This window comes from Arachis hypogaea, chromosome 16, assembly GCF_003086295.3.
Source record: "Arachis hypogaea cultivar Tifrunner chromosome 16, arahy.Tifrunner.gnm2.J5K5, whole genome shotgun sequence".
In the NCBI taxonomy this organism is placed as follows: domain Eukaryota; kingdom Viridiplantae; phylum Streptophyta; class Magnoliopsida; order Fabales; family Fabaceae; genus Arachis; species Arachis hypogaea.
Genome location: NC_092051.1, coordinates 13789637 through 13860792, shown reverse-complemented (window position 1 = coordinate 13860792; position 71156 = coordinate 13789637). Strand labels below are relative to the sequence as shown.

The 71156-nt window shown below is 33.5% G+C and overlaps 8 protein-coding genes across 38 annotated transcripts; 1 reads left to right on the top strand and 7 right to left on the bottom strand.

Moving 5' to 3' along the window:
- Window positions 1-10436: 10436 nt before the first annotated feature.
- LOC112758166 (short-chain dehydrogenase reductase 3b) lies at window positions 10437-12246 on the bottom strand. The gene is made up of 2 exons (XM_025806764.2): window positions 11734-12246; window positions 10437-11499 (listed from the first exon to the last, which is right to left on the bottom strand). Exons 1-2 carry the CDS (start codon window positions 11748-11750, stop codon window positions 10719-10721), a joined length of 798 nt encoding a protein of 265 aa, XP_025662549.1. The 5' UTR covers window positions 11751-12246; the 3' UTR covers window positions 10437-10718.
- Window positions 12247-20257: 8011 nt separating this feature from the next.
- Window positions 20258-28738, bottom strand: LOC112756619 (chorismate synthase, chloroplastic). 18 transcript variants are annotated; one of them, XR_003179383.3, is made up of 17 exons: window positions 28284-28728; window positions 27954-28185; window positions 27809-27826; window positions 25445-25544; window positions 24659-24809; window positions 24446-24522; window positions 24300-24358; window positions 23578-23661; window positions 23398-23490; window positions 22821-22901; window positions 22271-22402; window positions 21565-21667; window positions 21337-21431; window positions 21164-21229; window positions 20903-21071; window positions 20674-20758; window positions 20258-20416 (listed from the first exon to the last, which is right to left on the bottom strand). XR_003179383.3 is itself a non-coding variant. In XM_072219854.1 (17 exons), exons 6-17 carry the CDS (start codon window positions 24756-24758, stop codon window positions 20271-20273), a joined length of 1134 nt encoding a protein of 377 aa, XP_072075955.1. In that variant the 5' UTR covers window positions 24759-24809; window positions 25445-25544; window positions 27560-27607; window positions 27776-27826; window positions 27904-28185; window positions 28284-28728; the 3' UTR covers window positions 20258-20270. The 18 variants fall into 18 exon arrangements, 17 of the variants coding, with proteins under 17 accessions (XP_072075955.1, XP_072075954.1, XP_025661028.1 ...); XM_072219854.1 differs by lacking the exon at window positions 20903-21071 and adding an exon at window positions 27560-27607 and having other exon boundaries at window positions 24446-24535; window positions 27776-27826; window positions 27904-28185; XM_072219853.1 differs by lacking the exon at window positions 20903-21071 and adding an exon at window positions 27560-27607 and having other exon boundaries at window positions 24446-24535; window positions 27776-27826.
- Window positions 28739-32971: 4233 nt separating this feature from the next.
- On the bottom strand, window positions 32972-34520 carry LOC140179996 (serine/threonine-protein phosphatase 7 long form homolog). The gene is made up of 4 exons (XM_072220372.1): window positions 34404-34520; window positions 33799-34322; window positions 33594-33681; window positions 32972-33499 (listed from the first exon to the last, which is right to left on the bottom strand). Exons 1-4 carry the CDS (start codon window positions 34518-34520, stop codon window positions 32972-32974), a joined length of 1257 nt encoding a protein of 418 aa, XP_072076473.1.
- A 3476-nt stretch (window positions 34521-37996) lies between these two features.
- On the bottom strand, window positions 37997-39707 carry LOC140179995 (uncharacterized). The gene is made up of 3 exons (XM_072220371.1): window positions 39321-39707; window positions 38747-39209; window positions 37997-38166 (listed from the first exon to the last, which is right to left on the bottom strand). The coding sequence occupies exons 1-3, from the start codon at window positions 39705-39707 to the stop codon at window positions 37997-37999; spliced, it is 1020 nt and encodes a 339-aa protein (XP_072076472.1).
- A 6977-nt stretch (window positions 39708-46684) lies between these two features.
- On the bottom strand, window positions 46685-48431 carry LOC112758123 (short-chain dehydrogenase reductase 3b). Its single transcript, XM_025806715.2, has 2 exons — window positions 48083-48431; window positions 46685-47851 (listed from the first exon to the last, which is right to left on the bottom strand). The coding sequence occupies exons 1-2, from the start codon at window positions 48094-48096 to the stop codon at window positions 47065-47067; spliced, it is 801 nt and encodes a 266-aa protein (XP_025662500.1). The 5' UTR covers window positions 48097-48431; the 3' UTR covers window positions 46685-47064.
- Window positions 47525-55064, top strand: LOC112758124 (uncharacterized). Of its 14 annotated transcripts, none has more exons than XR_003179506.3 (8): window positions 47525-47878; window positions 48748-48911; window positions 52543-52640; window positions 52913-53012; window positions 53217-53284; window positions 53490-53570; window positions 54328-54381; window positions 54639-55064. XR_003179506.3 is itself a non-coding variant. In XM_025806716.2 (6 exons), the coding sequence occupies exons 1-5, from the start codon at window positions 52473-52475 to the stop codon at window positions 54346-54348; spliced, it is 438 nt and encodes a 145-aa protein (XP_025662501.1). In that variant the 5' UTR covers window positions 52403-52472; the 3' UTR covers window positions 54349-54381; window positions 54639-55064. The 14 variants fall into 14 exon arrangements, 1 of the variants encoding a protein (XP_025662501.1); XR_011873916.1 differs by having other exon boundaries at window positions 53217-53317; XR_011873918.1 differs by having other exon boundaries at window positions 47739-47878; window positions 53180-53284.
- A 3467-nt stretch (window positions 55065-58531) lies between these two features.
- Window positions 58532-60051, bottom strand: LOC112758122 (short-chain dehydrogenase reductase 3b-like). The gene is made up of 2 exons (XM_025806714.3): window positions 59669-60051; window positions 58532-59438 (listed from the first exon to the last, which is right to left on the bottom strand). The coding sequence occupies exons 1-2, from the start codon at window positions 59683-59685 to the stop codon at window positions 58652-58654; spliced, it is 804 nt and encodes a 267-aa protein (XP_025662499.1). The 5' UTR covers window positions 59686-60051; the 3' UTR covers window positions 58532-58651.
- Window positions 60052-60190: 139 nt separating this feature from the next.
- Window positions 60191-62421, bottom strand: LOC112758121 (short-chain dehydrogenase reductase 3b). Its single transcript, XM_025806712.3, has 2 exons — window positions 62283-62421; window positions 60191-61245 (listed from the first exon to the last, which is right to left on the bottom strand). The coding sequence occupies exons 1-2, from the start codon at window positions 62294-62296 to the stop codon at window positions 60441-60443; spliced, it is 819 nt and encodes a 272-aa protein (XP_025662497.1). The 5' UTR covers window positions 62297-62421; the 3' UTR covers window positions 60191-60440.
- Window positions 62422-71156: the final 8735 nt, after the last annotated feature.

The following is a 71156-nucleotide window of genomic DNA, read 5'->3' as shown; positions in this document are numbered from 1 at the left end:
TACTGACTTAAGCTTCGGAGTGCCTTTGCAGGTACACTCCCCCCTGTTTCTTGCTCAAAGCTCTACGCGATTGGACATCCTCTTGGAGTAAAGCTCGGATTACCACAAAGCTCAAAGGTCGGCACCGAAAATAATAACTCGGCGTCGATTCCTAGAGGCTGAGCTCTCCCTCCAGGTATCCATACAAGAACAAGTCCTATTTTTATTGGGAAAATAATGGTTTTTTTTTATTTATAATGAAAAAATTTCTTGTTAAATATGACTTATTCCCGTGTATACTTGTTGTCTGTGTATTTTTTTTTACTCTTATATATTGTTGGAGACGATGATAATGGCTTAAAAATTGAAATTTTTGAAATAATATTTTTTATTTTATATAAAAAAAATTCTCATTACTTCGAAGAACAAAGTGTTTTTTAATAAAAAAAAGGGTTCAATCTAATTCTTGTTCCTTAACATAATAAGATAACGCTATCTTTCCCTTGTTTTTGTCCTTAACTTGTATATTATGACACTTAATATGTCACCTAAAGAATTTCTATTACCAAGTAAAAATGACGAAAAATTTACCTATTCAATTGCTCCTTTTTGTGTCAAGAGACACTCTATCCTTCAAAATAATAGTTAGAAATCGAATTAAATGTTTACTCTACTTTTAAAAAAAAGGTATGAAATGGTGAACAAATCCTGTAATTAAAAGAGATCAAATATAGAATGTTGTATTATAAAAAAGCACGCTTCATAATATTAGGAAATAATTAAAATGATCAATTTCCTTATTTTATAAGGATACATGGAGTAAGTAATTAATTAGGTTTGTTACGTTGGGTAACCAGAGATTGGTGGGCCGGATGACGTTGGTAGGCCCAAACGTGTGAGGGAGGAGACTATCGCGTTTGCCCGAAACTCGGTGTTCCTCCGTCCGACTTGCACGTGTGAAAGAATGGGGGGTGGTACCTGCAAAGACACTCCGATGCCTAAGTTAGCAAGGGTATAAGCAAGTTTAGAATGTATTGGACTTAGTGATACCTGAGGGAAGTCAGGGTATTTATAGTGGTGAACCAATAACCACCGCTGAAGTAGTGCCACCTTTTTAGGCGGATAACCGTTCCCATATCTTAGGGAGGTTAAGATATGGCTCTATGAAGTGGTTAGAGAGTTTCTAGGGGCAGTTACTCATTCGAATGAGTGTTATCTGCCAGCTAACCCTCGTATCCGACTTCTTTGGAGCAGGTCGTGTTTAGTACCGACTTCTGGGACGAAGGCTGGTACTGGAGGAGGGCCAACCCTTTGGGTTGGGCTTCTTTGCTTAGATCTTGGGCCCTATTTATTGGGCCAGGGTATGAACAGTGCCCCTACTCGAGCCCAATTTCTTTTTAAGAGTTGGGTTCGAGTATTCAACTCGGGGTTTTGGCCGATTTGCAGGAGGACCGACGTGATGGTTTAGGAACCGACGTGATCTTTCTTGACCTTTCGGTTCTGACAGTTACGTCTAATCAAGCGTCGTGTCCGTTAGGGGTGTGCGTAGAGATTTAATGGCCTTGGTAACGGTGCATCTTCATTAATGACTGCCCCCATTTTACCATTATGCCCCTAACGTCTTTATAAATACTTTCCCTCTCTTTCGTTGTTTCGTTTCTGCAATCTTTCAAATTTCCCTTGCATTTGTTCGTGCTGTATTGTTGCGTTTCGAAGGTTCTTACTTCCTCCTGTCTTGATTTTAGACTCAAAGGTTAGTTTTTTCCCTTCTGTGACATGTTTTCTATTTGCGTGCCTTTATCTTGTAGGTAGATTTGGTTTGTAGGCTTTAGTTCCGTGCCCCTTCCCTTAGAGACCGTGTGTTGATTTTTCTTTTCTTTTGTAGGTTTCTTGTCACCCCCTTTTTTAAGAAAAGAAAATGGCTTCCGTAGATGCTCTCTCCCAGTGGGTAGACGTTACGGTTCTAGGGGAGGAGCCCTCCGTTGACACTGAATTTATCACCCACCTTCGTACTCACTATAGAATTTGTACTTCTGAAGAAGATGAGCCCAAGTACGAGTTGGTAGTCCCGGGTCCAGAAGACCGGGTTTGTTTCGGGAGGGCTGACGAGACGGCCCCTCATTTCTTTTTTATGTATGAGAGTATGGTCACTCGTTTGGGCGTTTTCCTCCCTTTTTCAGAGTTTGAAATGTCTGTATTGCGTCATTGCCGAGTGGCTCCCACCCAGCTTCACCCCAACTCTTGGGGTTTTCTAAAAATTTATCAATTTATCAGCCAGGCTCTAGAGTTTCCGACTTCTCTAAGGATTTTCTTTTACCTTTTCCATATGACCAAACCCTTCAGTGGGCTAAATAATAAGCAACAGTGGGTGTCCTTTCGAGCCATTCAAGGTCGGAGGCTTTTTACCCTTTTTGACGAGTCCTTTCACGACTTCAAGAACTACTTTTTCAAAGTGCAAGCTGTAGAGGGTCACCACCCCTTTTTCCTGGATGAGCATTCCTCTCCCCGATTTCCTTTATATTGGCTGGAGGCCTCCCCCTGCGAGAAATATGGTCTAGATGACCTAAATGAGGTCGAGGTAGCCATTGTGGGGTTCCTCCGAGAAGTGTGGGGGAGGGCCCCATACTTGGATACTAAAAAATTTCTCCAGGGGTCGCCGGCCTTTGTCCAGCCACAATTAGGTAGCTTTTTGCACTTCTTGCTTATTTCCGACTTGCGATTTCTTTTACCGACTTTGTCTGATTTTAGCTATCATTTTGTTTTTGCAGAGATGGCAAAGAAAAATGCTCAAGAGTCTTACCAAAGGGTTCAGGAAGCCAAGGCAAAGTCTCGAGCCAGGTCTGGAGGTGTTAGAATGGTTGTCTCTCCCCCTCCTCCTCCTCGGAACGTCGGGACTTCCTCTCAACCTATTGTAATTTCTTCCTCTGCTTCTTCTCTGCCGCCCCCTCCCGTCCGACCTACTCCTGAACCAGAGCCAAAGAAGCGCAAGACCTTAGAGTCTGGCGCTACTGGTGAGGCGGACGCTCTTGCGTTCGTCCGAAAGAACATCTATCCTCATGCTCGTATGAGTATGGATGATGTCTCTGTTCGGCACTACCTCACTACTGTGGTTGAGGAGAGTCTCAAGACGGCGGGGGTTTGTGGCAAACTCTTGGATATATTTGAGAAGACTCCCATCAGCTCTTTAGGGACGACCTCGAGGGTCGAGGAGCTGGAGGGTAGGCTTCGTATATATCAGGAGCATGAGAAGGAGTTGGAGGGGAAAGTCGCCAAACTGACGGAGGAGAGGGACAGCCTCAGAGAGAAGGGGAAGAAGTTGCAAGCCCAGTGCAACATGGAGATGGATTTGAGGAAAGCAGCGCAAGCCAGCTACAACAGTTTGTTTGCTGATCTTGTGTCTGTAAAGAATGACTTGCTGAACGCTCGGAAGGCCTATACCGAGTTGGAGGACTCTATTGCGGATGGTGCTGAAGAGGCTTGGAGGATTTTCAAGGAACAGGTCGGAGTTATTGCTCCTGACTTGGACCTTTCTCCTTTGGACCCTGATAAGATTGTAGTTGATGGTGCCATCGTGGATCCTCCTGTCCCCGTGGTGGAGTCTGAGTCTGATTTAAAGACTCGGGGTCAGAGGATCATAGAGTCCCCTCCTCGTTCCAAGGATGCTCCGAGTTCCTCTACCGCTCCTCCGACTTCCTCTTCGACTCCTGCTTCTGGTGTTCCCCCTGACTCTGCTGGTGGTGATCCTCTTGAGAAGTGATTTTGGCTATTGGGGCCCGGCCTGTGGGCCCCTCTTTTTTAAACTCTTTATTTATTTTGGTAGTGTTTGAACAATTTTTTGGCCTTTTAGGGCCGTAAACAAAACACTTTATGATACCCCTTTTTATAAGGGTTATTGTAAGTTAAAAAATAAGTACCCTTTTTTGGATAAGGGTTTTGAGTTACCTTATGTGCGCATGCTTTTTCTGTTCGTGGTTCTTTTGACTCCTTGATCTTTTCTAAAAAACCTTTTCTTTGGGGCTTGCTTGCTTTTCTGAATTTCCTTAAGGCAGCCTTGCTATTCTTTCGTAGTTTTTCCTTATCTCTTTTTTGTTATTCCTAGTACTCAATTTTGTTTTATTGAGTTTTTCGTGACTTAGGCTACTTTTGCGATTCATTTTAGCTTTACTCGGCTTCGTTTTCCGACCTATGAGTCGGATTGCTTCCGAGTTTATCATGATCGACTTCTATAGCCTCTTTACGCCGACTTGTACCTCGTCGTTTTATCCTGACGACCATCTAGGTCGGTTCATGGGATTTTCACGTTTTGTCGAGCTTAAATCGGCGCGTTTCGTAGAAGGAAAAATAAAAAGGGAATTTAAAAGAGATATTTAAAATGAAAAAGATCTTTATTAATTGAGGAGGTACCTTATTGCTACTAAGGGCTTTTGATAATTTATTTCCCTTAGCCCCTACTATGATGCCTCGTTAAAAACCCTTCTCCAGAAAAAACCCTTTGATTCTGGGAAAAAATCATGAAGCTGGGAAAAGAGTACATCAGGGAGTAGAGTTCGCTTCTTAGCTGTAGTACCTTTTCATATTACAAGCATGCCATGACCTTGGTAACTCGGTGCCGCCTAAGTCGGTCACCTTATAATAGCCCTTTCCTAAGACCTCCTCGATCTTGTATGGTCCTTTCCAATTAGCAGCGAGCTTTCCCTCCCCAGATTTGTTGACTCCAATGTCGTTTCTGATTAAGACTAAGTCGTCAGGGGTGAAATTCCTTCGAATGACTTTTTTGTTGTATCTTGTAGTCATCCTTTGTTTTAGCGCTGCTTCTCTTATTTGAGCTTCTTCTCGGACTTCAGGGAGCAGGTCGAGCTCTTCTTTGTGCCCCTGTATATTCCTGATCTCGTCGTGGAAAATCACTCTTGGGCTTCGCTCATTGATCTCTATTGGGATCATTGCTTCTACGCCATAGACTAGTCGGAAGGGCGTTTCTCCAGTGGCGGATTGGGGTGTTGTTCTGTAAGCCCATAGTACTTGTTGGAGCTCTTCAGCCCAAGCTCCTTTCGCATCTTGTAATCTTTTCTTCAGTCCTGCCAGTATGACTTTGTTGGCTGCTTCGGCTTGCCCGTTGGCTTGTGGGTGTTCCACCGAGGTGAACTGGTGTTTTATTTTCATACTGGCTACCAGGCTTCTAAAGGTGGAGTCAGTGAACTGGGTCCCATTATCTGTAGTGATGGAGTAAGGTATCCCATACCTTGTGATGATATTTTTGTAGAGGAACCTTCGACTTCTTTGTGCAGTGATGGTGGCCAGTGGTTCTGCTTCTATCCACTTTGTGAAGTAATCTATTCCCACTATTAGGTATTTAACTTGTCCTGGCGCCTGGGGAAAAGGACCTAACAGATCCATTCCCCATTTTGCAAAGGGCCATGGAGAAGTGATACTAATGAGCTCTTCTGGGGGAGTCACGTGGAAATTTGCATGCATTTGACATGGCTGGCACTTTTTCACAAATTCTGTGGCATCTTTCTGCAAGGTTGACCAGTAGAATCCTGCTCGGATCACTTTCCTGGCCAATGACCTGGCTCCGAAATGATTCCCGCAGATTCCACTGTGTACCTCCTCCAACACCTCGGTGGTTTTTGAGGTCGGCACACACTTTAGCAATGGTGTTGATATCCCCCTTCTATAGAGAACATTTTTCACCAAGGTATAGTGTTGTGCTTCCCTTCGGATTTTTTGGGCTTCTTTTTCCTCCTTAGGGAGGATGTCGAATTTTAGGTATTCGACTAAGGGGTTCATCCATCCGAGGTTCAATCCGACCACTTCAAGGACTTCTAGTGTGTCTTCCATTTTTACCACTGAAGGTTCCTGGAGAGTCTCTTGAATCAGGCTTTTGTTATTTCCTCCTGGCTTGGTGCTTGCTAGCTTGGATAGGGCGTCTGCTCTGCTATTTAGATCCCGAGTTATGTGCTTCACCTCGGTTTCTGCAAAGCGCCCCAAGAGTTCCGAGGCTTTCTCCAAGTACCTTTTCATAGTTGGGTCTTTTGCCTGGTACTCCCCACTTATTTGAGAGGTCACCACTTGGGAGTCGCTGTATACCATCACTTTCGTAGCACCGACTTCTTCAGCCAGCTTCAATCCTGCGATCAAGGCTTCGTATTCTGCCTGATTATTTGAAGCTGGGAATTCGAACTTGAGGGAAACTTCTATCTGGGTTCCCCTTTCATCTACCAATATTATGCCTGCGCCGCTTCCTGTTTTATTGGAGGATCCATCCACATAGAGTTCCCAAGTAGTCGGTTTGTCCTCTTGATCCCCTGCATATTCGGCGACGAAGTCGGCGAGGCACTGGGCTTTAATCGCCGTCCGAGTTTCATACTTTAAGTCGAACTCGGAGAGCTCTATTGCCCATTGTACCATTCTTCCTGCAATATCCGTTTTTTGGAGGATTTGCTGCATGGGTTGATTCATGCGGACTCTTATTGTGTGAGCCTGAAAGTAAGGCCGTAGCCTTCGAGAGGCTATTACTAAGGAGTAGGCGAACTTTTCTAATTTGTGGTACCTTAGCTCAGGGCCCTGTAGAACTTTACTGATGAAGTAGATTGGGTGTTGCCTGACCTCCTCTTCTCTTATCAAGGCTGCTGAGACAGCCCTGTCTGCCACGGAGAGGTATAGGATGAGGTCTTTTCCGGCTATAGGTCGGGTCAAGATAGGAGGCTGGCTCAAAAACTTTTTGAACTCCTGGAACGCCTCCTCGCATTCGGGAGTCCACTCAAACTGATGCCCCTTTCTCAGTAGGGAGAACAGCGGAAGGGATCTTAGTGCTGATCCTGCCAAAAATCTGGAGAGAGCTGCTAGTCGGCCATTCAGCTGTTGGACCTCTCTCAAACAAGTCGGGCTTTTCATCTCTAGGATAGCTCTACACTTGTCGGGATTGGCTTCAATCCCTCTTTGTGTTAGCATGAATCCTAGAAATTTTCCTGCCTCCACTGCGAAGGCGCACTTTGCAGGATTTAGTCTCATCCCGTGCAACCTTATGGTGTCGAAGACTTGTGAGAGGTCAGACAAGAGGTCGACTTCCTTCTTGGTCTTTACCAACATATCGTCGACGTATACTTCCATTAAGTTTCCTAAGTGAGGGGAAAACACCTTGTTCATCAGCCTCTGATATGTGGCCCCTGCATTTTTCAATCCAAATGGCATGACCACGTAGCAAAAGTTAGCTCTGGGCGTGATGAATGATGTTTTTTCCTGGTCTGGTTCGTACATCGGGATTTGGTTATATCCCGAGTAGGCGTCCATAAATGATAAGTATTGATAACCCGAGCTAGAGTCTACTAGGGCATCAATGCTTGGTAGTGGATAAGGGTCCTTGGGACATGCCTTATTTAAGTCGGTGTAGTCGACGCACATTCTCCATTTGCCATTTTGTTTTTTGACTAGCACTACATTGGCTAGCCATGTTGGGTATTTGACTTCTTTGATGAAGCCGGCTTCTAGGAGCGCCTGCACTTGTTCTTCTACTACTAGGGCTCGTTCTGGGCCGAGCTTGCGTCTTCTCTGTTGCACAGGTCGGGACCCTGAGTAGACCGAGAGCTTGTGAGACATGAGCTTGGGGTCTATCCCAGGCATGTCGGAGGCCTTCCAGGCGAAGAGATCGGAGTTATCTTTTAGGAGCTTAGTCAACCCTTGTCTTAAGGTTTCCCTTAGGTTGGCTCCTATGTGAGTATTTTTTCCTTCCTCTTCGCCGACCTGAATCTCCTCGGTTTTTCCCCCGGGCTGGGGTCGCAGCTCTTCTTTAATCCTTGCTCCACCGAGCTCTATTGTGTGAACCTCTTTGCCTTTTCCTCTCAGGTTTAGGCTTTCGTTGTAGCATTTTCTTGCTAGCTTCTGATCTCCCTTCACCGTTGCTATCCCTGCTGGGGTCGGGAATTTCATGCAAAGGTGGGGTGTCGATACCACCGCTCCGAGTCGATTAAGGGTAGCTCTGCCGATTAGAGCATTATAGGCCGACCCCACGTCGATGACTATGAAGTCTATACTCAGAGTCTTTGATTTCTCCCCCTTTCCAAAGGTGGTGTGGAGGGGCAAAAATTCTAGTGGCTTTATTGGCGTGTCACCTAGTCCGTACAAGGTGTCGGGGTAGGCTCTCAACTCTTTCTCATCTAAACCTAGCTTGTCGAAGGCGGGCTTGAATAGGATGTCCGCCGAGCTTCCTTGGTCTACTAGTGTTCTGTGTAGATGGGCATTTGCCAGGATTATGGTGATTACCACTGGGTCGTCGTGCCCAGGGATTATTCCTCGCCCATCTTCCTTTGTGAATGAAATGGTTGGGAGGTCGGAGGACCCCTCTTCAATCTGGTACACTCTCTTGAGGTGTCTCTTACGAGAGGATTTCGTGAGTCCCCCTCCTGCAAACCCTCCTGAGATCATATGGATATGTCTTTCCGGAGTTTGCGGTGGTGGGTCTCTTTTGTCCATATCATCTCGCTTTCTTTTTCCATGACTGTCCGACCTTTCTATGAGATATCTGTCAAGCCGACCTTCTCTGGCCAGCTTTTCTATCACATTTTTAAGGTCGTAACAGTCGTTTGTAGAGTGCCCATATATCTTATGGTACTCACAGTAATCCCCGCGACTTCCCCCTTTTTTATTCTTAATAGGTCTGGGGGGAGGCAGCCTTTCGGTGTTACAAATTTCTCTGTATACATCCACTACAGGGACTTTCAATGGAGTATAAGAGTGATATTTTCTTGGCCTATCAAGGCCGAGCTCTTCCTTCTTCTTCGCTTCCCTCTCCCTCTCTTTCGTTGAGGGAGGGTGCCCGAGTCGCAAACTTGGGTCTCTTAGCCTAGCGTTTTCTTCCATATTGATGTATTTTTCGGCTCTTTCCTGTACATCATTTAAAGAGGCGGGGTGTCTTTTTGATATGGACTGTGAGAAGGGACCTTCTCTAAGACCATTGACTAGCCCCATGATGACTGCTTCGGTGGGCAGGTCTTGAATCTCCAAACATGCTTTGTTGAACCTTTCCATATAGGCCCGTAAGGACTCTCCGACCTCCTGTTTTATTCCCAGGAGACTTGGTGCATGCTTTACTTTATCCTTCTGGATGGAGAACCTCATCAAGAACTTTCTTGAGAGGTCTTCAAAACTGGTAATTGACCTCGGAGGGAGGCTGTCGAACCACTTCATCGCTGCTTTTGACAAGGTTGTCGGAAAAGCTTTGCATCGCGTAGCGTCAGAAGCGTCGGTCAGATACATCCGACTTTTAAAGTTGCTCAGATGATGCTTTGGATCGGTGGTTCCATCGTAGAGGTCCATATCGGGGCTTCTAAAGTTTCTCGGAACTTTTGCCCTCATTATGTCCTCGCTAAACGGATCTTTCTCTCCTAAGGGAGAATCTTCTCTATCGCCGTGGGAATTCCGACTTTTGAGGGAGGATTCTAATTTTAAGAGTTTTCTTTCTAACTCTTTTCGTCGCTCCCTCTCCTCTTTTAGGTTCTTTTCAGCTTCCTTTTGTCGTTCCCGCTCTTGTTCTAGCTGCTCGAGGCGGCTATGGATTAATCCCATAAGCTCACTAGTGTGGGAGGGTCCTTCTTTTTCTGATTCGCGCCCCTCCGAGGAGTTCACCTTCGGATTTTTGATTCCGGAGGTGCCTTCCCTATGTTGATCATTAGCTTCCTGGTGGAGGTTCTGATCTGCTTCATTGTTTCCGGTGTTCAAATTCTCTTGATCAGAATCTGTCTCCACATGACCTTCTTCAGGGGATCTTTCCGCCATCACTGGTTGATCTCTCGGGTCCCCGGCAACGGCGCCAATGTTACGTTGGGTAACCAGAGGGCCGGATGACGTTGGTAGGCCCAAACGTGTGAGGGAGGAGACTATCGCGTTTGCCCGAAACTCGGTGTTCCTCCGTCCGACTTGCACGTGTGAAAGAATGGGGGGTGGTACCTGCAAAGACACTCCGATGCCTAAGTTAGCAAGGGTATAAGCAAGTTTAGAATGTATTGGACTTAGTGATACCTGAGGGAAGTCAGGGTATTTATAGTGGTGAACCAATAACCACCGCTGAAGTAGTGCCACCTTTTTAGGCGGATAACCGTTCCCATATCTTAGGGAGGTTAAGATATGGCTCTATGAAGTGGTTAGAGAGTTTCTAGGGGCAGTTACTCATTCGAATGAGTGTTATCTGCCAGCTAACCCTCGTATCCGACTTCTTTGGAGCAGGTCGTGTTTAGTACCGACTTCTGGGACGAAGGCTGGTACTGGAGGAGGGCCAACCCTTTGGGTTGGGCTTCTTTGCTTAGATATTGGGCCCTATTTATTGGGCCAGGGTATGAACAAGGTTTAAATAGTAAAAAAAAATCAAAATTATACCACAGTCCACACATCATAAATTGCTAGGAGGTAAAGAAACAAAAACGAACATACATCAAATTTTAAATAATAGGCATAGGAAAAATATATGGTACCAACATATTATCTGTCAATTTATTATCAATAATAATTAATTATTATATTTTAAATACATATATAAAGAGACACATTCAGAAAATATATCTATAAAGACACTTCTATTAAACACAATCATAAAAAGATATTTTTATTAGACACATCTACGAAGACACTTCCATAAAATACAGTTATAAATAAGAGTTGGCAGAAGTTGTCAGCTGTTGATAACGTAGCGGAACTGATAAGCATATAACCCACATCCAACTTATTACTCTGTAATATCAACGAGAACTTCATTTATTTTTTGAAACAGGGATATTAACGGCTAACAAACCTCCGTCAACGACCAAATTGTGTCCACTAATATAAGCAGATTCATTAGAAGCAAGAAACAAAGCCGTTTGTGCAACATGAATTGGCTTCAACACAATCCCCTGCAAATTGGCACCAGCAACACCAGCACTTTCAACTTCGCTTGCTTCCATACCAAGAGCTTCACATGCCAAAGGTGTGGCCATAACATAAGGTGAAATCGAATTGACCCTAATCCCATAAGCTCCAAGCTCACCACACGCCGAACGCACAAGACCCACAAGGCCATGTTTGGATGCGGTATAACCATGACCAGCTCCAGCGCCACCAACCAAAGAAGCTATACTAGCAGTGCAAATTATGGAGCCACGTGTCTTTCTTTCCACCATGACACGTGCCGCGTGCTTAATACACGCCGCTGCTCCACGAACATTCACAGCTACTGTGTTATCAAAGTCATTCAAATCCAAATCAAGTATGTTACAGAGAGAGCCTGTAATTCCAGCGTTACTGAACATGATATCTAAGCTTCCATATTTCTTGATAGTGAAAGCAACGGTTTCTTCAACTTGTTTCTCGTCTCTAACGTCGCAGTGATGGTAACTCACCTTGTCTACGCCAATGGAACTTGCAACTTGAAGCCCCAATTCATCGTTAACATCTGTTATAACTACAAGTGCACCGTTTTCCACAAATAATCTCGCTGCTTCTGCTCCTATTCCACTTGCTCCCCCGGTCACAATTGCAACCTTGCCTTCCAACCTAAAAATCAAAGTAGATTTGCATCAAGGTATGATTAAGAAACTAAACTAAATCTACTATCAATTGGTCCAACATCACTTGTTCACATAATCCACTCATATAACATACTATTTTCTAAGTCACTAAAGAAAAAAATTGGCAGTAAAACGCTGAAAGTAATAGCGGTGGCTTGATCAACTTGCTTCTAATAAAAATATGTGCTGTGATATATATTAAGAATTAATTAAGAATTACCTTTGCTTAGACGACATTGATATTAATATGGCTTCGCTGCTTTGATGTGGAAACCTGGCTTACAATTGAGAAACTTTTGTTGACAGAGGCAAAAGCTGAAGGCGTCATGCTAGTTATTTCATCAATACTCTGATTAAATAAAAGCGAGTGATGATTAGAATTTGAGTACATAAGAGTTTAGTTACTGTTTGAATAGCTTCGCACGTGCTTGTTGAGAGTAATAATGTATTTTGTATTCATTCAAAATTCAATTCTGAAATAATGACCACACAATTTCCATCCTTTTGGTGGATAGACATGAGGGGAAGAAAGATCCATATTCCATCATGACTTGAGTGCAATTTTAGATCCAATAATTACAAAATTTCAACAGTCACTTCTTTTGCTGCTGAGAATAATGAATGAACTACCAATTCAGTTTCCGTCACTTTTTCACCAAAGATAACACCATTTCTGAAAAAAAAAAAAAAAAAAGCACTTTTATTCTTTGTTTTTTATTTCCATGAGACAACTGTGATTTTTTTGTGAGTTTTGCTGTTAAATACTAATAGAAAATTGCTTATCTGTCACATTAAATTAATGAGGTGGATGTTAAATGCTAATGTGAATAGTTAGAAAATGATAGAGACAGACTCATTTCTAATTTCAAATTGATTAGAGATCTATTTATCCTATTTATCCTAAAAAATTGATACAATATTTTTAAATTAATTTTTTATTATTGTTGTAATATTTATTATATTAGTATTTTTTAAAATAAATTTTTGATTATATAGTATAATAAATATAAATATAAATTAATTAATAATACTTGACACATTATTATAGATATTAAATAAATGAAAAATGATTGAGAGGATTAAATAATAAACCTAATTATCCTCCTAACTCTATAAAACTAAAATTTATTAAACTTTTTTATATCTTAAGAATAAGTATTTTTTTTCTTTGCCAATGAGTTATAGATTAAATGGCATAGTCTCTCCATACTCAATTAAGAGATCATGGGTTCGATTCTCCTATCTTTGGTAAAAAAAAAATATTTTTCTCTCTTAAATATCACTTTTTTATTTCTATTTTAATTTTTTTATTCACTTATTTGATTTTATATCTTTTTTTATTCCCTCAAATTCTCTCTATATTTTTCTAAACTTACAAAAATAAAATAATGACTTATTATCTTCTAAGTCTAAAAAATTAAAAATCTTTCATGTGCCATAATCAACCATAAGAATTATTTTACACAATTTTCCGAGATTATTAAAACATTAAAATAAAAATAAAAATTTTTATTTTTCTATAATTTTGCTTCTAGGTTAATTGGTGCACTAGATTTGTAGTTTTACTTTGTTATTCAGTTTTTGTTGATTTGCATTGGTTTTATTGGTGATATATAAGAGATATCATTTTATATATGGCTATATACATACAAACAATGCGATTCTTAAAGACTTAAAGTTCATAATAAGTCATCACTTTTTAATTATTATGACATTTTAAACTCAATGTACAAAAAATTTTAATTAATCTTCATATGTTGTTGTTGTTGTTGTTGTTGTTGTTGTTGTTGTTGTTGTTGTTGTACATGACACATATGTTAAATAATGTGTTTATAATTTTTTTTTATTACTTAAATTATCTAGATAATAAACTTAATAATACATCACAAGATTATTATTACTAATTTATTACATGTATTTTAATTTTATTATTTATATATTTAAAAATTTTATTGAAAATTATTTATTTAGTTTTATAATAAATAATATTTTAAATTTAAATAATTTATTAATTAATTTGTACTTATTATACTATATTTTTAATAATTTATTAAAAATATATATGTAATAAAAAATAATTTAAAAATATTATATCAAAATTTTTTAGGACAAATAGATTTCTGATTAATTTAGCGTTAAAACGACGCCATTTTATCTAAATGAATGGGACAAATAGACCAATTTGAGTTTTGGGACAAATCAATCCTGTTCTTTTTTAACCATCCACATTGACACTTAACGTCCATCTCAACACAACTTAACATGCCAGATTAACAACTTTTGCTAGTGTACTGTTTGACGACAAAACTCATGGAATGGCCATGTTGTCTCACGGAGAGGAGAGACAAGGGCCGAAGTAGCTCTTTTTTTTCGTCAGAGATCGAGTTAGTAGTTCTTCATAAAAAAAGACATGGATCGAGTTAGTAGTTCACTCGAGCTATAACTCGAATGGGTTGAAATTGAACTTGCTTTTTTTTTATAGAAGAGTTATATTTCAATCATGGTAGGTAACTAATTAGAATACTAGCTATTTACAGTAAATTATTACTTTAAAACTAAAACTCTCACCTTCTTTTTCCTCTTTTACGGCTTCTTTTTTAACAGTAACACTCCTCCATACAACTATTTTTGCCAACCGCACAATAATCGATCCTCCGCCGTCACATTCTTCTTATTATGTATGTGGATGCTTTTTAATTTTTTGTTATATTTGATTTTTTTTTATTTTGAATGTTTTATTTTAAAATGGTTTTGAATATTCTTTTTTCTTAGATTTTTTATGTTCTTTTCATCATGTTTTGAATATTTTTTTGTCAGGTTTTAGATGTTGCTTTTCATCATATTTTGGATATGTTTATTTTCATCAAGATTTAGATGTTTTTTTTTGTTAGGGTCTGAATGTTCTTTTTCAGTGATTTTGGCCGTTTCTTTTTCTTAAGTTTTAGATGTTTCTTTTGTTTCTTGTCCAACATCGCCGTTCCTCGTTTACTATCAATGTTCATTGTAAGAACAATGTCGTTGTCGCAACGTAAGAAACACCTCTCGCCATCGAATATGCTATTCTTGTCTCCAAACATAGCTTCTCGGAGATTTAATATTCTTTTTTAATGATTTTAAATTTTTTTTAGGTTTTATATATTCTTTCGCAATAATTATTGGGTGGTTCTTTTGTTAAATTTTATTTTTTTTTTAATAATTTTGTATATTTATTTTTGTTTAGTTTTATATTTTTTATAAATTAGTTTATTTATTGAAAAATTGGTTGGAAAAAGCGTTGATTACCTAATTTTTTTTTTTGGCTATATTTTGATAGCTAACATATAAAGCGTGAAAATCTATAAAATTAATGTTCTGAAAATCAGTTCAAACCAGTTAAACTGCAAACTGATAAAAATTATAGTTTATTTATATTTTAAAACTGCAAAAATTAAAAATCAAAGTTAAATCGCTGAATCGGATAATAATTGGTTGGTCAAATCAAACCGAAACTCGATTGGTTTTTTTATTTTGCCTAAAAAACAACAAAACATAGCCGTTTAGCATTATGATCTACTAACTAGTAACCCCCCCCAACCCTTACCAACCCTAACCAATGTTTTAAAAACCGGTTCAAACTGCAAATCGATGAAAATTATGGTTCGGTTATATTCCAAAATCGCAAAACTAAAAACCGGAGTTGAACTGCTAAACCAACAGTAACCGGTCGGTCAATTCGAACCGAGACTCGACCGAAGTCATTCAAATCCAAATCAAGTATTTTATAGAAAGAGCCTGCAATTCCAGCGTTACTGAACATGATATCTAGGCTTCCATATTTCTTGATAGCGAAAGCAACGGTTTCTTCAACTTGTTTCTCGTCTCTAACGTCGCAGTGATGGTAACTCACCTTGTCTACGCCAATGGAACTTGCAACTTGAAGCCCCAATTCATCGTTAACATCTGCTATAACAACAAATGCACCGTTTTCCACAAATAACCTCGCTGCTTCTGCTCCTATTCCACTTGCTCCCCCGGTCACAATTGCAAGTTGCAACCCTGCCTTCCAATCTAAATATCATAGTAGAGTAGTCCAATATTGAATATAATTGTACAAAAAAATATTGAACAGGTAGTAAATTTAAAAAAAAAATGTTAAAGAGACTAATATTATTAGTATATATATATAAAAAAAAAGGCAGAGTGAGTTAGTATTAGTTGAAAAAGCGGATTTATAACAATTAAATAACTATTTGAGTTATAACCTGTCTTAAATGAAAAAGCGGACTACAGAAGTGTATGAATTATAATTTAATCGGATTTATGCTTGAGTCATGTATGTTTCTGTAACATCAGAATAGTCTCTATAAAATAAGTGAAAACTCGCAAAACAAGGTAAAAGCTAAGAAAATTTAATCATTTTTTCTCACAAATAAACCCAATTTATATATCGTTATTGACTTAAGCGTTCAGAATATTTTTTACACATATACACTTCACGGTCAAACTTGAAGAATCCTTCCGGTATATTTAGATGAGGTATACATTTTAGATACCATCAAAGACACAATAACATATGAAAAAAACAATATTAATTACCTAATTTTTTTCAATTTAAAAATAAATACATTAAAATTAATTATTAAAATCAATCATTATATATTTATATATAAATATATATTGTTTAATTTATTTTTAATATATATTTTATATATTAATATATATTTTATACAAATAACTAGTTTTTGTGACTAATTTTAATGTACGTGTAGTATGATTGATTAGCCTAACATAATTTATTCACATAATCCACAATTCATACAATCACCCTGCTAATTAATTTGTATAATGGTCATTAATAATGATTAGGTTATAGAGTAACTGCCCCCATATGCAGAAATAATGCTGCCAATACTGTGTTGCGGCAGTGTTTGTCCGTCACAGTGGACAAATGTCATTCATGAAATTCAACCAACTCAAATCTACACATGTAAATGTTTTTGAGCAATCTACACTAGAGAATTTGTCCTTTTTTTATTGTCCTTATATGAACGCCTGTATTCTTTTCTCATTGAAAAAATTTAAAAGATAATACAACGGCTTCGCTGTTTTGGCGGGCAAACTTGGCTTATAATTGAGAAACTTTTGTTGTTTTGTGTGTATGGTTACGGGACAGAAGACGCTGCAAACTTGTTTCATCATATTTGGTACAAAGGAGTTTAGTTACTATTTGAATAGCATGTTTGGTGCACAGGAGTCACGTGTTTGTTGAGAGTAACAATGTATTTTGTATTGATTTATGGAAAAATCTAGAACCAGTAACTTTATTAAATTCTGGTCAGCATATAATCAATAAAAAAAAAAGTGAATAATCTTATTTTATTTGATAAAATCTCACACTATTAAAAATATTATTAATTATTACTTAATAACTATAAATTACAACAATTGCTGCCATCTAATATTTCTCTTCATTTAATTCTTAAATAATGACCATACAATTTCCAACAGCCAGGCATTGATAGAAGGCCATATATTTTTATATTTATATTGTTAATTAAATAAATTTATTTTAAAATATATTATTATATTGTATTATGTATTAATTTTACATTATCTAAGTTATAAAAGTGTCTCTCTTGATTGAATTATATTTAAATAAGTTATATATTTAAATAAGTTGTATATTTATTTTTTTTAAGGCTCTTTTGAGAGTAAAAATTTAAGAGATGCATTCTTAATTTAGCCAATTAAAATATCTTTTTTAAATTATTATGTCATAGTAAAATTGGTGACCCAAACCATCTTGCCCGAGGCATTATTAAAAATTAAAACCTTATGACAAAATGACAATACCGGAGGATACATTGCAATTGCACTAAAAAAAATACATTATATCATTTTTTTTGGACGAGACATTTTTGAATTACAGTTTGTAAACGAAAATTTGCATAAAATTGATTTTACAAAATTAATTTTGATAAAAAATAGTTTTGTGTTAACGTTGATTTGTGTTTAATAATTCTTATATCAAAATAGATTATAATAAAATAAATATTATTTGAAATATACTACTCAAAATTACTTTTAAATAAAAAATTACTAAAAGAGACATCAATTTAAATAATTTTTTTATATACATGCAAAATCAGAACACTAACAAAAATAATATAAAAATATTTAACATATAAATAAAATAAATACAATAAAAAATAAAAATATGAAAAAGAATAATAAATTTTATAATGTCAAACAAAAACAAATATTCTATAATTTTTTAATACTGTCAGTACTCTTTAATTTAGTATTATTTTAAACTATAAATTTTTATTTCGGAAGGCTGCAATGCTAACTCGTATGTTCCGAGCTTTTCCTTTCAACTTGCGTAGGTGTGGACAATGAAGAAGAAGAGAGGGGGGAGTGTACCTGCAAAGACACTCCAATGCTTAAGTCAGTATGAGATTCAAGTCGGAAGTGTGTGAAAAAGATACTTTTACCTTGCTTTTATATGATCGGTTCTTCATCAGTAACGGAGGATTGATAACCAACGACATATATCATATAAACAAAAAAAACAATAAAAATAAATAGAGTATATACCCATTTTGGTCCTTAAAGAATTTCAGACCAGACATTTTAGTCCCTAACTAATATTAATAACTCGATTGGTCCCTAATAATTAATTCCATCAGTCACTTTGGTCTTTGGCTCTGTCAACTCTAACGGAAGACAAAATGGTCCCTAAAAACTATAACATGGGATAAAATGATCCCTAACAACTCTAACAAGGGACAAAATGATTCCTAACCCCCTTTATTCGAAAATGACACTGTTCTTCCCCAATTTTTATCATATCTCGCATAACTCTAACATTCATACTCTACTTCTTCACCTTCACAGTTTTCTTTTCCATCTTTTCCTTCCTCCTCTTTAGCTCCAAGATTAAGCCATGGTATAATTGTCACACATGTCGCACCTACCTCAACATGTCATAGACCACACACTTCCTAAATCTTTGTGACTGGTACATCCACCTCCTCTGCACTTCACCCACCAAAAGCATCCACTTCCATGTCTTCGATAACATCACCTTCAACCCCGACAACGTCCACAACATCCTCAAAATCAAGTTCCACAACTACTCCAAGGGCACGCCTTTCTTCACTCTCCGGCAAGAAATATAGATTGTTGGACATTAGGACATCATGAGAAGATTCTCCTTTGACATCATATGCAAATTATCATTTGAAATAGACACCGAGTGCTTCATTCCTTCTTTTCCAGAGTCCAAGTTGACAGACAATTTCGACCTCGCATCCAAGCTATTAGTACAATGAGCAATGTCGCCGTTGTCGCTCATATGAAAACTGAAGCGATTACTGAACATTGGTTCAGATAAAAAGCTGAAGGAAGCGATCGGAGTGGTAGACAATGTGGTCATGGAGATGATAGGGCAGAGGAGGATGGAGATGGCAACGACGACGATGGGCCTTAACAAATCAGACTTGCTGTCTAGATTCATGGGATCCATTGAAGACCACAACTAGTTGAGAGACATAGGCATTAGTTTCCTAAGTATGAATTGGTTGAGAATAAGTTGATGATTTTTTTTCTTGTGAACATTAAATTTATAGAGTGTGCATTGTGTAGTTTGAAGTTACAGTGTTAGACTGTTAGTGTTATGCGAGATATAATGGAAATTGGGAGAGAACAATGTCACCAAGCTAGTGTGTTCATTTGAAAATTTATGTGCTAATTATTCTATATATTATATACATACACAACTAAATTATTTTATATTTATTTAATTTAATTTTTGTTTTATACTCATTTTTTTTAATTCTTTAGAATTTATAGAATTATTAAAATAAGTATCAAATATTTTAATATTTACATTTACATATTAAAATGTTAGTAAAGATATTTATTTTAAATTTTTTAGAGTATTGAGTTAGTAGATCTTCGAAGATTTCGACTTAAGACTAATTAGTAGGGACATCTAAGCATCACCACTAAATTTCACATGAAAAATTAATAGAGGGACGTAATGTGTTCATCGTTTACTATTTTGAAGGACTAAATTAATATTTTATTTTTTTTTCAAGGGCTAATTAATTTGAAGTAAAAAATTTTAAGGATAGACCTAATTGTCACTTTATTCAATTTTTTTCTATTTTATATTTTTTATTTACGTACGACCGGTTTTATCAGTTCAACCAGTAACCCACCGGTTAAATCAGTAATCCAATAACCTGATCGGTTCGATCACCAATTCGGTTCTAACAACTATGCTATAACCAACCACGGTTTATGAAGGATTTTTTAAACTCATAAATCCTTGTAAACTGCCACGGTTTATGAAGAGAGGAATATATATATGAGTCGAGATTGAAGCTACTCAAGAGATCATTATCAAGGAAGCTGCTCAATAAATATACTCTTATTATTTTAATTTTTTAATTTAAATAAACATATTTGTATTATTTTAAATAAAATTTAAAATTAATATTAGTAAGTTTATTTAAAATTTTAAATTTTAATATTTTAAATAAACATATTCTTATTATTTTAAAATTTTGTTAAATTTAAATCAACGTACTCATATTATTTTAAATAAGTATATTCTTTTAATTTGAAAATAATACGAATGTATTTAAATAAAAAAAATTAACCACTGATTTTTTAAAAGTCGAATAAATATAATTAATCATATAAGTACAAAATAATACGAATACAATTTTACGAATAAATATAATTAACCACTGGTATTTTTAATATCATTCAAGAGGGTACTTCTTCTGGCTGTAATACGGGCAACAAAGGTTCTTGCAAATCTGAGTTTACGGGAAACAGATTACACTGTGCATACTGCGCCATCAACTGGTCCACAAGCACCAAACTTACCATGGCCTCTACCACGGGTACAGCTGCAACAACAGTCCAAGCAATGATTTCATACAATACATTTTCCACTCATGGATGTGCAGGCAAACAACATATGTTTATATTTTGTAATTGAAGATAACAAAGACACATGAAAATGTTTCATCACATAACGAACTATCTGATCTTAGTTTCAGTTAATTCTAATGTACTCTCCTAGCAATTTAAATGAATTAATATATAAAGCATAATCTCTTTCCAAGAAGAAGAAACAAGGAAGGCAAAAGGCCGAGTTTCTAACCTCTTGGGACAACACAAGGATCATGACGACCACGAACTCTCAGAATCGTTTCTTTTTTATCTCGAGTCACCGTATTTTGCTCCTTCTGCACAAGCATAACACCATGTTCACTTCAGATAAAATACTTAAGTAAACACAGTCAAATTGTCACGAAAAAGACTGCCTGATCAGCTAAACATCTAGTGAACATATATATGGCAGGAAATTAAATGAGCTGGTCTTTTTATACCTTTCATTTTATCTTTGACAAAATTCACACAAGAACTCATTTTCATTGTTCAATGCCAGTAGTTCTACAATTTAAAATTGACAAATCATGCGTGACCAGGAAAACAAAAGCCCTTTGCTCCTCAACTTCCACTTAAAAGATGACTTTTGTTGAGTAATGAATATGGCATCTGTCCTCACGAAAGTGGTTAAGTAAACTACCTCAATTACTGATTAACCTTCCCGCAAAAATGAGAGAGAGAGAGGGAGAGAATGTACTTACAGCAATAGTTGATGTCGGCTTGAAAGCTATTCTCATGTTTATGATTTCTCCATTGGAAATTCCACCCTGATTATCAATACAGACAATAGTAAGTAAAATATTTATAGACACATAACCATCATACTGCACATCTAGAGACAGCTAATTAGTAATAATAGAATGGAAATTGATACCTGTATCCCACCAGAACGATTTGTTCTTGTCCTTGTCCTTCCATGTTCATCAATATAGAACTCATCATTGTGTTCACTCCCAGTCAAAAAGGTACCTGTAATGATTTCATCAAGCCATCATCAGACAAAGTAATTGAAGAAAATAGCATTTTTAAAACAATTCTGCTATAGTCAGGTCATATCGTAACACAGGCAATCAGAGTTAATAAACATAAGCAATCCAAATACCTGCAAACCCACTACCAAATTGAAAGCCCTTGGTTGCAGGCAATGACATAGCAGCTTTAGCCAGTTCAGCTTCAAGTTTGTCAAATACTGGTGAACCAATCCCCTGATATATAATAGATTCAATTATACTCTTAGGCGGAAAGATATATTGAACATCAAATAATACAGCACTAAAATAAGTTAAAGCAGTCTTCCTTCTGTTCTGCGTGCTAATTATTAAAGTACCAATAGCAGGATCAGACGAGCACTCTTAACATTGATGGGCTACAAATTTAACCATGGATACATGCTACACGTGAAAGCAAGCTCTTAAAACTCCCAAGGATGACTTGAGCACAGCTTGTTTGAGTTCAACTAAGGCCTAGTTTCCAGTGTTTTCTAGATTTTATAGAATATTCAAGTCATGCCTTCATTAGATTAATTTTATAATCAACAACCATTCAACAATGAGAGTTTTGGACTCTTGAAACGCCATGCCCCTTGTATTCTTGCAATTCAATGTTAAATCCAGAAATTCTCTTCAGTGTTTGTTATTACTAGTACTATTATTATCCATGGGTATCAACTACCAAATACCTTACACTCGCCCATAAAACCCTTGTGTTATTATATATTTAATCAATTTTACAAGTTTACTTGTACCCTAAATTGTAACTGCTAACTTGCTCAGTAATTTTATGCTGACAGACAAAGGTAGAAAACTTACACGTGGACAGTTCCTCACTATGCATGTCACAACACCACCAACAGAATCACCTCTAACTCGGACAGCATCAATAGCAGCTATCATCTTCTCTGCATATTCAGGGTCAGGACATCGAACAATGTTGCTCTCGATCTGGAAAGTTTCCAAAGAATATATGCCAGAGCAAGATTTCAGCTTCAGAATTGCAATAATATAAGAGAGTAATAACCAATTATGAAAGCAAGTTAGAGAGAATATCCACCAATTTGGCACATTATGGCATTGGCCTTTTTATCTACGAATACCATTTTTATTTTCCTAACACAAAATTGGAAAGAAAAGTATAGACATGATATGCAAAGACAGTCCATTAGATGAGGGTTGAGAAGATGTCAACCTGATAAGTTAGTACCATTTAAAAATATTGAAGTTAAAACAAATAGTCATCTTCAATTCTCCATGTATAGGATACATTAAATCTCCTTCAAACATTTTTGTTTGACTTAATACTTCAGACAAATTTACAAAAGGCACCAATAAACATATATAAATGTGATATTCACTTTAGTACCTGATCAAGTGTCACAGTCTCATTATCAATTAAGTCCTCTGGCAGAACAACCTTGTGAACTTGAGACACATATGCAAGAATCTGAAAAGTAAGAGACCTTTAGCAAAGGATATCCTAAAGGAATTGGCATATAAAAACATGATACATGCACATAAATATACCCCAACTATGAATAGACATATATAAATAATTGATGTTGGACAACTTCGCTTATGTCTTTACTGTGTAAAGTTCCATGTTTCTTTTCTTGTTTTAGAGGATGTCTTATCCTCTCCCTTGTTGTACTTTCCTCTTTTCTCGTTTTAAAACTTTTTGCCTATCAAGAAGAAGAAAATATGTACTCTCTGCATGTATTTTCAAAGGTGGGAACTGATAGAAGAATAACAGAAAACATAACATACAATGAAAAAAGGGGGAGAATTAGATTCGAAATATTTTTATCCCGTATTAATATCTATTGATACAATTTTACAGTTTCTTCAAAGAATAAGCAGTGGACCGCTAAAAAAGGGACAAAAACTCCATTGGTGTAAAACAGGCAGAAAACTCTAGCCTAGACCACAAGACAAGTACACACCTCAGTTCCTGCAAAATCCTTAAGGATTTTTTTAGCAACAGCACCAGAAGCAACCCTTCCAATGGTTTCTCTTGCAGAAGATCTACCACCCCCCTTAAAAATAAGAGCCCTGATGCATAAGTTTAATGCCTGTCTGATTAAAAGAAAATGCCAAACTAATGAAATCATAAAAATTGATACCTGAACTGATCTGATACCATACTTCATGTCATAGGTTGCATCAGCATGGGAAGGCCTATAACCCGATGACAACTCACTATAGTCCTGAAACCCAGAAAATGTAATGAACAAAGCTATAAGCATTACAGAATCATCTAAAGAATACCAAATATGAACTTGTGAGTCGTCATAAATCATAATCAATTATTATTATCAAGACTCCGAACTACAAGTTATTACTTCATCTAATCAATTGCCAAATAAGGACGATAGATTTACCAAAAGATTATGACAGGAACGAGGCTATTGGACGTTGAATCAGTTAGGAGTTAGTAGTCAAGAGTTAGTAAAGAAGTTAGGGAGATTAACACTTAGTAGGAAGGGAATAGGAGCGCCGAGAGGCCTCTCCAGCACAAATATGTCATCTAAGAAAACACCCATCTAACGTCAGTCTTAGCACGACCAATTCAAAGTTAGTCCCCAAACATATATGGCTGGTTTTAAGTGCAAGGTTCTGAAGAATATATAGTTTATCATCTTTGATTAACACCCCCTCCCCCCACCACAAAAAAAAAAAAACACACACGTGCAACGAAAAGAAAAAGAAAAAACAGGGGGGGGGGGGGAGAAGAATCTTCCTTTAGTTCAACATTATAACAGCACGTTTAGAATAACAATAAGTGTTGGTTGTTTTTTATTGACTCTTTTGTACATGAATATAAGCTATAGCATTAGATACTCACACGTCCTCTTTGATCAGTACTAGGTACAAATACATGGATTGGAGTTCCAGTAGTAAGTCCTGCAATTAACAAATTATACTTCAGTGTTTCATTTTTTTTGCAATAAACATACAGCTTCCCAACAAATATATAGAAGAAATATTAACCTTCGAAGACTCCTGAAAATATTTTACACGTATCAGTCTCGTCTCTAGGAGTTGTAATTTTGCTTTGGCCTGGCCTCCTATACACAAGAACTGCACAATGTTACTCTTTAGAGACATTTTGTAATGCATAAGAAACAACCATTTCCCATCATTCATAGTTACAACAATGAAAAGCTATCTTAAAATATATTCATCTGTTACACTATACAGTACCTTCTGTCAAGATCAACTTGCACGTCAGACTCGGAGAGAGGGATGCGAGGAGGACACCCATCAATGACACAACCAACACCTCTCCCATGAGACTCTCCATATGTTGTCACACGGAAGTGATTTCCATAGGTACTTCCAGCCGCCCGTATCTCTGTAATTCACCAATGACTTCAGAAACTCAAACCAGTGTCCATCTCAATATCATTAACTATGAACTCTTAAATGCATAACTGACATTATATTACAAACCAACCATTTCCTTTAATTTCATTATCATTTAAGAAACACTCAGAACTAATGTTGTCGGAAGTTAAAGTCAAGACCAAGTTAGCAGCATTTGAACTAAGTATACATCATCTAGGAAGCTTAAAATTTAAAATCCTAATAGGTAGAAAGTTTCAGGGAAAAAATAAATAAATCAAATTAAGAATCAATTTCACATAAGATGAAACATGTGTGTATGCCCCCTCCGAGGAGTTCTTACATGAACTAAACAAAATCACCTATTACAATGAGTACATTACAATGAATTACATGCTATATCGAAGTTAAAACGTTAAAATACAGCAACTGATTCAGTATTCAAAATCATTAAGCTGGGAAAATTGCATTCATGAAAGCAAATAAATAAACACAATAGAGAACACGTATTTGAAAGAATAAACAGGGAGCAGATTGCAGTAGCTGATGATCTGAAAGTCAGCGAACAATAATAATTGGAAGAGAAATTTATATATTATGATGCAATGAAGAGAAAAAAGAGATGGAAGGAGAGAGTGAACTGACGGAAGCTTTTGGGAATGCGAGGGCGGAGGGAGACTTGAACGTAAGCGGAGGATTGGGATCGGAGGTTGGAATTGGGAGAGATGGAACCGCCGAGGAATGGCTTCGAAGAGAGACAGGTAGACGAAGAAGCCATTGAAATAAAACAGGTCGAAGAAGAAGAAAAATGATGAATTAATATTTGAATTGAAATGAGTAACAACTAACAAGGACTTAACGATGGAGCCATGAGGTTTGGGCGTTAATTGGGTAACCTTATATAATAAAAAAAAATATTAGGTATATATGAATAAAAAAGGTAAGGTATAAAAATAATATTCACTTGGCTTAAATAACACATATAGATTAAAATCTGACAAAAAAAATTATAAATATACAATCGATCAATTTATTTATAAGATTCAGGATTTAATATAGAATCATGGAATAGTTATGGTCATAAACATGCTAATTTGCCAATGAGTAATAGCTCAAATGGCATAAACTCCCCATACTCATCTAAGAGGTTGCGGATTCGAGTCTTCATATCTTTGGTAAAAAAAAAAATAAAATAAAATAAACATGCTAATTTATGTGAATGGAATTGCAGAAATAAAAATCAAATTCTACATGTTAAAATTTCTTGTTTTTGGGTCGGAGTTCCATATAAATTAATTACCCATGTAAATAATAACATTCTAGGTCAACATAATGACATCTTTTTATGGGTATAAATGATAATAAATATATAAAATTACAAACTATGATTTATTTTAACGATTAATAACAAAGTTTGATTGACATTGTGCTTGTGCATTATAGAACACAATGAGTAATTATTTAAAATATTATTTATTCTCTTAATATTTTAAAAAATAAAAATTTAAATATATTATTTTTAAAATTATTAAAAACATTTAATACTTTCTTATTTAAAAATTAAGATGAAGATTTAAGATTTTCAAATTTTTTTCTTGACTGTATCATATATCAATTGTGATATAAAGATAAGTACGTTAACAAAGCTGAAATGCATTCATAAATTACATAAATAAAAGAATAAAATAGAAAAAAAATTATTAATTATACACATAAACTTTTGTACTGTATGACTTAAAGTAGAATTAGTTAGTAACTTAAAATTAAAAAATAAAATACAATAATAAACATGTAAAACACTTAAAATAATAAAACTGTTTAAAATTTTTTACTATTATTATAATTTACCCTATTTTTTGTTGTTGTTACCTAAAGTATTTTATTTTGTCATTGTATATAACATTCAAAATCTTATATAATTTGAAAGTGTATTATAAATTTATAATTAATTTTAGAGGGACAATTATAAATAAAATATATATTATCTTCAACCATTTTATAAAACCAAGAAGCATATTTTTTTTCACAAAGATCATAAACAACTCCAAAAACACAACTTCTACAATACATTATCACCACGATTTGACACGGTATGGATCCAATGAGTATAAACTCTTCAAACCAACTCGAATTCAGAACCAGCATAGTTTTTCACTGCCTCAAAGAGTTGAGATCTACTCATAGTGCAATAATTTTCCCAAAGAAAGTAGAGAAAATGCAATTAATCAAATAAGAACGAAAAATACTTATATCATTATTATAAGATAAAGGTGAATTACTAGTAATTAATCCTATTTTTCCATTTTCCTGAGTACAATTCAGGTCTCAGGATATAACGTGATCAAAGAGGATAAAACCATAAAAAATTACCTCTATTGCTATTCAAGCAAATCGCAAGGCAATGAAAATTACAGATAATCAAGGGGTATAAACAGGATATTAAAGAGAAATCATAAGCACGATGCTCACTAATGAAAATATTTTGATAACTAAGAATTTGTCTTGGTGGTAGTCAAAATTATAAACAAAATAAATATTGACAAAAATATTTATCCATAAAACAGATGACATCCACATATTCCACAGACTTGGCCTGGAAAATAAAAAGTTTAAAATTTCCCATCATAACCTAATGAAACCCAAAATAAAATATCATCCATCATAACTCTTACATTACCATAAAGACTATAAGAATAAAAGAGAGACAATATAGTCAATGCAATTACCACTCATCATTGAAGATATATTCAATCATCTTACCTGAGCATCACTTCCGGGATAAGATTAACCAAGATGCACACAATAAAGCTGAAATGGGTTGTTAAAAAAAAGACCCAATTTTAGAAGAGGAAAGACCCAAAAAGGCAAAAGTCGAGAATTAAAACTCACTACCTTGAAGAGTGATGAATATAGTAGATATAGTTTGAGGAATTGAACAAAAAAAATTAATAGAAACACAATAGAGTGGATACAAACCTCCACAGTAGCTGCAGAAAGATCTTCTCTTACCTTAGTTCCTAAATTATTCTGAAATTACAGAAGCCAGGACATCAAAAACCAAAGGAAAAACAACCAATTCATGCTGCATTACTTAGAAATCTCACTTGCTCTTATTGGATGCAAAATTGAAGATAAGAAGAAAACAGGTTAAGACCTTTTGGCAAAGGACAATTAGAATCCTGTTCTGGATTTTCTGCATCAATGGAGAAAGACGCCTCTCCACAACAACAACAACAACAACAATTGTACAGACATTTACATCAGATCAAATAGTAAGGAACACACACAACTCATCATCGCAAACCATTACGAATCAATTGGAAAAAGAAAAAAGAAATACCCCTAGGTGGGAGCGCGTCTCTTGAGAGTAATCTGGTGCTGCAGTGCTGCTAACCGATATGAAGACACAATTTAAATAAATAAAAATAATATTAAAAAAAAAAAAAAACAAAGAGTAGTATGAGTAGGGATATTAAAATCTTACCTTTGAGCTGGTTGGGAAGTCTGTTGCAAAATGCCCAGAAATGGCTATAGTTGTAGCAGCTTCCGCTGGCACAAACGCCGCCGAACCTGCCTCTGCATCTGCCTCCTCCCTGGTTGCAATCCTTGACCCATTCCACCACGGCTGTAGCATGCACCACCGTCATCAAATCCTCCACCTTATCCACCACCACGACGAACTCTACCGCGACCACTGGGACCCATGTTGCCTTAGACTCCTCGACCAGCCGCCGTCGCCACCCATCCACCTTCGTAACCCCTACCACCACCGCTGTTGTCCCTTCCACCGCGACGACTCCCCTCAAGGTTGGAGCCATCAGGTACAGTGACATCAACTGCCTTGAAACTCTATCATCTCCCCCTTCAAGTTAGATTAGGAACAAGAAGTGAAGAAGAAAAAAGGATCGAAAAATAGGATAGGATCGGATAAGTTTTTTTTTTTTTTAAATGAAAATAATTTTATGTTTAAATATTTTATAAGAATTTTTTGTTAATTTATCAGTTATATTTAAATATAATTATATAAAAATATTATTTTATTTATTTATTATGTAAAAATATTTTTTAAAAATTTTAAAAAAATAAAAATTTATATTTTTAATATTTTGATTTTTGTTTTCATTATTAAAAATTTGTCCAATGTTAAAAAATAAAAAATTTAATAAAAAAATTATTTTTTTATCAAGGTCTTAAATACTAAAGGTGTATTTATTATAGTTTTTTAAAAGGTTTGATATTTTGTTTGGCTAATTTTTCTCTTTATAAATGCTCTATAAAAGCAGAAGAGATTTTGATCACAAAACCACATTTATAAGAAGCAAAAATTTTTAACTTCTGCGTTGTACTAACTGACTTTTAGCCATTGATATTTAGCATTTATCTTTTTTACCAATTTTATCCGTTATACATATTATATTATTTATAGAATTCTTATTGTTTTTCTTTATATAAACTCTTTTTTTATTATTTATTATTTATATTTTTTTATTAATTTTTTATTTGATATTATATATTTTTATAATAATAATTTTTATACATTATATTTATTATTATTTTTTTATAATATAATTTATTAATCCTATTAGATAAAATAAATTAAATAAAAAAATTAATTATAAATAATAATAATAAATTATAACATATTAAAAAAATACTAAAAGTACTAAAAATATACTATATAAAAATATATAAATAAAAAATATAAAAAAAATTAAATATATATAAAAAATAATTATAACTTAATGTCATGTCTTTTTTAATAATTATTTATTTAAAAATAATTTTAATTAATATTATTTAAATAATATTTATTTTATCAAAATTAATTTTAATATAAAATTATTAAACATAAATTATATTAACATAAATTTATTTCTACTCAAAATCAATTTTATAAAATTAATTTTATTGAAACTGAGACTTGAAATACAACAGAACGGGGTTGGCGGTGGTGTTACTAAATAACCAATTAGTATAAACCAATAACAATAAACTATTAGTTGGACTATATATAAATCTCAAAAACTATTTAAAATTAATTTTAAACATATATAAAATATAATAAAAAAATATTTAAAATTAATAAAAATATTAAAAATATTAAAATTTTTATTTTTTATTAATATTTAAAAATATAAATTAAAATATATCATTAAATTAATAAATTAAAAAAATTGAATTAATGACTAAAAATAATAATAAATAATAATAAAATTTAATGACTGATATCATATTAATAAGGGCAAAAAACCATATTAAGCCACATGCAGAAAAGTTTAACCAAAATACGCCAAACAGAAATTTGTTTCAGCAATAAGCCAGGAGGCATTTTTATATAAATCGAACCAACAAGGTTCGAACTCTATTAGCAAGTAATTCGAACCACATTGGTTCGAACTACCACTAAAAAAATGTGAATAATTCGAACCGGTCAGGTTCGAACCAGGAGAGCATGTAATTCGAACCGGTTGAGTTCGAATTATGTGGAGATTAGTCAAGTGTAATAAATCGAACCAGGCTGGTTCGAATTATGGGAAGAGAGGTCGACTGAAGTAATTCGAACCAAGCTGGTTCGAATTACATGTACCTGGTTCGAACCAAAGAGTGGCTGATTGTTATAATTCGAACCAGCCTGGTTCGAATTACATGTATCATGGTTCGAACCAGGTTAGTTCGAATTAGTAGGAGTCAGAGCTCTATATAAACGCTGTAAACGTGATTTGCTCTCATTAGAGGACTTAAGATGACTAGCGAAGAGGAGAGTTTTGCTGTTTTGGTACACCACAGAGGGTCCATCAAGAGGAAAACTCGGTCCGGAGTGAAGTTCACAGATAAGAATCCTCTCTATATTGTGGTGAATCGAACGACAAGCTATGATGACCTGGTTAGAGCTGTGCTGATGAAACTTGGCCTGGAAGGTGCGAAGCGGATTAAGAAGTTTTTCTATCGCATTCCAGTCACGATCCTGCACGATACGGTGAAGTATGATTGTCTCACGATTGGTAGTGATGAGGACCTCCAAGTCATGTTTCTTTGTCGGAGGCAGTTTCCGGAGGTCCGCACACCAGAGTTGCTGGCAAAGCTGGTTGATGTGGTATCCAGCTCAGGCGGTTCGAACCGGAATACCGCCAATGTAGCCAATGCAGCTGGCTCCAGTTCGATGGCTGCTGTGGCTTCTTCCTCCGTCCCAGTTTACGAGCCAGCGGCCCAACTTGTCGCCTCTCCGTCATTTGCTGTTGATTTGAATGACGGCGTCCGCGACGAGGTAGGATCCTTTGATGTTCTGCCAAACGCTTTACACGGCGTTCCACCGGTTGGCGTCGGAGACGGAGAATTGGGTGATCCTGATGAGGACGACGTTGAGCCCGAAACGATTGAGGAAGATAGCGGGGACGAGCTTGTAGCGGCTGGGCCTGCATTGGCTGGCGGTGGTTCTAGCTCTGGCACACAGCAGTATCCACCATATTTTTCTTCGCTGGACCTGGACGCCATGACGCATGAGGGTGCGCTAGGGCACCCTGTTGGATTCGGAGCTAGAGATGCGGAAGGGAATGCTGGTCTCACAGAGTTCCAAGTTGGTCAGCAATTCCAGGATAAAGATGAGGCCCTGTTAAGTGTGAAGACTTACAGCATCCGGCGAGGGGTACAGTACAAGGTGGTGGAGTCCGATCACCGCCGGTATGTGGGTAAGTGTTCCGAGTTCGGGAATGGTTGCACATGGTTGATTCGGCTAAGTCTCCGGAAGCGCAAGGGCCTTTGGGAGGTCAAACGGTACAATGGCCCTCACACTTGCCTAGCCACATCCATATCAAGTGATCACAGAAGTTTGGATCATTCTGTGATTTCGGCGTTCATTATGCCAATGGTTAGGGCTGACGCATCGGTTAGCATCAAGGTGCTCCTGAACGCCACGGCAGCGCATTTTGGTTTTAGGCCGACTTACAGGAGGGTTTGGATGGCGAAGCAGAAGGCCGTTGGCCTCATCTACGGTGACTGGGATGAGTCATACAGCGAGATACCTAGGTGGGTGTTGGGTGTCCAGCTGACGATGCCTGGTACTGTTGCGGTCCTCAGGACGAGCCCGGTTATAGTTGGAGGACAGGTGGACGACTCTCAAGCTTATTTCCACAGACTTTTCTGGACTTTCCCTCCGTGCATCGAGGCATTCCGGCATTGCAAGCCGCTAGTCAGCATTGACGGCACACATCTATATGGTAAGTATGGGGGAACGTTGCTCATTGCGATTGCACAGGACGGGAACTCCAACATTCTACCTGTCGCATTCGCACTAGTAGAGGGTGAGAATGCGGAGTCGTGGACCTTCTTTCTCTCGCACCTTCGGCAGCACGTGACCCCGCAGCCCGGTCTGCTGGTTATATCGGATAGGCACAACGGCATCAAATCTGCGCTTGAGGCCCCGGACGGAGGTTGGTTACCACCATCTGCGTACCGTGCATTCTGCATACGACACGTAGCTGCTAATTTCGCCCTTACCTTCAAGGGCAAAGACGCTAGGAGGCTTCTCGTGAATGCAGCGTACGCGAAGACTGAGGTTGAGTTTGATTACTGGTTTGATATACTGCGGTCTGAAGACCCGGCGATGTGTGATTGGGCGAACCGTATTGATTACTCCTTGTGGACGCAGCATCGCGATGAAGGGAGGAGATTCGGTCACATGACGACGAATATCTCCGAGTGTGTGAACTCAATCCTCAAGGGTGTAAGAAATCTTCCTGTAGCATCCCTGGTGAAGGCAACATATGGCAGGCTGGCCGAACTCTTTGTTCGCAAGGGGCGAGAGGCTAAGGCCCAGATGGGCACCGGACAGCAGTTCAGTCAGCATTTGGTGAAGTGTATCGAGGCCAACTTGAAGACGGCCAGGTGCTTCACTGTGACGTTGTATGACCGTGATAACTCCGAGTTCACCGTAGCGGAGACCACTCCGACTGGTACTTTCTCCTTGGGTACTTACCGAGTATCGCTTGCCTCCCGGACATGTGACTGTGGGTACTTTCAGGCGCTTCATTTCCCGTGTCAGCACGCACTTGCATGTTGTGCCTACGCACGTGTGAGTTGGAGCTCCTATGTTCACAGCGTCTATCAGATTAGCTCGGTGTTCAATGTCTATCGGATGGGATTCACACCACCAATCCCGGAGGGCTACTGGCCACCCTACGATGGGCCTACACCCATCCTCCTCTCAACCCTGCGCCTGTCAGGCACGTCATCCGGCCGATCCATGTCAGGCACACGCCCCGGACCCCGCTGTGAGGCCTCAACTGGTATAGGAACTGATCTCGGATCCCCCAGCTGAGTGTCCGGTGCCAGGAACCTCTTCCCATGCTGACTCCACCACTGAAGGAACTGATGAGACGGTCCAGGGTCGGCAACAACATCGAACCTCAATACACTGTCCTGACGAGCGTCCCAGTATGCATGCCACTTCGGCATGGAAGAGGGGAACCATCGATCGCCGCCTCTCCCATCCTTGGACATCAGAAAGTCGATGTTCAAGGCGGGACGCGGAGGGGCCTGTACCCCTCCAAACTGAGGAAGAACACGATCTATCTGATGCCACTCTATGACAGCAAAGTAGATCAGCGCGGTCACAGAGCGCCACACCGCCATGTGCCGAGGCTCCAAAACCTCCGGGTGCAACACCTGAAGTACGTCGGGGCTACTGTACGGCATCCATATAAACTGCAGAACAAACCCACAATTATCAGGGCAACTGTACGAGCCAAGTGTAAAATATTTAACTAAAAGAGCATCAGTTATTAATTAGCATACTAACCTCCCTGGACTGTAACCGGTCTATCCTAAGCCTCCATGCCCGCACTCTCGGACCCTTCTCGCTACCGGAAGGGTTGTAACCTGCCCATCTGCACCATACATATGAGTTACATATACTGATATATGTGTTTACATTATGCAACAGAGTATTAACATACACGCAATTCTGTAAGTCATATTGAAAAAGAATAGGCCCAGTATAGTACCTCGACGCCAAAGGCCAGCTGAAGGCCTCATATCCTGTAGGCCTAAACTGAGGAAACCGCCAAAAGATCCAAGACTGCAGTAGCTGGAGCGGGCCCGCTAACTTCACAACATGTCTGTTTGCCACCCTGCACATGCACCGGTACAACCAGGCCAGTGCTGCCGAACCCCAGCTGTACGTACCCAGCTCCTCCAGCCTCGCTACATATGGAAGCCATCTAATGTGAATCCGGTTGCCAGACTTGTCCGCAAACAGCTGCGTGCCCAGCAACATCATGATGTACGCCCGGACATATCGGCGAACAGTCTCATCATCTGCATCCTCAGGGCACTCACCAAAGGTCTCCTGAAACCAGGTGCAGTTCACTGCATACTTCTGAACCTGACTGGGAGGAGGTATAACTCCTAGCAACTCCTGGAACCAGACCCAGGGTGGACGGCCGCCATCGATGTATATATGAAACTCTGACAGGCACCCGCTCACGTAACGGCCATCGACAGGCAAACCCAGCTGGTATGCCACGTCCTGGAGTGTGATCGTGCACTCTCCGAACGGCATATGAAATGTGTGCGTCTCGGGACGCCATCTCTCCACGAATGCACTGACGAGCGCCTCGTCTAGCCGGAACCACCGGTCGTTCAGCCTTGCAAGATGGTATAGCCCTGCCATCTGCAAGTATGGAACGTATCTATCATCAAGACGCATGCCCTGCTGCCGCCTCATGCTCCTAATGCATCGCTCGGGCTGCGCATGAAAAGAAACGCATACTGAGATATATAACTACACAGGTTTTACAGTAAACCGGTTCACATAAACCGGTTTACAGTTAACCGGTTCACATAAACCGGTTTAAAGTAAACCGGTTTACATAAACGGGTTTACATAAAACGGTTTCCATAATCCGGTTTACATTAACCATTTCGCTAAATTAAACAGCATAACATCACATGAAAGATAACTAACTGGAAAACAAACCCTAAACCACACAACTAAACCGCTAGCATATACCACAATTAACGAGAGCCATTAACAAGAAAGAAATTCAATAAACCGGCTTACTTAAACCACCTAGCATTAAACAACTACCCTAAACCACATATAAAAACCGCTTGCAAAAACCGCTAACAAAAACCGCTAACATAAACCACCAACATAAACCACTACCAAAAACCACTGACTTAAACCACTAACAAAAACCACTACCCTAAACCACTAACATAAACCACTAACTAATACCACTAGCTTAAACCACTATCATAAACCACCTATATAATCCCCTCACCTAAACCACCTACATAAACCACTAACATAAAGTACCGTCTAACCAGGATACAAAACCACTAAAGCACAACTAACGCTTGAATCAAAAATATTTCCGTACTAACCTCGTCGTTGATGACCCCGGCTATATGAGCGACTCCGTCCAACCGATATAACTGTGCCGGATCGTCCCCCATCAGCAGAGTAGTCCGTTCAGGTCTTCCTCGGAGAGAATCTGGGTCGTTTTCTCTGAGATTTTGTGGGGTAGGGGTGAAGGGATAATGGTTCGAATGAGGGTGATTCGAACTCCTTATATACTCGAATCACACCTAATTCGAACCAGCCTGGTTCGAATTATGAAGGAGTGCATTAGGAGTAATTCGAACCGGCCCGGTTCGAATTACATGGAATCGATTTCAAAGCATAATTCGAACCAACCTGGTTCGAATTATGTATGAGAGAAGTTCGAACCAGGGTGGTTCGAATTATGTATGGGAGGAGTTCGAACCTTACTGGTTCGAATTATTCAAATACCTACAACACTAAATCGAACCAGGATGGTTCGAATTATGAAGGAGAGAAATTCGAACCAGCTTGGTTCGAATTATATTAAAATACACTTTGGCTCATTGCTGAAACGAAATTGGATTTGGCGCATTTTGGTTACACGATTCTTGCTTTGGCTCATTATGGTTTTTTGCCCTATTAATAATCCTATCTTGCTATCAGTTGATGTCGGCTTGAAAGCTGTTCTCATGTTTATGATTTTATTAGAAATTTCACCCTCAATATCAATACAACAATAGTAACTAAAACATTTATAATTTGTTCAATTTATTGTATATTTTTATATTATTATTATTATTATTATTATTATTATTATTATTATTATTATTATTATTTAATAAATATTTTATATTCAAAATTTATTTATTTATTTTAAGTATTTTATAATCTTTTATTTTTATTGTTATATTATTATTGATTTTTTAGTATATTATTAAGATTTATTATGTTATTGTTGGTTATTTAAAATTTAATATTAAAATTTATTATATATATTTAATTTTTTAATTTATAAAATTGCAAAATTTTTAATTCAAATTTTAAATTGCACTACAAGTAAAATTAGTATTCGAATCGGATAAATTTTTTACTCAAAACCAATTCAAATCGCACTATAAACACCCTTAATGGCTAGATTGATTATGTTACGTGTACACTAAAATCAACCATCAATATAAAATACATGTTGAAATACAAATTCACATTTAAAATAAATTAAATTACAAATATATTTATACACAAATACATTGATAATTGATTTTAATGACTGATTTTAGTGTAAAATAGCATTTTTGTGGCTAAATAACCAATATGTATAAACTAATAGCGAACTATTAGATCGGCGGTAAATATACCAACAAAATTTGGGAAGAAGGGACAAAATTACACCTGAAAGTTCATACGCTGGACAGTAATACACTTGAATCGTTTAATGAGTCACACATGCACAGTAATTATACACTCCGGCGGACACAATCACCATTCCGGCCATCAGCGTATGGCGTGGTTAGTTTGAATGGACATGTGGCTCTATTTTATTCTTGCTGACACATTCAGATTCAGTGAGCTGGCCATTTAGTGCCAACTCAGAAAAAATATTTTATTTTAATGATTAATCCTCTTTTATCTTCAGAAGGAAGATGCTCTGTGTTGAAATCCTAACACCTTAATCAATAACTAAGAACATGGCCTCATTCAAGAAAAAATCGAGCTCTTTATCCCTAAATTGTGGCAGCGCTGTTGGTGGCGGGTCTTCGTTGTTGAGGAACAAGAAGAAGAAAAAGAAGTTTGAGTACAACAACGGCAAGTGTTTGCACGGATTTGAAGCTGTGGTACTCAAGTTTGGAACAGAGTGGAATCCAGACAGATTGTTTCTGCGATGTCCTCTGTGGGAGGTAGGTTTCGAAATTGCGTTTCTTCTTGTTACTGGTGTTATCCGTTTGTTTCCTTCTTCACCCTCCTTGGATTGTTGTGCCTAATCTTCAGAGTGCTGAACGTCGTTGTGAGTATTTTGTTTGGCTGGACGAAGTAGAAGGAAAAACAAGAAACGTGGGGACAGAGGTTGTATCTGAAGAAAGGCCATTGAAACAATCATACAAGAAGATGAATGAACTTACAGAGTGTTCCAGCAAGTTGGAAGAAGATGTGCAACAGTTACAGAAGACAGTTGATATGATTTGGGGTGAAATAATTTGTATTAAGAATATGGTTATGGGTATTTGTTTAGGGTTGGATTTTTGGGCATTATTGATTTTGATGATATATTCTCAGAAGTGAGGATCATGTGTAATAACTTTCAAAGTTGCATTGAATAAATGGAAGAAAAAAAAGCTCTCCTTTTTTGTGAATCACATGTTGTAAGTGGTATAACATCAACCATTGACATAAGAGAAAAATGTAAACATGTGAAAATTAGGTTCAAAACAAGCAATTCATAACCAAGCTGACTCATACAATATCCAACAACATCTTTTCAATCAGAAGTCTGTGCTTCATTGTAATCACAAAATAGGCATAGTAGTGACCATAACCATTGAGTTTTCATACAAGCCAGAAATACCTAATTAACAAGCAAAGTCACAATGTATATAACATAACATACCACATACTACTAGATTACAAAAAAAGTCCCAAGGTTTATGATGATAAACAAAACAGCCTTCCCAAAGTAAACAAAACATGCACATCAGTCTTCAGTAAAGGTTCTATGTCTCTGTTGCAGCCCCTTGCATGGTCCCACCTTCACTTGGGCCAACTTGATCAGTTGTTGCAGCTGGGCCATTGGTTCTCCCAGAAACTCCTCTTGGGACTAGCTTTGATGGTATTGGACCCGGATTTGGTTGTTGTCTCATAGTTGGAGTTGGCATAAACTGTTAAAACCTCTGCCTCATTGCTGGGATTGCAGCATTCATGGTTTCAGTGGAGACCATAGGGTTAGACTTGGGGTCTTGGAGCAGTAGGAGCATCATTAGGGTTCTGTTGTTGGGGTGGTGGTAGCTGTGCAGGGTTATTGTAGCAGCAGCAGCTTCCTCTGCCTCCATAGCTGCAACTTTATCATTCATATCAGCAAGCTTTTTTCACAACCCCTACTATTGTGGCCACTCTACAACATATAAACATGAGAAAGTGTAAATATAACAGTATGCGTGATCTCTAGAAATAATACATAAAACAGGATATTCATACCTCTCTACAGTATTTGCAAATGATTGTTCCATATCTCCTTTTAAGCTTATGTGGGTTGGAATTTGGCCTTGCCTCATTTTTCTTTTTTTTTTTTCTCTTTTTTGTTGGTCTACCAATGGGTGTCTTATAATGAGGGGGTAGTGGAGGATAGCCTTAAGCTTTATCCCAAAATTCTTTGTTTGGTACAGGGTTGATGTTATGTTGATATGCTTAGTTATATGCAGCCATTCCCAGCCAGTTATAAATCTGGTCTTCTGGCCTACGACCCCTCAGAGCAAGTGCTACACAAGCGTGTCTGCAAGGCAAGCCTGTGAGCTGCCAAAATTGACAGGTGCACTTCTGATTTTCCAAGTCAACAGTAACCTTAGTAAGGTGCTTCTCAACCTCATATATTTCTCCATTGCCATCCCCTGTCCATGTGGGAGTCTATTTATTACTTTCTTCCTTCTCTCTCTCAAGTTTGCTAAGTTGCCTTGGTGCAACAGAACCAACATAGCCACTTGGAGATTTTTTGTTCCACGCCATAACCTTTATGATATGAACTCTGACTTCCTTTAACATTGTTATGATTGGCTTGCCTCTGTATTTGAGAATCTTACCATTAAAAGTCTCACAGTTGTTGTTAGTGACATTGTCCACCTTAGGCCACTCACTGAAATGTGCCTTTGTCCAAGTTTTTGGGTCAAGTCGATCTAAGTATTCCCAGGCAACATTGTTGATTTCCTTTAACCTCATCATTACAGCCTCAAATTTAGTAACAGTGGTGGCTCTACAACATTCCCACACTGCTCCTTTCAACTGTTTATCCTTCCATCTTTTAGTGAAGTTGGCCCAAATGTGCATTGCACAAAAACGATAATGCACTCCGGGCATAACTCGCTCCATGGCTGGTATCAGACCCTGTGTTTACACAGACAACAACAATTAACAAGCGGAGTGATACAAATCAACCAGGAAACAACATTTAACAATTATCTTCTATTGGTCACTCATAAAGTTCTAACCATGCACCCTATAGTTCCCCAAATCACGATGCAGGAGTTCTAGAAACCATCTCCAGTTATCTCTTGTCTCTGAGTCAACGACTGCATATGCAATGGGAAAGATCTGATTGTTAGCATCTTGTCCCACTACTGTAAGCAATTGCCCACCGTAGTAACCTTTTAGGAATGTACCATCAAGTCCAATAAATGGTCTGCAACCTTGTATGAAACCTTTTTTGCAAGCGTCAAAACATATGTAGAGTCTCTTGAAGATCGGGAGGGAATCAGGCATAGGGGTAGTGTCCATATCAATAGTTGCTCCTGGATTAGCTGTCAACAGGCCAAGTATGTAATCCCTCAACTCAGCATACTGCTCCCTCTCCGAGCCCTCAATATTCTCCCTTGCCTTCTTCATTGTCCTCTATATTTTCTTGTAGTTGATGGTTACATTTAACTCTCTCCTAAACCATGCCTCAGCTTCAGATGTTTTAAAGTCCCTTTGATCTCTCAACTTTTCCTCCAGCTGTTCAATAACCCACTTTCTATCAGCTGACTTGTTGGTGTGGCTTTGTGCACAAACATGTTAGTTGACAAACGTCTTAACTTGAAAACTCTTTAGTTCATTAGACCTAGAACAGTAGATAGTCCAGGAACTAAAGAGTTTAAACGTCTTACACTTCATTGGTTTCACTCGGCTAAACATGATACTCCTTCCAATTTGTATGTTGAACTTCCTAACAGCTCTTTTGAATTGGTCCATAGTTTCGAATTCCATTCCCATCTCTAAATGTACTGAGCCAAAAGCAGCATTCGGGTTTCCTTGAGGCCAAACAGTGCGCTCTGCCTCATAGTCACTATCACAGTCTGATGAATAAGGGCTGTGCAGCTCCTCAGACTCATACTGATGGTAATCTGGGTCAGAGTCATCATCATCACTCTCTGATAACTCAGTGGTTGCACGAGGGACAAATATTTTTGGAGCTTCACCTATGCCTCCTTGCACAAAGGTCTGTCCACTAGGAGCTGGCATCTTGTAAGAATTTCTTCTATTCCTTTGTTTTGCTCTTGATTCCTGGGTAGGGACCTCATCTTATTGAAGGTTGGGTTGTGATTGAGTTTCAGGTTCAGAATATGTTGGTGGTCCAGTTTGAGTGGTTTGGATTTGGGCCACAGGAGTTGTATGTTGGGCTTGGGCCACATGTGGTGTGTGTTGGGCTTGGGCCACATATGGTGGCTTAACTTAGGCTGTGGGTGACATTGTTTTGGACTTGGGATGTGGGTGAGATTGTTTTGCTGGTTTAGATTATGTGATTTTTTGTTGTCTTTCCCTTGGATTGGTTATCTTCATTGAAGGTAATGAACTCTGGGATGACTTCTGGCCTAGTGTTGTTGTTAGTTTTCTTGGCCTCAGAATTCTGGCTAGTTTTTGACTTCTTTGTGCCCTCTTCTTTATTCTCCCACCAGGTGATTTCACACTCTCTGCATTTACATTGGCTGGTTCTGTTTCAGGGGTAGGGACCTCTTCTGCATCTACGTCAACCACCTCAACCTCAGTTGGAATGTCTACTGTATGCTCCCAATACACATGTACCACCCTATCATCATTTGTAATTGCATCCTTATACATGTTCACCACATCCCTATCAAGCTTAAGTAGCTTAAGAGCAACACCACCTTCGGCATCAGGCTTTCCCCAGTAAAAATCCTTCCAGTGAATATATCCCAAATCCTTGAACAACCCCTCCATGAAAAACAAGTTCAGCATATCCACATTGACTCTAGGTATTAAGGACACTTGACCACCATTGTATATTGTAACCCCTTTTGAATTTCTCTCCAACCTCCCCCCATGGTGATACACAAGTGTGATGTGAGTTGACATCTACGAAGAAAAACAAAACCCTCATAACCACAACTAAACCCAGAAAACCCTCATTTTTTTTCGGACAACCACAAACTAGTAACTAAACAAAGATCTAATAGCATGTTCGATCATAATAGGTACAATGGAAAGTTCAAAAGATGTTACCTTTAGATCGTCCCTGCCTCCAGTGCGTGATCGTCACTGTGGTGGTGTGGGTTGCCTTCTTCGAGTACTGCTCCAACGATCAACTGAGTCACCACTTCAGAGCAATGCCATTGCCTCTCTGTTAGGGCTCTCTAACTCTCTCAACGTGCAAACTATGTTACATTAAACACCAAGAAAACCTTGAAGTTCATAATTCGATAAAAGATAACGAAGGGTTTCAGCCTTAATTTTGCCTAATTAATCATCAAAATAAAATGTTTTTTCTGAGTTGGCACTAAATGGCCAGCTCACTGAATCTGAACGTGCCAGCAAGGATAAAATAGAGCCACCTGTCCACTCAAACTAACCACGCCACACGCTAATGGCCGGAATGGTGATTGTGTCCGCCAGAGTGTATAATTACTGTGCACGCGTGACTCATTAAACGATTCAAGTGTATTACTGTCCAGCGTATGAACTTTCAGGTATAATTTTGTCCCTTCTTCTTTATTTAAAATTAATTTAAAAAATCTAAAATATTTAAAAATATTTAAAAATAATAAAAATATTAAAAAATAATTTGAATTTATTGGTTTGACTATTAATTAGTCATCAATATTAAAAATTGTGGGATAAAATATGCTATTGAATTACTAAACTAAAGGAATTCAATTGATGGCAAAAACAATAAATTCTAATACGTCTCCAACGTTTTTCTAAAACTAAATGAAAAAAACTTTCAAAATCACTGTAAAAAAAATCTAAAATATAACAAAAAAAATCCAAAATATAACAAAAAAATATCTAAAATTATTTTTAAAAAATTTATAAAATCTAACAAAAAAAAGCCCAAAATTTAAACACAATAAAAAAATTATTTTAATTATGGTAAAAAAAGAACACATTACTTTTGAATGTTTCTTATACTTAAATTTCAGATATTTAACTTTTAAAGGTTTAAGATGTTCTTATGGGATAATTAAAAGTAAAAGAAAGCACATTATTAAAAAAATATAATTTTAGATATTTTTTATTACTGAATTTCAGATGTTTAAAATTTAGAGATTTTGAATTTTTTTTAAAGAATATACAATTAAAAGAAAATAAAAGCAAACTATTAAAAATAAATGCATCATTTTAGATATTTTTATACCTATGTTTCAGATATTTTTTATACTTAGGTTTCAAATATTTAGATTTTAGAGGTTTCATATGTTTTTTTTAGGAATATAAATTAAAAAATAAATAAAAACAAGCAATATTTTTAGATTTTAAATGTTTAAATTTTAGAAGAGGTCTCAAATAATTTTTCATGATTTTAGATATTTTCTGTTAAATTTTGAATGTTATTTTTTAAAACATAAGAAAAAAATGTTCGAAAACTAAAAAAAATATCTAAAACTATTAAAAATCATTCAAAATTTAAGAAAGAAAAAGAAGAAAATATGATGAGCGACTGGTGCAGAGAGAAAAAAGGAGAAAAAGATGAATAGATGCTGAGAGAAAGGAAAATAGAAGTGAAGGGGAATGGAAGAGCACGTATTTTTTAAAGTAAAACTAGTTTTTGAAGTTTTAAAATTAATTTTTATTTAAAAAAAGTTAGCTACTTTGGTGTATATAGAGTTGGTATTCTCTAATCATTTTCTTTTCTTAATTATAGAGTAAATTGTCATTTCTACTACGAAAGTTTTAAACGCCGACAAATTTATCAATGAAAAAAAAGAAAGTACCATTTTCTATCCATAAAAGATGATTCTATATGATAAAATTATCCAAACATTAAAAAATCACCTAAAAAGCCGAACAAAAATGTTATTTGTATACTAAAATTAGTTTAATTTATTTTCAATATGTATTTATATTCTAACATGTATTTTAAATTATAGAGAATTCGGGGAGGAATCAAACTACAATTTTCTACCCATAAAAGATGATTCCGTATGATAAAATTATCCAAACATTAAAAAATTACCTAAAAAAACAAACAAAAATGTTATTTGTACACTAAAATCAGTTTAATTTATTTTCAATGTGTATTTATATTCTAACATATATTTTAAACCAGAGAGAATTCAGGGAGGAATCAAATGAGATAACATAAGATGAAAAAACATCACATCCAACTCAAATCCTTAAGATAATAAATTGATGGGTCTCTCATCTTATATACTCATCACTTTTCCTTGCTTTCTTTGATGTGAGACTAATTTCATACACTTATCACATTTGCAACATTAACAATCTCCCCCTTAAGTGTGAGTCTCCACATCAAACATCAACTCTCCCTCTCTCTAGCTCCTCTACCACGAGTATTCGTCCATCACATTGCCGCAAAACACCACGGGACACGCCACCTAGACCACACTTTTGCCATGAAGACTTTCGATGTTTCACCTTGAATACTCCTTAAACCAAATCGATTAAACCATGGACTCTGAAATCATTTTGTTGGGCCACTGTGGGAGCTCTCGACCACCGGAAAGACGTCGGGGAAGAATCAAGTGAGAGAATATAAAATGAGAAGACATCACATTCAACTCAAAACTTTAAGGTAGTAAGTTAATGGGTTTCTTATCTAATCATCTTATAAACTCCTCACTCTAACAACAGTTGATGGCAGTGGTGATATTAGTGAAAGAAATAGTGAAATCTATAAAGAAAAACAAAGGGAGAGTTAAAATTTGAGAAATGGGTGTTGAGGTTAGAATTGAAAAAAAAATAATTTTAAATTTTTAAGTAATTTTTAGTGTTTAGATAATTTTTAGATAAAATAATAATTTTTTAGATAAAATAATAATTTTTTTATAGATAAATTTATCAAAATTTAAAATTTTATGAATAAAAATAATAATTTACTCCTAATTATATTTAAATTTCTGAAGGAAATTGATGCTCTCCATTTTTTTTCACAATTGAAAGAATAAACTGTGATCTTTTACCATTAATTTTAGAAGTATGACCAAGAATAAATATGAGAGAGAACAATGAGTTAAAAACACACTTTATACTCAATTTTTTTTAACAATTGAGAGAATCTATTCCCCCTTCCGAACCTCTCCTCCTTCACCTACCCTCACTGGTAGGCTCTCCCTCCTTCCCCTCCTCTTTTACTTTTTTTTTTTTTTGGTCAAACCCTCCTCTTTTCCAAATCTGAAAAACGTGATTATATTGGATTGGGCTTTTTCTTTCTATATAATACTTTGGTTTAATAAATAATAATATTCAACGAAAAAAAAAAGTACTTGTCCAAAAAAAAAAACGAAAAAAAAGTAAGATATTTATATTAAATTAAATATTTGGATTACTAAGATAATAATAATTACTTACTAGGTAAATGTTATGCTTTAATTAAATTTATATGTTTAAAAAATATATAATTGAATACTAAAATAATATGTGTAAAAGAAAATTAACTAATATATATTATTTTATATACTTTTAATATATATTTTATTTTATAAAAAAATTTCGTTCTGTAGTAGTTATTAAACTCCTATCTTACTAATATTTTTATTTTGCTATCACTTATATTTATTTATTCATTTTCATTTTTATGATTAATTTTATTTTATTCTAAAAATATTGAATATTTTTTTATTTAGTTTATGCAGTAAATAATAATATTTTTATTTTATTTAATAACTAATAAATTTAAATTTTTATTTTTATTGTTTTATTATGATTGAATGGATATGCTTTTATTATATAATTCGTTACTTTAATTTTTATTATAATAACTATTTTTTCTTACAATGTTATCGAGTGTTGGATTTTTTTTTTAAATTAAATTTATGCTGCAATTACTAACATTTTATTTCATTTAATATTTAATAAATTAAAAAAATATAGAAATTTGGTGTCTATTTTTTTTTTTTCATTTTACTCCCTGAAATTATACAAAAATCACGTTCTATAGCCATTATTGAACCCCTTCCCTTCTTATCTCTATATATGAAAGCTCACCATGTTAATATTCCTATTTTCTCTTCAATAATATTACGCCCATAACCTCCAACAAAATATTATTTTCTCTTCAATGTTGTGATACATTCCAAATTTTCATCCATTGTATTTGTACATTCGTTATTTCTGTCGCCGCTCTTCTCCTCTCCTCAACAACTGTCTCTACTCAATTGCTCAGAAGTACCAAATGCATGACATACAGCCTCCTCCCTCCAGCGTTGCCTCCCTTGCACAACTCTCACACTACGTTTTGTCTATTTTTCTGTATTTTATGTACACTGTGAATAAACGTGTGTAAAGATTGATCTCCCTAAAAAGTGTTAGATTCATTTTCTTTTTAGTTTATACTGTAATAGTAACATTTTATTGTAAATACATAATATCTGAAGAAATTTACACTTTGGTTTTTTTATTCTCTTTTACATTGTTAAACTGAGATAATCTGATCGTTTGATTGACAATTTTAATTTTTGTTATAATAATTATTTTCTTCTATTATAATTTTAGCTTGGACAGCATAATAGTCTTCTCTTCTTCACCAAGCTTCGTTTTCGCCTCTCCTCTCCCCTTGTTGGAAATTTGTTTATTTTATGTTATTTTATTAATTTGTATATTGAAAATTTTATATGCATGTTAATTATGTTAAATTTATATTTAGATTGTGTTTTAATTTAACATATTTAGTTGAATTATGATAATTTTATTATAATTGTGTTGATTTTTTCAAAAAAAAAAAATTAAACCTTAATATATATGGCTACTTGCTAGTATCTGTCTCCCCCAAAAAGAAATTAAACAAAAACTTACGACGAAAATGCATTAAAAACGAGAGATAGGAGTGGGGCCCCCACATCATAGAGTTCTATTGCTATTTTTATTTGTGCATATTGCACAGCATCTTAATTTGACTTTATATTGAATATAATTAAGAAGAGTCCTCGGTAAAATTTGTTATGTGTAGTTATTAATTAATAATTATTAATATTTTTAATAATATAAAATTATATTTAATAATATAAAATATTTATTTTTTTAATAATTAAATATTGACTAAATTTTAATAAAAATGTTGACCCGTATATTTTTTTTATAATTAAATGTAACTTAATTTACTAGATTCCAAAATTCGGAGGTGGAGATACAAAACGAATAATAAGCATGTAAATTAACCATATTATATAGACATTCATATTAGTTATATATTAAAATTAATCGCTAAAATTAGTTATTAATATAAAATATATGTTAGAATATAAAATAATAAAATATACGTTGAAAATAAATTAAACGAGTATAGTTTTGTGATATAGTAACTATTTCATATAGAAATAGCATTTTTGTTAGATAAATTTTTTAATATATATATATATATATATATATATATATATATATATATAAATAAAGATTTAAATGGCCAGTACTTTTATATAAATTTGGTCAATTTTTAATCAAAATAAAAATGAATAATTCTACACTATTAGATGTAATCTAATAGTGTATAATAATCAATTAATTTCATACCATCAAAAACATTGATAATAATGATTAATTGATTATTATAAATTACAAAATCTGTTTGGCTTAGCACTCAATATATAGGATTTGGATCCTCTAAAATTTGAATTTCACTTTAGAGAATAAAGTGTGATCTCTCACTATTGATTTTATAAGTGGGACCAATAATAAATATAAAAGAAAAACTATTCAAAAATAGAAGATCACACTTTACTCTTTACTCTCTAAAGTAAAATTTAAACTTCAGAAAATTGAAATTCTTATATATTGGCATATTGCGAGATTCTCAATTACTTTTTGAAACAAGGCTATTAACGGCTAACAAACCTCCGTCAACGACCAAATTGTGTCCACTAATATAAGCAGATTCATCAGAAGCAAGAAACAAAGCCGTTTGTGCAACATGAATTGGCTTCAACACAATCCCCTGCAAATTGGCACCAGCAACAACAGCACTTTCAACTTCGCTTGCTTCCATACCAAGAGCGTCACATGCCAAAGGAGTGGCCAAATAAGAAGGTGAAATCGAATTGACCCTAATCCCATAAGCTCCAAGCTCACCACACGTGGAACGCACAAGACCCAAAAGACCATGTTTGGATGTGTTATAACCATAAGGAGCTGAATCGCCACCAAGTGCAACCACAGAAGCTGTACTAGCAGTGCAAATTATGGAGCCACGTGTCTTTCGTTCCACCATGACACGTGCCGCGTATTTAATACACGCCGCTGCTCCACGAACATTCACAGCTATTGTGTTATCAAAGTCATTCAAATCCAAATCAAGTATTTTATAGAAAGAGCCTGCAATTCCAGCGTTACTGAACATGATATCTAGGCTTCCATATTTCTTGATAGCGAAAGCAACGGTTTCTTCAACTTGTTTCTCGTCTCTAACGTCGCAGTGATGGTAACTCACCTTGTCTACGCCAATGGAACTTGCAACTTGAAGCCCCAATTCATCGTTAACATCTGCTATAACAACAAATGCACCATTTTCCACAAATAACCTCGCTGCTTCTGCTCCTATTCCACTTGCTCCCCCGGTCACAATTGCAACCTTGCCTTCCAACCTAAAAATCAAGCAGATTTGCATCAAGGTATGATTAAGAAACTAAACTAAATCTACTATTAATTGGTCCAACATCACTTGTTCACATAATCCTCTCATATAACGTACTATTTTCTAAGTCACTAAGGAATAAAATTGGCAGTAAAACGCTGAAAGTAGTATAGCGGTGGCTTGATCAACTTGCTTCTGATAAAAATATGTGCAGTCATATTAAGAATTAATTAAGAATTACCTTTGCTTAGACATTGATATTAATATGACTTCGCTGCTTTGATGTGGAAACCTGGCTTACAATTGAGAAACTTTTGTTGACAGAGGCAAAAGCTGAAGGCGTCCTGCTAGTTATTTCATCAATACTCTGATTGAATAAAAGCCAGTGGCGATTAGAATTTGGGTACATAACAGTTTAGTTACTATTTGAATAGCTTCGCACGTTTTTGTTGAGAGTAATAATGTATTTTGTATTCATTCAAAATTCGATTATGAAATAATGACCACACAATTTCTATCCTTATTGGTGGACGGACATGTGGGGAAGAAAGGTCCATATTCCATCATGACTTGAGTGCGATTTTAGATCCAGTAAATTTTGGATCCAATAATTACACAATTTCAACCGTCATGACTTGAGTGCCATTTCTGAGAAGTTCGAGTCACTGAGGAAAGGAAAAAGTGAGGTAGTTGAGCAAAATCATACTTTAATTCTTGGCTGGATTGATAAATTGGTAAAATTCCGGAATTACTATCTGCCAATGCATTATCATTAAAAACGAAACAATTCAAACATATGTCAGCTGTTTATTTATTTATTTATTTTTATCAAGATTTTGTGCATCTCCATTTGGATCTTTTAATTTGTCATGCATCTGAACCACAATAATATGACTGGGTGTGCAGGGTTCATTACTAAATCAACTTGCCATAGCCAATGAGAGCCTGGGTGGAGGAACTGTTGTAGTGATGGCTGAGCGACACAAAGAAGAAATGGAGTTTGACATTGCAAAAATGGAGTTTGATTTCAAAGGAACGTCAGCCCACTGATTCTGGCTGATCTTAAAAAGGTATATGACTCTTGCATGCAATGCTGTGCCTGTGACATTTCTTTTCTATGTCATTTTTATCTCTTTTTTTTGGAAACCATCATTAAAAGATTGTGATTCATTTGCTAGCTTTATATTATAAATTGAAGCATGGTTATTAAAATTTTTGAATATTCTCTGTTGAATAATTGATTTGTTTTACTGGTATTGAACATCATGAACCAACTCAGGTTTCTCCAACTTGCTTTCAAAGTTCTCAGGATAAAGTTTGTCAATTGCTAGCTTCTCTACAAGGGTAATTCTTTGGTGGCCAAGGTTATAGTGACTAAGAGTGGCTAAATTTTGACTGACGAATGAACACATAATATGTGGAGAGTTGGGTGAAAGTTGTTAGTTAGAGTGATAGGCCTTATTGTTAGTGAGTAGCAGGGCAAAAGAGTAAATAGACTGACCAAAATTATGTGGGCCTTTGTTTTGAAGAAAAAAAATTCTGTTAGTATTTTTTAAGTGGATAATTCCAAAACTTTAATGGTTGGACTTTAGTATGAAAATCTATTATAATGTTAGATTAATAAAAGATCATGAACTATTAATAATGAAAGTAATAAAAAAAAAAGAATTAAATTATGTAATATTTATGTGAACTCTTACTATTAATGTATTTGTGGCATAAATTATATGAGAGTATAAATTTATAAAATGTTAAAATTTTATAAGAAAATATTTTTTTTGAATAAAAATAACTATTAAACAGTATTATTGATATTATCATGGTTATTATTATTATTATTATTATTATTATTATTATTAATAAAAGAAAAATTTTTGAAAATTAGTAATTTTTAGTAGTTTTGTTTATATTTTGGTGAATATAAATATTAAATTATTTTTAACAGATAAATTTTATTAATTTATATATTCAAACTCTAAAAATTTTGAGTGCAAATGGTAATGATTCATGTGTATGTGCAAAACTTTAATAAACATATGTGTAAAGTGTATGTTTATTGTGTACAAAATTTCTATAAATATGAGTACAAATTATTATCGACTAAGCAGGGACGGAGCCAGGTAGGAGGAAAGGGGCAGTAGCTCCCCTAATTTTAATTTTTTTACTTGTAAATTATATGTAAATTTCAGTTTAGACCCCCTTAAAATTTTTATTTTAGTCTTATTTTATTGTGTAAATATTTTTTGCCCCCCTCTAATATTTCATATAGTTCCGCCTCTGCGACTAAGTGCTGACAAAAAATAATAATACTTGTTAGTCATATAACATTACTCTTATTAAAAATCTTCATAATAGTTTTATTAATAAGATTTGCTTTTTTACTTTGTGAATCCACTAAAACTGACATCCGTAAATCTTGAATTCATAATGTCATACCTTCTATAATTTACTTAAATAAACTAGTGAAAAATCAATTATACCAGATTGTCTTAAAACTGACTTCACTGTTAATTTTATTTTTTCTCTTAATATTTATATAAAACGTGGTCTTTGTATAAAATTTTAAAGAAACAAATATAAAATCTACAAAACCACATGAAGTAAATTTGTTAGTTTTTATCAACGTTTATGTTTTTTTAAGATATTAATTTGTTAATTTTTATTTAACTAAAAATTTTTTATTTTTTAATTTGTATATCCATGATTATACATATTATTCGTTAATTCCATGATATAAGTTTTAAAACTAAGGAAGAAATGGCATTGAGAAGCAGAAAACGTAAAAATATAAAACAAAAAGAGTCACTCGTGTTTTTTTAGGATATTCGTGTAAAATTACGGTAAAAAATATTTTAATCATAATAGTGTATAAAATATTTTTATATTAGATTACCAAGGACGGATCTAGGATTTTTAATATGGAGGGGTCGAAGTATAGACAAATTTTTTAACTTCTTTTTTAGATTTTTTCATTACATAAAAGTAATTTAGGAATAATATATAGTTATTGAATTGATTTTATCCAAATATAAAGAAAAAATCTTATAAATTATTTTTTATAATATCATTTTTAATATGAGAATTACATAAAAGAGACAACATATTGATAATATATTATAAAATTATAATGGACCAAACATTTATAGTGTATTTAGTTACAAAAATTATTAATTAAAATTACTTGAAAAAAATCATAAATTATTAATTACTTAAAGGTATAATACTGTTATCAAATATAAGATACGAATATCAAAATAAAATGATAGCTAGAATTAAATAAGTTAAGATAAAAAAAAGTTTGGTAATTTTTTTTTAAAGAATGTAAAATTAAACGAAAAACTGAATATTTTTTTGCAAAAAATAACATCTAAGATACACAATATAATTATCAGAACATAATTCTATAAGTCATCGCTAATATTTTATATAATAATATAAATGTTAAATATGTTATTATTAAAAGAACAAACAATTTTTCTTAAAAATAGATATAGAGATAAATATATAAAAACTAATTTGATAAGTATAAAAACTTGAGTGTATAATATTAAATTGGTTAAGTAAAAAATATTAGAGAGCTAAATAATTAAGATATAAATCTATTATATAATAAAAAATTAATACATATAAAGTTACTAAATTACATAATATTTTTTATTTCTTTAGACATATATCTCATATGTAGTCATAGTTCTTTAAAATTTTTGGATGGCTAAGACCACAACTGTCTCCTACATATTACAATAAAAGATAAAAATAGAATAAAAATGAATAAAAACTGAAATTCATATTTTGTATTTGACTGGAACTTAAATAAAATTGCATATCTACAAACATATATAAATTTAAACCATAATAAATTTCGTTTTCGAAAAAAGTAACCCATATATAACTTTCTAATCTGGTATTTCAATATAAATTTTTTATATTTTAAAAATTTTAAAATAACAAATAATTATAATAAAAAAAATTTATAAAAGTCTAACCAGATTTATACAGTGTGATTCTAAAAATATTAGGGCATAGCATTAGTAAAATTATTATTTTAATAATAATAATAATAATAATAATAATAAGAACAAAAATAATAATAACTATGATAAAATCAACAATACTATTTAATAGTTATTTTTATTTAAAATAAAAATATTTTATTATAAAATTTTAATATTTTATAAATTTATATTCTCATATAATTCATGTCACAAATATATTAATAGTAAGAGCTTACATAAATATTACATGATTTAGTTCTTATTTTTTTTTAAATTACTCTTATCATTAATAGTTCATGATCTTTTATTAATCTAACATTATAATAGATTTTCACACTAAACCCCAACCATTACTGTTTTGGAATTAACTACTTAAAAAATACTAACAAATTTTTTTCTTCAAAAAAAAGCCCACATGATATATACATTATTTTGGTCAGTTTATTTACTTTTTTGTCCTGCAATAATCACTAACAATAGACCCATCACTCTAACTAACAACTTCCACCAAACTCTTCACATGTCATGTATTTATTAGTTAGTCAAAATTCAGTCACTTTTAGCCACTATAACTTTGGCCAACAAAGACCTACCTTTCTACAATAGCTTGTTTAACTTGGCTCATTTTTTTCTTTAATGTTTATTGAAAAGAAAAGAAGTCACAACCTCACAAAAGAACTTCTCAATTTTCCTGTTATTATTGCAGTTCTACAGAATGGAATTCGAAAATTCACTATAACTTTCAGTTTGGATACATGCAAAAGCCTGGTTCGTATATTCTTTGCTCAAAGAGGAACAACCAAGGTTGGTTGAAATTGTGTTTTGACTTCATGCTTATTTTTCTGTTCTACAATACATGTCTTAATCAGTAGTTTTGAGGCTTTGTATTTCTGATTACCCTAAGAGGGTAATATGGCGATGAATAATGTTTTGAACCAAGATTAGCTACCCTGATGCACATACTTGATTTCTATATAAATGCTATTATATATGAAATATCCAATTCCCAAGGTGCTAGTGCTTTCTTTGTTTTCACTTATAGCATCTTCTGCTTAAACATGTCTTGGTTTGGATAGGTACCTGGGATCACTGATCGTGGTCTGGTTCTAAGGAAAGTTAAGAAGGTTGCAATCATTGGAGGAGAATTAATGGGCTCTGGAATTCAAGCAGCAAAATGTACTAACTTTAGTTTTTTATTTCTTTTATTTTTCATGGGTCTTTATTATTATGTTTATACTGATTTTCCAATGCTATTATTATGTTTATTTCAATAGAAATCATCACTGATACTGTAGAACGTACACAATTATTGTCAAATTTCTTATTCACCGTTCATTTGACAGTTTCTGATATGTTGAATTAACAAACTTCCTCATTCAGCGTCAAGGAAACCCTCTGTTGCTGCCATTGATGGCCTGGCCTTGGGTGGGGTCTTAGAGGTTGCAATGGTATGCATTACTTAACCTTATGAGATGATGCTGGTATGCTACACTTTATGCTTCTTGTTTTACTTAACCTTGTCCAGTGATTTCAATTAATCTCTTTGACACTTCCTAACCTTGTTTTTCTTTTTTATTTTATCAAGGATTAAAATAATTTCACAGGTTGGTAAATTACTTGCGTATTTCAACTGTTTAATTTTCTTGTTTTCAGGTGGCCAATTTTTGTAATGATGAAGATGATGAAAGCTTTTGGAGTCGTTGGATTAAGCCCGATGCTATAGTCCAAGTAGAGGTTTGATCCTAGCAAATCCTAGTTCATATAATTTTCTTTTAAAGTACTTTTTTATTTATCTTCTTTAGTAGAATTTTATTTTTAAGAATAAAATATTTAATGCTTGAATAAATAATTTTAGTAGAATCTTATAGTAGTTAGGCCTATTATGGTGACTAGCTTAGTTTGTTGATATAAATGGTGCTATTATTACATGCAGGCATTATGGTCAAGTTTAAAGAAAATAGATATTGAAATTCAAACTTTTTTTTACATGAAAACTTAGAAATTATATAATATTCTCTATTATATATGATATGATTTTATAGTAATATTGATTATATATTAATATTTTTGAATATGTGAAAATTTTAAATTATTGAATGAATATAAATGGTTTTTGAGAAAAAATTAATATCGAACTCGAAATGCCATGCTATTATTACTTAATATTTATTTGGCGAAGGCATAGTCTTTTTTTTTTTAAAGGACTCATTGGCGCCAAGCGTGAGGGAATGCTAGACGTTTGGTAATTTCTCCTCCTACCAAAAGAAAAGAGACACATTTTATTGCAAATTAAAATGTGGCAGATATGAAAAAGTCATCCATCTGCGCAATCCAATCAATAGTTCAAGTCACACACTCCCATAATCCGTTTTTTTTTCGGAGAATCCCCGTCAACTATTCGTGTATTACATGTTCGAAATCCAGAAGCAGAAAGAAACTGATAGATTGCTTTTACTTTAGCCTAATTTACATTTTACTTATGCTTTTGCAGGTGGGAAGGAACTCAGCTTAACCACTGGAAATGCTGGTGGAAGATTGGCATGTGGTATGAAGAATTTTATGAACATTAGTAGTTCTATCCTTTTCAAATACATCAATCAATCCATTCCATCTGATTATGTGTCGTTTGATGCACTTTTAGCTTTGTTGTTGAAAGATGAAAAATTCTCAATATCTGTGATTAATTGCGTTTCTTTGGTAAAATCCCCATTGGTCCTTATCCGTAATCAATAATCATGGTACTACTAAATAACTGTTGAACAAACTAAGTTTCACTTGTAACCTAAGATTTTTTTTATACAGAGTAATTATTTTAGGGAAATTCTATGGTATGGTTAGTCGAGGATATCCATACGTCTGGATCTTACGTGGACTTGGTATGCTATGGACGCGCGTGCAATGGGGACCAGCAACGTTAATGTTGCTGAGCAGGCAGAATGGCTGATACAAGTAGTGGGGTGCAGCCTTTTGGAATGTTTTCCGGATGGGATTATTGAAGTAAAGACAGTTGGTTAATTTAATGATATAATTTACCTTTTTTGGGTGATGGGCCGAAAAAATGCCCAAGGATTGTTTTTTTTTATGAGTGCTTTGAGTTTGGATGTCCAATAGAGTTTAAAGAGGTCTTGGAACATTAGAACCACAAACCAAAAAAAAGGCTGAGTTCATCTGGTCTCTGTGCCAAAATATTTTCCTATAATAAAAAATATATTACATTTCTTGGGTGCCCGTCATGTTAGTTTCTATTTTTGTATTGTGTCTGATATATTCTATATTATAAGATACTAATTTGATGTTAAAATAAGAGAAAATTTTATTCTCCTTTCCTATGAGATAATAAAATGATACTTTTTTTTTCTATTTTATAAATGTATATTTCTCTTCTTTCTAATTTTTAAAAAATTTTCTCTTTAATTCATTTTAAATTTTTTGTATTAACTAATATTAACTTTATCTATTTTTTAAGAAAAAATAAATTATTTTTTAAAAAAATACCCATTAACAAAAATGGTATTTTTTATCATTAAATTTTGCTTACCAAAATATTATTTAATAAATTATTTTTTATTGATTAAATTGTATTTTTATTAAAATACTTTTAAAAAAATTAATAATTAAATTATTTTTTTTCTAAGATACCTACCCTTCAATAATTTTTAATTATTAAATTGTAATTTTACAAAATTTTTGTAAACAATTATTTTTATATTTTACTATTAATTTTTCGATATCAATATATATTATTTTAACATTAAATAAAAAATTTTACCACTGTTAATATATATAACAATTAATATATATTGATATTGAAAAATAATCTTACTAAAATTTTTTATTAATTGTTATAACAATTAATATATATTGATATAAAAAAATTAATAATAAAATATAAAAATAATTGTTTACAAAAGTTTTGGTAAAATCACAATTTAATAATTAAAAAAATCATTAAAGAGTAAGTATCTTAGAAAAAAATAATTTAATTAATAATTTTTTAAAAAATATTTTAATAAAAATACAATTTAATTAATAAAAAATAATTTATTAAAGGATATTTTGATAAGCAAAATTTAATGATAAAAAATACCATTTTTGTTAATGGGTATTTTTTCAAAAAATAATTTATTTTTTCTTAAGAATAGATAAAATTAATATTAGTTAATACAAAAAATTTAAAATAAATTAAAGAAGAAGTTTTTTAAAAGTTAGAAGGAAGAGAAATGTACATTTATAAAATAAAATAAAAATATCATTTTATCATCTCACAGGGAAGAAGAATAAAATTTTCTCTTATTTTAACATCAAATTAGTATCCTATAATATAGAACATATCAGACACAATACAAAAATAGAAACTAACATTACGTTCACCCAAGAAATATAATATATTTTTTATTATAGGAAAATATTTTGGCACAGAGACCAGATGAACTCAGCTTTTTTTTTTGGTTTGTGGTTCTAATGTTCCAAGACCTCTTTAAACTCTATTGGACATCCAAACTCAAAAGCACTCATAAAAAAAACCAAACCCTGGGCATTTTTTTGGCCCATCACCCAAAAAAGGTAAATTATATCATTAAATTAACCAACTGTCTTTACTTCAATAATCCCATCCGAAAAGCATTTCAAAAGGCTGCACCCCACTACTTGTGTCAGCCATTCTGCCTGCTCAGCAACATTAACGTTGCTGGTCCCCTTGCACGCGTCCATAGCATACCAAGTCCACGTAAGATCTAGACGTATGGATATCTTCAACTAACCATACCATAGAATTTGCCATTATTTTAAAGATCAAGAAGAAAAAGTTGAAACAAAAGAGATAAAATGAGACTTATGATAACTATTACAAGAAGGTTACAGTGTCAAGTAGTTTTAGTGTTGTTCTACTATTGTTGTCACCGCCACCTTCAATCTCTTTGGATGAGGACTATGATGATGATGAGGATGAAGATGACACTAACGAATATAGTTGATAGTTTTTAGTATGGTTGAATAATACACTGAGAATTATAGTTGATGTATCAATATACACTTTGTTTATGTTTTGAATTATATTGACTTACTTGTTTATTATAGTACTTTTTTTTTAGTTTAATAATACGATAAATTTGTTTATTTTTTAAAATATTATAAATGTTCGAATACAAGATAGATGAAAATTTGTATTTATTAAATTTATATTTATTTTGTATGAACACAGGTTTATTTTGCAATGGAAAAATCTAAAAAAAAAATTTGTTTTTGTCTGTATTCAGAGTTTGGAATGTTTTTCCAGGCTTCAATTATAGACAGAAAATCTGTCGAAAAATCTGATGCTAGTTACTGATGAAAAATCTGTTGTTAGTTACTGATGAAAAATCTGTTGAAAAATTTAACGCTAATTATCGACAAAAAATTTGTCAGAAAAATTAACGTTTTTAGCAAAATAGAGGGGACGATTATCGAAAAAAATTTGTCGGTAATGAAAAAAAATCTGTTGGTAAATAATTTTCGATGAAATTTTTATAAAAGAATAAAATTCGTCCATAATTTTATCAGTAACCAAAATTTGTCTGTAATAAAGATTAAACCTATCTGTAAATCTATTTATAATAAGCAATTTTCTAGTCGTGTGTTTCTCATTTTTTTTATATATGAAAACTAATCATGTTAAATTGTTGATAATCTTATCTTGCTATCGGTTAAGTAATATTACGCTCAGAACCTCCAACAAAATATTATTTTCTCTGTACATTCCAATTTTTTATCTATTGAACTATATTCGTTAATTCTGCTATCGTCCTTCCTCTTCTCAACCTCTACTCAATTGTTAAAAAATATCAAATGCACGACATACAACCTCCTCCCTCCAATATTGCCTCTCTTGCGCCACTCATACTAGACTTTGCTCTTCTGCACTGCATGTGTATACTGTGAATATACGTATATAAAGATTCTCCCTAAAGAGTGTTGGATACTTTTTTATTTAATTTATGCTGCAATAGTAATATTTTATTGTAAACAATACCTGAATAAATTTACACTCTGATTTTTTATTCTCCTTTATCTGGTTGAACTAAAATAATCTCATTATTTAATTGACAATTTTAATTTTTGTTATAATAATTTTTTTTTCTATTATAATACTAGCTCATACAGTATAATAGTTTCTCCTCTCTTCGCCAAACTTCATCTTCACCTCTCCTTTTTTTTCTTGTTGAAAACTTATTTATTTCATTGATTTGTATGTTAAAAATTTTATGTGCATGTTAATTATGTTAAATCTGTGTTTAAATTGTGTTTTACTTTAATACATTTGATTGAATTGTGTTAGATTTTATTATGAATGCATTAATTTTTTTTTTAAAAAAAAAAGAAAAATTAAACATTAATATCAGTGAATACTCACGAATATCATATCTTTTGTAAAAAAAAATGAAAATTTAAAATAAAAATACAGTAAAAACAAAAAGTATTTTACTAAATGAAAAAAGAAATTGGAGAAGGATCTCTACCCATAAAACCCTATTGCTATCTTTATTTCTACATATTGTAAGGTGTTTTAATTTAATGATATATTAAATATAATTAAATATAACTTAGCTTGCTACATTCAGAGGTAAAGAAGCAAAACCGTTAATAAACATATAAATTAATCACATTATATATAATTATATTAAATATATATTAGAGAAAAGGATTAAAATTAGTCACTATTTTTAATATAAAATATATATTAAAATATAAAACACATATTAAAAATAAGTTAAATAATTTATAGATACACAATGATTAATTTTAGTGAGTGATCTTGATATATATATTTTACGAGATTTTCATTTACTTTTTGAAACAGGGCAATTAACGGCTAACAAACCTCCGTCAATGACCAAATTGTGTCCACTAATATAAGCCGATTCATTAGAAGCAAGAAACAAAGCCGTTTGTGCAACATGAATCGGCTTCAACACAATCCCCTGCAAATTGGCACCAGCAACACCAGCACTTTCAACTTCGCTTGCTTCCATACCAAGAGCTTCACATGCCAAAGGTGTGGCCATAACATAAGGTGAAATCGGATTGACCCTAATCCCATAAGCTCCAAGCTCACCACACGCGGAACGCACAAGACCCACAAGGCCATGTTTGGATGTGTTATAACCATGACCTGCTGAATCGCCACCAAGTGCAACCATAGAAGCTACACTAGCAGTGCAAATTATGGAGCCACGTGTCTTTCTTTCCACCATGACACGTGCCGCATGTTTAATACACGCCGCTGCTCCACGAACATTCACAGCTACTGTGTTATCAAAGTCATTCAAATCCAAATCAAGTATGTTACAGAGAGAGCCCATAACTCCAGCGTTGCTGAACATGATGTCTAAGCTTCCGTACTTATCCATGGCGAAAGCAACGGTTTTCTCAACTTGTTTCTCGTCTCTAACGTCGCAGTGATGGTAACTCACCTTGTCTACGCCAATGGAACTTGCAACTTGAAGCCCCAATTCATCGTTAACATCTGCTATAACAACAAGTGCACCGTTTTCCACAAATAACCTCGCTGCTTCTGCTCCTATTCCACTTGCTCCCCCGGTCACAATTGCAACCTTGCCTTCCAACCTAAAAATCAAAGCAGATTTGCATCAAGGTATGATTAAGAAGCTAAAATTAAATCTACTAATTAATTGGTCCAATTAACATCACTCATTCACATAATCCACTCATATAACATACTATTTTCTAGTCACTAAGGAATAAAATTGGCAGTAAAACGCTGAAACTAGTATAGCGGTGGCTTGATCAACTTGCTTCTAATAAAAATATGTGCAGTCATATATATTAAGAATTACCTTTGCTTAGACGACATTGATATTAATATGGCTTCGCTGCTTTGATGTGCAAACCTGGCTTACAATTGAGAAACTCTTGTTGACAGAAGCAAAAGTTGAAGGCGTCCTGCTAGTTATTTCATCAATACTCTGATTAAATAAAAGCCAGTGGTGATTAGAATTTGGGTACAGAAGAGTTTAGGTACTACTTGAATAGCTTCGCACGTGTTTGTTGGGAGTAATAATAATATATTTTGTATTTATTGAAAATTCAATTCTGAAATAATGACCACACAATTTCCATCCTTATTGGTGGACGGGCATGAGTGGAAGAAAGGTCCATCTTCCATCATGACTTGATTGCGATTTTAGATCCAATAATTACAAAATTTCAACAGTCACTTGTTTTGCAAGCCAATCCTCTGATCCATTCATTGCCTTTCATGTTAGTAAATTCAGATGGAATTAAATGAATGATGTAGAGTAAAAATATTTATTTGCTTTCAGAAAAAAAAGAAAAAACTTAGCATTTCGTAGTACCTCTTTCTCAATCAAAGGCATGCATGGGACAACTGAATTCAACAAACACAATGTGAAACAATCATACAACATATGGGAGATCAGAACAATATGATCTCAATTTATTTCATGATCTATTTTTCTGGTGATATATATCTGTATCGATATATTACTTTATTGTGGCAATCACACAACGCACAACTATAATCATAATACAATAATACTGAAACATCAACACACACTGCGATCTTATCTGATCTTTCATTTAATTTGCTTAGTTTTTTGCAGCTTCTTCTTTTAGGATGAATCCAAAAGTTTTATTAACGCCCAAGAAACCTCCATCAACGACCATGTCGTGTCCACTGATATAAGCAGATTCATCAGAAGCAAGAAACAAAGCCGCTTGAGCAATATGGATCGGCTTCAACACAATCCCCTTCAAATTTGCACCAGCAACAGCAATCTCTTCAACTTCACTAGCATCCAGATTCAGAACTCTAGTTGCGAGTGGGGTAGCTATAAGATAGGGTGAAATTGAATTAACCCTAATCCCAAATTCTCCAAGGTCACCACAAGTTGAACGCACAAGCCCCAAAATACCACTCTTGGATGCAACGTAACCCTTACCATCAAAACCTCCAACAGAAACCGTTGCAACCGTACTCGCGGTGCATATTATGGAGCCACGTGTCTTTCTTGCAACCATGACACGTGCAGCGTGCTTTATGCACACTGCATATCCACGCAGATTAACTGCAATCGTGTTGTCAAAATCATTCAAATCCATATCAAGGACGTTACTTTGAGAACCTGCAACTCCGGCGTTGCTGAACATGATGTCTAGGCCACCGTATTTTTCTACGGTGAAAGCAACGGTTTCTTCAACTTGTTTCTCGTCTCTAACGTCGCAGTGGCGGTAACTCACCTTGTCTGTACCAATGGAAGTTGCAACCTGTTTACCGAGGTCATCTTGAATATCTGCTATAACCACGCATGCTCCGTGTTTGGCAAATAGCTTCACTGTTTCTGCTCCGATTCCACTCGCTCCACCGGTCACAATTGCCACCTTTCCTTCCAACCTAAAAATCATACCAAGTTGAATAATTATATGTACAAAGATAAATGTTTCTAGCTAGGAGCATTTTTTTGTGTGCTCACTTGAACTACTTGAACACTAACATATTTTAGTTAGCTACTAAAAAGTCACAATATGTATTTGGTATTTATAAAAAATTTAAATTATAATAATGTAAAAATAGAATTATTCTATTTTAATTATTTCGATAATTAATTATTTTATTAAAAAAATACAGAAACTAATATATATATATATATATAAAAGGATTGAAACTTAGGTGCAGTCAACTTTACGTGAAGTTGATAATTGAGAACCGTTAGATAAAAATTTAATCAAATCATTCACATTATTTAACGGTTCTCAACTATTAGCACTTGCGTTTTCACCATATATAATATATAATAACTAAATTTTTTAATAGAATAGTTTTGTATTGCATTCAATAAATGTTTAATTATTCTTTCTATCTCTAAAATTTATCAAATTTTTAATAAAATTCTTACTGTTTAAGACTTTGAAATTGAATCTTTATATTGATAAATAAATATTTGTAATTAAATTTTCATTAATTTTATAATAAAAAATACAATAATCCTAGACAATAAGTTATCATTTGTTATGTGAACAAGTATATAGAAAAACGAAAATATTTGGTAACAATTTAGTCAAAATTAATTAAAAATTATTTTATTTAATATTCATTAATTACTTCAGTAATTCATAAATATTAAATAAGATAAATTCTAGTTGTTTTTTATTTTCTTAGCAGTATCAATAAAAAAATAAGTTATCATTTGTTAATTGTTTCCCTTATTCAAACATAACTAAGTTACATTATGAGGATTCTTAACATGAGGGATAATATCAATCACAAACAATATTAATGGATAATATCAGATGACTACTAGAAAACAAAGAACACCTTCAAACTTTGTCAAACTAAATACCAGTCTACATGATTCAGAATGGATGTATAAAGCATAAAATATGATAGAGAAGATATTTTGGAAGAAATATATGTTGAACATCATTGGTTACCTTTGCATAGACATTGCTAATGATATGGCTACTCTTTTCTTCTTTGATGTGCAATGCTACCTTCGCTCTTACAATTGGGATACTTTAGTTCTTTAGTTGGCTTGTGTGGATTATTATTGTGGAGTCACCAAAATTTATAGGGAACACTTGGCGCCGCAACCAAGCTAAAATTAGGAATAGAATTCTCTCAATTTTTTTTATTCGCAGCTTTTTTATTATAAAATATAATTTTTATTATTTAATATTTTTTTTATATATTTTCTGTCTCACTTAAAAAGTATACGATAAAAAAATACATTTTATAAAAAAATTAAAAAATTAAAAAAATCCATTCCCTTAAATTAAAGTAAAAACTCAGGTGTATTTAATTTTATGTGAAGTTGATAACTGAAAATTATTAAATAAAAATTTAGTTAAATTATTCAAATTATTTAACCACTCACAACTATCAACTACACGTAAAGTTGAGTGCACTTAAATTTTCACCGTAAATTAAACCATTCTCGTTATTTCATTGTGTGGAGAAAATCATGCCAACAGTGATTAGCTTTAGTAAGAGAATTCATTCATATTATTATTGACTATTCACTAGTACCTATTTAAAGAAAGGAAAGCATTACACGTTTATTAAATTAAAAATGTGTTCTGCACCTTTCCTCTTACAGGCTGAATTTATGAACATATTAGATTACTTGTCGGCATCATGGATTATTGGATTTCTTCATTTATAGATTTTACATACAATTTTAAGAGAGGTTATTGTCATACTTATTCTCACACTTTATTAATTTAATTTAATTTTTTCTATTATCCTTTCTTCACAACTCTACGAGTTATAACTACCTTCTTGTTTTTATTTGTCTATTTCGTTTTATATTATTGTGAAGCTAATATATATTATAGGGAGATGTATTTAATCTAATTATTATTAAAAATAAAATAAAATCAGTATTACTATCATTACTGTTTTAATTTAATTATTAAATTTTGAAAAAATACTCTTACAATTATAAATTAAATAGGTAAATAAAGATGCTAAAAAAATTATAATAATATTCAACGAAGCTATCCATGTGTCTTAAAAACTAAATAATGGATTAATAAAGAAACGATATTAATAATTGATGTCTGTCTAATATAATTTTAATTTTATAAACAATAAATAGTATAATATTGAAAATACAAGTGGATATTATAATATTTTAATATATTTTTTTATTTTACTAAATTTAAGTTAAGAATCAAAATATTATTTATATATTTTTATTTTAAAAATTAACATACTGATAAATTTAAAATTAATGAATTAGATCAAATATAAATTTAATTGATAAAATTGACTTTACGTCCTCAGGACAAATAAAAAAACTATAATCATAAACTATAAAAATATGTTAAATTATCACGATATCACTTCTCTCAAATATTTAAATTGAAATCCTCTAAAAATAAAATTTTAAATGTTTTGGATATAGAATTTTGATACTATATTCTAATACTATTTTCTCCAAAGTTTTATGTCATAAATAATTACTTCTTTTTATTTCTAATTTATTTAATAAAGGATACATGCATATTAAGAAGAATATACAAAAATTAAATAAAAGAAGTGTGGTGAACTGGTGAAAACTATTTTAGATGTGACAATAGCCTCTTTTCATATTTGATCATTACCAAAAAGCAATAATAATACATACATACATATAGGGTTCCAAAGTACTTTGATAAAAGTTTTTAAAATATTTATAATCATTTACTTTTTATTTTTTTTATATAATTACTTAAAAAAAGATAAAAATAATAAAAAATCATAAATATTTCTAGTAGAATGCATTGATATGCTATATGATTATACAAGTGCGTGAAGCCGTGAACAACAAGTACAACACTAATATTATGGCAATGTAACAATTGGTTGGTATAGTAGTTGGTACTATTATTGAGCGCCACGGTACCTAGCGGCCCAATTTATGTTTCAATGTATTTACAAAGCAAGGCATTCTCGCGTTCGGTAAACGATACTAATCATCATTTTTAAAATGTCTATCTATACATCGCACATTTGGCATCCTTATCTCTCCGTGGAGTACATATCTATAACAATATATGAAGTGGATAGAGGAATTTAATATCCAATTTTTTTTTCTATTTTACTCTTGTTTTTATAATCTAAAATTACATATTCAATTGCGTACTCACGTTTTTTAAATTTTGTATTAACCAACGAGAGAATTATATAACTGCTTCATTTTCAATCGTGAGAGAAATTTAAAAAATTGCTCACTTTCAATCATAAAGTAAGATTATAAAAACTGTCGTCTTCTTACATTATGTTCTGATAGGCAAATAGAAATGAAAAATTCAATAAATCAACCATCATGGCGACTTCGAGCCCACTTGGACAGAATATGCTAGGCAAAGAAGATAGAATATAAGTGACAACAACACCTAGCTAGAAGACGTGCAATTTATCGGAAGATGCTTCGACAAAGAAAATAAATTGCCATATCAACTGATACAACTCCTATTCCAAATCCGTTGTCAAGCACACATAGAGTTACCGATTAACTATAAATATAGGAATAGTCCTATTAACTACAATTAGACAAATGGCCAGAGCCACTAACCATCCTCAATTTGTCACAGGCAACATATAACATGACATATATATAATGATAAGTTTTAAGGGGAATTATCTGGTGACCAAGGTAATAGTGGCCAAGGATGGCCAAAGATTGACCTACAAATAAGATGTTGACATGTGGAATGATTGATTATAATAAGTGTTGGAGATAAGTGTGTATGTCCAACAAAATACTATTGTGAATTATTATTATTATTATTTCTTTTTATAAGAATAAACTTTTATAATTTATGATAGTGTCCTTAATTAAAATTAGAAACGAATAAATACGATAGAGATCGTAATAATGAGATATACGTTTTTTTGAGTACTTTTAATTTAAATTGTTCTTAATCGTAGAATCACTAAAAATGGGACATTAGTGATTCGGATAGATTAATATATATATAATAGTCTTCATTGGATGAAGATTAATAGATCTCATTTATTAAATTATATATATAAATGGTATATATAGAGATATAACCATTGAACTGACTCACTCTAAGAATTCCTAATGGTTATAGTTACCGTATATTTGTCAATAGGATATTCTTATGATGAACATAATATTATAATTTTTCTTTGACCTGCGACTATCATAGTAATTGACAATGTATTTGTTATACTTTGATTCCGGACACCTAACACCCTACGGTGTTAGTTGAATGGACATTGGGTATGATTTAAATACTTGTAGAATTAATGATTAGTCAAAATGGAATCTATCAACTATGGTAATGAGTTTGAGCTCTACGATTATAATGAATGGAATAAACAATGCCTTGGCCAAGGGGTTTGAATGAATTAAGAAATGAGTTTCTTAAGTCATTCATAATTCATTATAATAATGGTAACAAGTTAGAGTTTGACAATTAAACCGTACTCTAAAAGTTAGCCAAGAGCTGAAAAGATGGAAGGAGTTGTATTTTTTGTTCATCTTGGGTTCTTAGTAAAAATATTATTACTTCATACTATTCAAGGAGCGTTGCTAGACGCCAACCTTGATTAGTAAATTTAGTATGACTAATTTACTACCCGCTTAGTATTGAACCTATGGGGTCACACACTAACGAGTGTTATAATCCTTGGTAAATAATCATTTAATTATTATTTTGATTAGATAAAATAAATAATTATATTAATTCAAATGGAATATTATTATATTCCTTGCTAGCACCATGAATATAATAATATGATAATTGAGAATATTAAATAATTAATTATTTATTCTATGATGAGTTTTAAATATGGATAAGATCCCAACTGATTCTGTTTCAAATTAAATTGTAATTTGATTCACAAATCAGTCACCAATCTCATACTATATATATGTGTATATGATAAAAGAAAGAACACACAAGTTTTTCTTTTACCTCCACATACACAAATATTCCAATTCTTAGTGAAGAATTGCTGGTGCAAGGAGTTGCAAGAAATTTCTCAGTTAAATCCATTGGTCAAGGAGTTGACAACAAGGATCAGTCTCGGTGTGGATACACATAGTACCTTCGTACTATCGAAGGAGAAAGTTTTTCATTCACTAGGGTACTCAGGTATTGGCATCTAACCCATCTTATTTTAATAAAGTTTTAAGCACAAAATAGATCAATAGGATTACTTTATTACTTCCGCTGCGTGTTATGAACACTTGTAAATAGATCATCTTAAAGGTATGTTTTTGTGAATTACATTAATGTAAACGAGCCATAATTTTCACAAATTTTCAAAAAAAATTTTGTAGGTCTTCGACAATGTAGACAAAAAAATGGGAAAAGCTAAATTATAAGAAAAAAAGAAAAATATAAATACATAAAAAAAGAGATAAACAAGAACGTTGTGCAATTAATAAAAATGAGAAACTAAGTAAAAAATAAAAAATAAAAAATAAGAAACTACGACATAAATTTAAAATTTATAAAAAAATCTTATTATTTTTAGTTATTTTAAATTTTCGTAATTAAATTCCAAACCAACAAATTGAGTAAAACCTCATTTAATTGCATTATATTTTGATTTTTTTTAATTTTTTATTATATATCTATTAATAATTATTGATTCTTTCTTTAAATGAATAATATAAAAAAGAACTAAGCTGAAAACTTAAAATCAAAATTTGTCGTATTATGAAATTTTAAGTTTATTTTTTTTTCTATTCAAATATTTATATTGATAATTTGGTTTCTATTATATATTAGTTATATCTCTTAATTAATTTTTTATAATTAAAATTTGTAATTGAGTTTATTTTATTTTTTTAATTTAATTTTTTGATTGATTATTTTTTAAATAAATGTATACGACAAAAATAATCCAAATACTTGCACAAAAATGTGGCCATTATGTGTGTATACTTGGTTTATTTATTTTTATTAACTGCAGAGCTTTTTTATTTTTTATACTTAGTTTTTCATTTTTATTAACTGCACAACTTTTTTGTTTATCCTTTTTTTTGGTGTATTTATATTTTTCTTTTTTTCTTATAATTTAGCTTTTCCCATTTTTTTTATCTAAATTGTCGAAGGTCCACAAAATTTTTTTTGAAAATTTGTGAAAATTATAATTCGCTTACATTAATGTAATTCACAAAAGTATATCTTTAAAATAATTTTTCTTATAATCAACCATTTCACATGTCAACCTCTTATTTGTAGGTCAATCTTTGGCCATCCTTGGTCACTACTATCTTGGTCACCAGAGAACTCCCCAAGTTTTAATAGTGTCCTTGATGAGAGATGTTTTTTACTTGATGAGAGAGGTTTTTTACTTAATTATTGAATAATTTTTTATAATTATTGATATTAAATTAGGATAATATTTTTATCGTTTTTATAACTATATCTTTTTCGATAACATATACATATCTTTAACGTGTGCTTTTATAATTTAGCATTTTAAAAATTTTTTATAGTAATTTTAATTTCAACAAAATATCATATAACTAAGGCTATGTTAATTTTAAAATGATAAAAAAAATACTTATTTGACAAATTTAAAGGGTGAATAATATATTAATACCAACACTAAAATATGATATAAATAAGATCACCTTAATATTAAAATAAAAAAATAGTGATCTAATAAATTTGAAGAGCGAATAATATATTAAAAAAATATAATTAATTTCTTAAAAAGGTTTAATTACTCTGTTGGTCCCTATAGTTTCACCAAATTTTTAATTTTGTAATTAGGTCCTTTTCATGTTAAAAATGTTAAAATTAACATAATATTTTTACCAAAATGCATGCGGTCAAAGATTTAATTAAGTTTTTAATTATAAATACCTTCAATTTGCGAATAAATATTCAGTTAACTCTAATATTTTTTACACTAGGAAGGACTTAATTACAAAATTATAGTAGTGTAGGGATCCAATTGAAAGGAAAAAAAGTATAGGGACCTAATTAAAAATTTGGTGAAACTATAGGGACCAACAGAGTAATTAAACCTCTTAAAAACAATAGAAAAGCGGTTGAAATGCTTGTTGAGCCGCTAGTATATATAAGATAAAATCGGTAATATTGGTTCTCTCTACACCTTATTCACGGTAAGAAATTATATCATACTCTCTGTAGTATGATTTATTTTATTGGTTTAATAATAAATATTTAATTAAATAATATTTAATATTATATTAGTATTATAGTATCATCAAATTTATAATTAAATCTTTATATATATACATATCTTTTAATTGAATCTCTACACTACTATTAATTTTATAATGAGATTTTTTTTAGTGTAAAAAATACTAGAGTTAACTGAATATTTTTTCACAAATTTAAAGATATCCAAATCTAATTAGATCTTTGACCATATATTTTTTAGAAAAAAATATTTTGTTAATTTTAACGTTTTTAACATAAAAATAATCTAATTATAAAATTAAAAACAATGTAAAAATTTAATTAAAAAATAAAAATCTAATTATAAATTTGATAAAATTATAAAGACAAACAAGAAATAAATTAAGTTGTTATTTTAAAACTTAAAAGTACCCAACTTGATCAAAGTTGGTTTTAATAAAAAAAAAAAAAAAGAAACCAATACTTAGTTTTTTCTCCTGAATAATGAAAATTTTTTTCCTCTACTTACCATTTCATTAAAAAGGATATTGAAGAAGAAATAAAAAAAGGACAGTGAAGCAAATTATCTATGTTATGTGGGTTACTTGAAACTGGATGATGGTTGGGTTTGTGTGTGAAGCCCAAATGTTAGAGGATGGGGATTTTCGACTTGTTCACGTTTGGGAGCTGCCGTCCGAATTGTACTAATGCGTTTGAGTAGGGGTGATACCTGCAAGACACTCCGATGCCTAAGTCAGCAAGGGGTTAAGCAAGTTTAGAGTATTGAAACTTAAGTTTACCTGAGTGTGTCAGTGTATTTATAGGGGACGAACCAATAACCACCGCTGAAGTAGTTCCACTTCTGAAGGTGGATAACCGTCCCTTTATCTTAGGGTTGTTGAGATCTCCCTTCTAGAAGTGGGTGAGAGATTCTAGAAGCTAAGACAGTTACTCACTTAGTTACGTGCGAGCTGCCTGTGTTAATCTATTCCGACCTCTTCTAAGAGATCGAATATGTAGACGAGGCCGTCCTACTGGATTAGGCCTTTTAACCGCATTCAGCCTGGCTTATATTTTGGTTCAGGGTATGAACAGTGCCCCTACTTGAAATTGATCTCTTCCTTTGAGTCGGATTCGAGTATTAGATGAGGTCGGAGATGCTTAAGTCGGCAGCTCCTCTTCAAGTCGTGTAACTGACGTGATTTGAATTGAAAACGATGTGATCTCAGGTTGTCAATCATCGCGTCTGTTGGCTTTTCAATTTTGGCACGTGGAGGGTGGTTACATTGGTAACGGTGCACCTCTTTAATGAGTGGACTATTTTATAGTTATGCCCCTGGTGTCTTACAAATACTTTTCCCCTCTTTCTCTTTCTTCTTTTTCGTCTTCTCTTTGAACTTTCTCTCACTTTCTTCTTCATCCACGCATTTTATTACTTTGGTGTTGCTCTCCACATCGCTGGTTTCCAGCACTTTGACGCTTGCTTCGTCATCGCTAAAGTTTCTTCTTCCCGGAAAAGGTTAGTTCTTCCTGGCCAACACTCTTTCTTGACTTCGTAGTATTTGCGCTGCTTTTGTTAAGCAATTTGGGTGTTTTTTTTAGTAAACTTTGTGTACTTTCATTGTAATTTTTGTCGCTATACAGTATTAAGAAACTTTTGAGACTTTGCACGCTTTCTTTTTTCTAAAAGATTGTCTCTTTTAAGACTGTTGACGGTTCCTGTTTTGCTAAAAGGAAATCTTTCCTGTTCAACTTTGTTTTTGATGATTTCTTTTCTTTGTGTAATGTAGGTATTCCTTCTTATATTTTCGACCTTTGTTTTTCAAAATGTCTTTCCGGATTTCTGAAGAGTTGTTGCGATGGGTAGATTCCTCTGTTCTCATATCCAATCCTTTCGTTGATAGTGTTTTCATAGAAGAACTTTGTAAGCATCATAGAATCTGTAATTCTATTGAGGAAGAAGCTAAGTACGAAATAATTGCCCCAGACCCTGAGGATTGAGTTTGGTGTGGGAGGATGACCGAGTCAGAATCCCATTTTCTTTTCATGTATGACTGCCTGTTTACTCGTCTAGGGCTTACTTTCCCTTTTTCAAAAAGAGATAATGGAGGTGTTGTCTCACTATAGGGTGGCCCCTTCCCAACTCCACCCCAATTCTTGGGGTTTCATCAAAATTTAATAGCTTGTTAGCCGTGAACTTGATTTTTTGATCTCTTTGAGAGTCTTTTTCTATCTTTTTCACTTGATCAGACCTTTTATAGCCCAAAACAAACAGCAGTAGGTCTCCTTCCGAGCTATCCAAGGTCGGAAGGTGTTCTCCATTTTTGATGAGTCGTTCCATGATTTTAAAAATTTCCTTTTCAAAGTCTGAGCCGTTGAAGGCCATCACCCATTTTTTCTAAATGAAAATAATAAACCCCGCTTCCAACTATACTAGGCAGAGGCGGCTCCTATAGAGAAGTTCAATTTGATAGATTTGGATGAAGTAGAGGAGGCTGTGGTTAAGTGTTTTCAAGAGGCTTCGGGATGGACTTCAAAACTTGATACCAAGAAATTTCTTCTTGGAACTCTGAGCTTTGTCCGGAACGAGTTAGGTAGCTTTTGTTTTTATTTTATGACTTCTTTCGTGTTTCTCCGATTTGTTCTTCTGATTTGTATGATAATCTCTTTCTAATTATCCTTTTC

Bases quoted from the DNA above. Each gene is read 5' to 3' on its own strand.
- LOC112756619 (XM_025805233.3), bottom strand. From the start codon at position 27,998: ATGCAGAAAATCCAGAACAGGATTCTAATTGTCCTTTGCCAAAAG. The intron at 24,810-25,444 runs GTCAGTTCACTC...GGTGAATTACAG, and splicing joins TCGCATTCCCAAAAGCTTCC to AGATACGGGCGGCTGGAAGT. The intron at 21,668-22,270 runs GTAAGTTTTCTA...ATTATATATCAG, and splicing joins TAGTGAGGAACTGTCCACGT to GGGATTGGTTCACCAGTATT.
- LOC140179996 (XM_072220372.1), bottom strand. From the start codon at position 34,520: ATGAGGCGGCAGCAGGGCATGCGTCTTGATGATAGATACGTTCCATAC. The intron at 33,682-33,798 runs GTACTATACTGG...TGTATGGTGCAG, and splicing joins AGCTGGCCTTTGGCGTCGAG to ATGGGCAGGTTACAACCCTT. The intron at 33,500-33,593 runs GTTAGTATGCTA...TTTGTTCTGCAG, and splicing joins ACCGGTTACAGTCCAGGGAG to TTTATATGGATGCCGTACAG.
- LOC140179995 (XM_072220371.1), bottom strand. From the start codon at position 39,707: ATGAAGAAGGCAAGGGAGAATATTGAGGGCTCGGAGAGGGAGCAGTAT. The intron at 39,210-39,320 runs GTGCATGGTTAG...GTGTAAACACAG, and splicing joins GTGATTTGGGGAACTATAGG to GGTCTGATACCAGCCATGGA. The intron at 38,167-38,746 runs GTAATAAATAGA...ATAAAGTTGCAG, and splicing joins TGAGAGAGAGAAGGAAGAAA to CTATGGAGGCAGAGGAAGCT.
- LOC112758124 (XM_025806716.2), top strand. From the start codon at position 52,473: ATGTTTATTGAAAAGAAAAGAAGTCACAACCTCACAAAAGAACTTCTC. The intron at 53,013-53,216 runs GTACTAACTTTA...TTCCTCATTCAG, and splicing joins TGGAATTCAAGCAGCAAAAT to CGTCAAGGAAACCCTCTGTT. The intron at 53,571-54,327 runs GTTTGATCCTAG...ATGCTTTTGCAG, and splicing joins ATGCTATAGTCCAAGTAGAG to GTGGGAAGGAACTCAGCTTA.